Source organism: Euleptes europaea, chromosome 18 (assembly GCF_029931775.1).
Source record: "Euleptes europaea isolate rEulEur1 chromosome 18, rEulEur1.hap1, whole genome shotgun sequence".
Taxonomy (NCBI): Eukaryota; Metazoa; Chordata; class Lepidosauria; order Squamata; family Sphaerodactylidae; genus Euleptes; species Euleptes europaea.
Genome location: NC_079329.1, coordinates 32,180,751 through 32,242,972, shown reverse-complemented (window position 1 = coordinate 32,242,972; position 62,222 = coordinate 32,180,751). Strand labels below are relative to the sequence as shown.

The window sequence follows — 62,222 nt, the reverse complement described above, 5'->3', positions numbered from 1 at the left end:
ATCGAACATTGTCTTTTTCGTTTAAAATGGCTGTAAGTTTTGCCATTTCCACCAATTCAAACATTTTCACAATCCAGTCTTTTTTCCCGGGAGTTTCTGCCCCTTTCCATTTTGCTGCATATAGCAGTCTCGCAGCTGTTGTAGCATAAATCAAAAAAGTTCTTTGTGTTGGTAAATCGTCAGGTATCATGCTTAGTAGCATCATTTCTGGTGTTTTGGGTATATTTTTTTGTACTATTAGTCTCAATTCGTTGTAGATCATATCCCAAAAGTCTTTAGCTTTATCACAAGTCCACCACATATGGTAAAAGGAACCAATTTCCTTGTTGCATTTCCAACATTTAGGGGATGTCACTTTATATATCTTTGCAATCTTCTTGGGTGTTAAATGCCATCTGTACATCATTTTATAAATATTTTCTCGGACTGATTGCGCATTTATTCCTTTCAAGTCTTTTGACCATAGTCTTTCCCATTTATTTAAAGCAATATCGTGACCCATATTCTGAGCCCAGTCAATCATAGTTGGTTTAATTATCTCCTGCTCACAATATATTGTTAAAAGTAGATTATACATTTTAGAAATCAGTTTCATATTATTCTCTAGTAACATCTTGTGAAAAGGGGACTTTTCTTTAGAAAAACCATTTTTCATGTCTTGTACAAAAACTGATTTAATCTGACAGTATTGCAACCATTGTAATTCATCTTTAAGAGATTGGAATTCCTTTAATGAGCATTTTTTCCCTTCCCAGATAATTAATTCCTGGTAAGTTATAAATTTATCCGGTCTGAGTGGGCGTAGTGTTAACATTTCTTGCGGTGAAATCCACACTGGTGTTACTGGTTCCAAAATATGTTTATATCTCATCCAAATGCGGAGTAGAGAGGACCTGATTACATGATTCCTAAATGATGCTTGTATCTTGATTTTATCATACCACAAATAGCCATGCCATCCACTAATATTGTTGAAGCCTTCAAGGTCTAACAAACGTGTATTTGATAAAGTTATCCAGTCTTCCTGGGTATTTTACATTGTTGTATTGGAAGCTAAAGGTAAAGGTCCCCTGTGCAAGCACTGGGTCATTCCTGACCCATGGGGTGATGTCACATCCCGACGTTTCCAAGGCAGACTTTGTTTGCGGGGTGGTTTGCCAGTGCCTTCCCCAGTCATTTTCCCTTTACCCCCAGCAAGCTGGGTACTCATTTCACCGACCTCGGAAGGATGGAAGGCTGAGTCAACCTTGAGCCGGCTACCTGAAACCGACTTCCATCGGGATTGAACTCAGGTTGTGAGAAGAGCTTTTGACTGCAGTACTGCAGCTTAACACTCTGCGCCATGGGGCTTCTCACTGGAAGCTACATACATTTTTTTTTTAAAAAAAACATGAACTAATTTGTTCCATATTCCTAAGCAATCCCAAAGGAAGTTTTTCCTAGGACAAGAGTAGACCTTCAAGTGATAAGCAGGGCATACCTCTATTTCTGTTATGCCTCTTTCTGCCTGGAAAACATAACACTGTATCTAACAGCCAAAAGGAATGGGAATTATTATCCCATGGTTGAAGCATGCATGTTACCTGTGGAATCTTGTAGGTGCTTAGAATGGTTGCCATGTGGTGACAAAAAGAAGCACTCGGTCCCCCAATGACAGCTACAGGATTGCTGTGGGAGCTACACTTGTAGTTGGGGATGAATCTGCCCAGTGCATAGAGAAGTTCCATGGATGCCTGATAGGTCCTGCTTGCACTGAAATAGCTGTTATAGATGTTGAAGCCAAGGGTGATGTTGGGTAAGAGCTGGGGATTCTCATTGATCTCCTGAACGGCAAACACCAAAGCCAGGATGTGCTGATAATTCTGAGTCAGGACTCTGCAATCACAGTTATATTGTGTAGCTGATGCTTTGTGTTGCAACCTGTGTCATTAGCTACATTTCAAATTAATATATGTCTGCTAGCAACTTTGCAATAAAAGGTAATGCACCAAAAGAGAATGTCTATCCCCAGCAAAGTGAACAGGGGAATGTCACTGGCAAATGCCCCTCCCCCCCAAAAAAAAACCAGCTGATTGTCAGCTAGCTGATCTCAATCAGGCTCAAATGTGTATTTTGTTTGTTCGTTTGTTTTGCTTGGGTTTTTTCCCCAGGGATTTGCAATCCCCTTGTGCCTATGAGCTGTAGAAAGGCACTGAATAAATGTTGGGTTTTCTCCTGCCATTTGACCCTACAAAGTGTCACATTGCATTGGAAGACTATGGGCACTTTCACACATCCTGAATAAAGCACTTTAAATCCACTTTCAATGCATGTTAATGAGCGTTTGCAAGTGGATTTTGCCATTTTACACAGTAAAATCCAGCTGCAAAGTGGATTGAAAGTGCATTATTCAGGATATGTGAAAGCACCCTAAGGCCTGTTCATCATCTGAGGCATCAACTGTATTTTGTTAATATGGAAATTGGATTGTTCTATATTTAATTTACATTTCTATATTTACTTATAATGGATTTTTATGATGAAACATTGTTTGGAATAGACACAATTGTGTAGTTAGTTTGATCCTGTATATTTTGTTGATGATGTATTTAGTGATTTCTGTTCTAGACTCTTGTATTGTATTTTGGTTTTTTTGGTTTTAAAGGTGGAAGGTGCACGCTGTGCTGAAACCTCTTTAGGAGGCAATGCCGCCAGTTTGCCTCCTAAGCCCGGCGCGGGCATTCCTTTCAGGAATGGGCTGTTAGATCTCTCTCACATCACAACAGAATATTCTCTGAGTTTGTAAGAGTACTTTCCCTAACCTAGATCAACTGCTCACAGTAATTCAGGAGGCATATGTGAGCTACCTTTTTCACCACACCTGAATTTTCTTTTAAAATAGATTCCCCGCATCCTTACTGAAGGCTTCCTGGGTGGGAGGGAGAAGCTCTCTTGCCCACTCATTTCAAGTTTCCCCAAATCAACTGTGCAAGAGATAATTTTAATTGGCTATATAATACAAAGGGCTTCTTCTCCCTGCCTGAAATTCAGAAGAGGAGATCCTTTGCATGAGAAGTAAAACTGCATGTCAATAGAAAAGGCAAAAAAATAATAATAGACTATATATGCATAGCTATGTGTAAGCATTTAGTGGCTATAGCCTGTATTGGATTACAAATAATTCATTAATCACTTCCAATTCTTTGCATTTGGTGGGTATTTCAGAAAAATGATAAACTATGGATTAAGGTTAAAAATTTAATAATTTAAGCCTAAAGTTGGTGAAGGGTGTATGAATATATTATTATATCATTGCTTGGGCACAGGCATGCTTATATTTCTGTTTTTCCCCCTCATGTTTTTTTTCCTTTTCCTTTTTTCTGTATCCCTTTATATAAAATAAAAATTATTCAAAAAAAGAAAAGGCAAAAAAGAAAGGCTACACCCAAAAACACTGAAATGAGCGGGAACAACAATTTTCCCCTGTTGTGCAAGTACATTTCACTTTGATGCTAAAGAACTCGATTTTTAACTGATGAAAGTATTGTATCCTAATGCAACTTTTTAGTTTGCCAAAGAACTAATGCTGTGGTTCCCAAATATTTTGAGGATGAGGATCCCTTCTCCATGAACCACATAATACTAGTTACAGTATTAGTGTCTGTTTAGCAACTGGGTGTTTAGGATGGATGCCTTAATTGATAAAGCAGTAATCCGAGAATCTAAATTCCCCCCCCCCCCTGGTTCCATACCTATAAGAAAGATCATCTCAGATCCCCCTATTTGGTCAACCTCACTAGGCGGTTGAAAAAAAAATTCGGTAAAATTTGGATTCGGCAAAATTTGGCCTGTTTTGATTCAGGAAATGCCGAAGTCCGAACTCCCCCGATTCAGATCCATGCAATTCAGCACGAGATTCAGAGTTTGGGGGGAAATTCGGCCGTTTAAAGCCATTAAAAACACATTCGCGCCTTTCCGCAGCTCCGGGAGGGGCATGTTTGGAGGTAGAAGTCCCAAACTTTCAGCGTAGCTTCAGGGGACCCTTCTTGCAAAAAACCCCAAGTTTGGTGATGATTGGGGCAGGGGTCCCAAGTTATGGGGCCCAGAAGGGGTCCCCCCCTCCACCCATTGGAATGAATAGAAATAAATAGACCGTTTGGACTCAGAGTTTGCAAAACCATGCAAAGCAACACGTGACGCGACCTTGGGAGTTTGCAAACCATGGAAAGGGACAGAGGTGCGCTAGCTATGCATAAGGAGCAGATGGGGGTGGAATTTCCCCTTTTGTATCGGACTCGGGAGTCGGGAGTCTCGGAACCGAACAAATGCATTGTTAGAGTCACAATTTGAAAACCAGTTTTGAGCGAGCATCAAAATAGACCTAACTGATCTTATGAATGAGGGAAAACCTGAGGACACACAACTGAAGCCCCCCCCAAAAAACAAGGGGGAGAGAGACGCAAACAGGCACCCACATACCCAGGCAGAACGGGCGAAAACCCCCCCTCAAACCAGTACGGCTTGGCCCCAAATGGGGAAAAAACCAAGGAGGAGGAGGCGCACCATGGGTGCCAAGAGGCGCCGGGGAGAGACTCACACAAGCCGCACCTTCGCACTCAACCCCAGGCTAGGGGCAAAAAACAAAAGCAGAGCACAGCACACACTCCCACAGAGGCAAGCGGCACACACCCCCAGGCAGAACGGGCAAAAAAAAAAACTCAAACCAGTACGGCTCAGCTCAACCCCAAACGGGAAAAAAACCAAGGAGGAGGAGGAGCGGCCCGGGTGCCAAGCGGAGAGAGACTTGCTAGCCGCCACACAGACTCAACGTTAAACTTTAAAACTTTAAAAGCAGAACACAAACTCCCGCAGAGGCGAGCGGGCACACCCCACTCGGCAGAATTAGCAAAAGTCCCCTTTGGCTTCCCCCTGCCCACCCACAGAAACTGCTCCCCACACACACACACACAGACTCTGCTTTCCCCACACACACACACACACACACACACACACACACACACAGGAGAAAAGATAGAGGAAAAAAAAACCAAAATCAAACTGTGTGGATGTCTTCCAGCAGGAGCACAGAGGAGAAGTAAATCCAATCCTATTCCGGTAAGCACCAGCAGCTCAGCCCAGTCAGGAATCGGATCTCTCAGCAGCAGCACCACCAAATTGGAAGGCAATGAATACAGTCTGGAGGGGAGGGGAGGGAAGGGGCGGCAGTTTTTAGACTCTCCTGGCTATTTCAAAAGTGAGAATTTCAAAGGCTCTGATTGGCCAGGAGAAGACCCAGCTTGGCCACCATTGGCCGCGGGAGAATGCTGCTTACTAACTGACAGTTATGGTGCTGATTCTGAGCCCCCGAGTTTGCCAAATTTCTTCGGCACGCCCAGAACTGCCAAATTCAGCTCGGCGTTTTCCTGCCTTTTTTTGAATTTGGTTCCATCCAAACTGAAAACCGCCAAATCGGGGGAAATTCGGCTGTTTCTCGGTTCGGGACGAACTGAATCGACAGCCCTAAACCTCACATCCCAGAACCTTAGGGCACCATTCACCTCCCTAAGATTTCAGACTATGCCTTTGGCCCTTCTGACAGGATGGTATAACAAAACCCCAAAGGAACAAATCAAATTTATTTAATACAGTCAAACACCAATAAAAATAGAATCAATATAACAATTCAGACTTCCAGAATATCAATTAACTCATGGTAAAAAAAAACATTTAAAATTGTAGAATCACATAATTATACAATATCTTATAAAACTTATAGCTAAATAGCCTATATATGGCTTACCCAAGATTTCCTAATCTTATAGGCTATCCAACCAAATTTGGCAACCTTAAAAGGGATCTCTTGATACTTATCTGCCAACAGTAGTGAGAGGAGAGTCCTTCTATTTTTACAGGGATGGTGGGAAATTATGGGGGTAATCAGAGTTTCCTTAACATGACTGTAGATCTTACAATCAAAAAAGATATGCTCTAGGGCAGGGGTGTCAAACTCATTTGTTAGGAGGGCCGGATATGACATAAATGTCACTTGGCAGGGCTGGGGCATATGTACCAAATAACATAAATAAATAAATAAATAAATAAATAAATAAATAAATAAATAAATAAATAAATAAATACCATAACAGCCTTGGAAAGCTCTAGTACAGGTTGAGTATCCCTTATCCGGACTGCTTGGGACCAGAAGTAGCCCATATTTTGGATCTTTCCATATATTGGAATATTTTGGAATTTTTGCATATACATAATGAGATATCTTTGGTATGGGACCCAAATTCATTTGTTTTATATACACTTTATACACATAGCCTGAATGCAATTTTAAACAATTTTGTGTACATTGAACCATCAGAAAACAAAGGTGTAACTATCTCACCAGAATACCTGTATCAGCTGTTAAAAGCAACAACAAACAAACAATGGTAGGCTTTCAGTCTCCACCTGCAATGAAGTGTATACTGTATTTTATTTTTTTAAGTGAGAGGAAACATCGAAAGCAGGCAGCACTGATCTGCCGGCATGCCGGTTTTCAGATCAGTCCAGATATGGGATGTCCGGATAAGGGATACTTTACCTGTATTAAAATAAACCACAACATACCTTTCTTCCAGTGTAGGACCCGCCCTTTGGGGGACATACATAGCCTGTAATTGATCATTACTTTGTTTTGCTGGTAGATATCAAATGTTTCACATCACTACCCGTTCAGAAGTCTGATGTCATTTCTCCCCTTTCCCTGTTGTCAAGAAACAAATATGTAGTTGTATACTCAACTGAATTGTTGGGCCATGCCTCCCAGTGTTTGTTTACTTCTTATTTGAGGGCATTTCTACCCTTCTTTATACAGTGAAGGCTACGCTCCTCCCTAGTCTAAAGCTGGCTTGCCCATATGGTTCTCGCCTCCCCTCCTTGCACTGGCATTTTGTTTCCCACATAACTGGGAGCAAAGGGTGCCGTGGCTCTTTCGAGCAAAATGAAAGCAAACCTAAATGAAGGTATTGCAAATGAAAAAGCAATGCCATGCACTCGGAGGGAAGCCTCGCTTTCATTTGGTTTTGCGTAACCCTGCTTCTTTTGCAGCAAGTAGCAATGGGGAAAGGGACTTATTTGGGTGCTGTAAAACTGAAAGGGGAAGACGGAGAAGGGGGCATCTTGTTTCCCTTGTACTGAAAACCTTCCTATTCAATTTTAATTGCAGTGAAGACCAAAAGAGGTATGGGCGGGTAGGGCAAGGTGATGAGGCAACAAACGGCTTCCTTTGAAAATGCCTGACAAATGGGATCCTGGCTGCCTTCATGCTAAATGAGTCAGTCTCCTGCTCCGCTCCGGTTCTTACTTGGAGGGAAGAAGAGATGCAAGGCTCACTGTAGGGGAGAAAGCAGCGAAGGAGGCAGATCAAGACTTTTTCAGAGCAGAAAAGCAGGACATTGCAAGGCGTCTCTTCTGCCACTCAACCTCAACAGCTTCTCCCAGCATCACCAGCTCCCTCCCCCATTCCGCTATCCACAAGTGTGTGCAAGCCCAAACCTGAGTCTTTTACTTTTCTATATCTAAGCAGTCCAGCAATCCCCTGCAGCTGTCCCCGCCACTCTTCTTGCCTTGCTGCTCCCAGGGCGGGGCCACAGCTGTGCTCCCACCTTTCCCCACCAACCATGGGTGAGTGATTCCTACTCCTAATTAAGTGCAGCTCTCCAAGTGGCTGTTAAGAGTCGGGCTCCACCCCCTCCACTACATGTTGAACTCCCTGGCTGTTTAGATCCATGCTGCTTGTTGGCTCCGGCCTCCACACAAGCAGCCTGGATCTGAACACCCCGATGGAGGGGTTACCCCAGCGGGGGACGCTGCCTCGGCTGACTCATGGGCCAGACAACAACCCTCAAGGGGCCAGAACCAGCCCGCGGGCCGTATGTTTGACACCCCTGCTCTAGGGTCTTGATATTTCCATCTCCACATAAGCATGCACATTCTGTAGATGGTAAACCTCTATATCTACCCTCAAGAATTGCTGAGGGCAGCATATCATACATTAATAAGGTGAAAATCCTTCTATGATCAGGGTTATCAAAATGCTTTACATAAGGCATCAAAGCTACCTTGTTTAACATGCCTGGATAATAAAAAGATCTTAATTCTGTTCAAGTCATGCTGCCTTTTAATATCTAGAACCCTCTGTTTAACCATAGCCTTTGCCTGAGCATAGTTCCTTGTCAGGAGAAATTGATGTGATAGACCATAATGTCTCAGTTTTTCCTCCATCATCCTCCCCCATAGAGAAACAATGGAATCCAATAATATGAAATGGAAGAAGAAGAAGAGTTGGTTTTTATATGCCAACTTTTTCTGCCACTTAAGGGAGAATCAAACCTGCTTACAATCACCTTCCCTACCCCTACCCACAACAGACACCCTGTGAGGTAGGTGAGGCTGAGAGAGAATGACTTGCCCAAGGTCACCCAGCTGGCTTCATGTGTAGGAGTGGGGAAACAAATCCAGAGATTCATAGTCAGCCATATAGCAGCGTTTGTGACACCTGTAGGTATTTGGAATATATTTCTTAAAATTTTTGACTGAGTTCTTTCCAGCATAATTTTATTGGCCAAAAAGCAAAGTGGTGCCCCATACAGTAATTGGGCCAAGGATTTCATGCTAAATAATTTGATGGCTGCTGTCAAGAACCCCAAAGGAACATTGCACATGTATCTGTGGATCTTCATCATTGGAGGACATCTTTCACTATGTGTTAATAGGACCACTGTATAGCGAGCCCAGAGCCAAATTTTTGGATGGAATCCTGAAGGGAGTAACTTTCTGTTCTGAATTTGATAAATTGACCTTCTTACTTTCTGACTCTGATTCACATGTAACCTTCAGAATGTCACCATTTGCTATTGCAGCCAGGAAGATTAGAGCTCTTGAAGTTACTAAGAAAAATTCTGCACAGGAAATCAAATAATGTTTTAACAGAGATTGTGTATGTAATTGATTTTACTAGGGCAATGCATACCATTGTAATTTTATCTTTTTCGACGTCATTTTATTTTTTCTGTATTTACATAAGAACGTTTTGTAATGTCCTATGGCTAAACAAATAAATGAATACTACTACTATTAGTGTCTGTTGATGGAGAAATACATAAAGAAAAAACCAAAATAGCAGTGCTTGGAGTGCATATGGATTCCCAGGTCCCTCAGAAAAACTCCATCAACTCCTAGAGTATCCCTGGCTCCCAGGCTGGGAGCCACTGGACTAAGACACCTATGAGGTACAAATACAATAAATCTGCACATTGACACTAAGGTACCTGTGGACTGCAAAAAGGGTGAGGAGCTGCACTTTGGAAGAAAGACAGAACTCCATGAGTGGCATTCATTTAACCCTTAAACCCAACCACTTACATGTGCTCTCCAACTGCTGCCTCGGAAGGATGATTCTTGAAAGTTAACTGATCAAAAGAGATGTAGATTTGGGAAATAATGCCAGCGATGATGATTCCCCCCAACTGGTTATACTTGTGGATTATTGGAAGAGGTTCACGGGTGGTGCATCGAAGAACAGGAGCATCGCACACTGCCCAGGGCAGAAGCTCTAATACTAAATCTAAGAAAACCAATACCTTGCTTGACAACCTTCGTCCTGGACAGCAGTTCACCTGCTCCCACATTGTTATGTAATTGACTCTTCACATCAAATGGTCACTCAAATGGCCCCTGACTTTGTTGCTGCAATAACAGGACCACCCAGTGAAAAGTGCCAATGGCCAGACTGCCTTCAGCCTCAGTAAGGAATATTAGTAGCATCATTCATGTTGCTTTTATCTTCTGGATCTCCCCAGAGAATAGGAGAAAGCAAGAATGGTGGATAATTGCAGAGACCATGATCAGTGACCTAGAATTATGCATTCAGTGTTACATTTCAGAAGAAAACATGTTTACTTCAGCTCAGTAGATGTCTTATGCTGCAACAGTGTAACATCAAGAGATTTAAAAAAAATACAAAACAACCCAGAAGAAATACAACTTTGCCAAATATATAATATAGCATAAGATTTTTCACATATTCTAAAATGAACCAGTTTTTCAAAGTTAGAATGGGTGAAAACTTTAATTGGCAATGAGAAAGTGAAGGTTTTATATTTTGGCATGTTTATACCACACCATTTTATTATGAATTCATCAAAGCGGTCAACTAATGGAAACGCTTCAGCAATAAAAGAATAACATAATCCTACCTGTTATCATCCCATCAAGAACATTGTAGATTCATCAGCACAACCATTGGCCTAAATGATTACACTTCAGCCAGAAGTAATTTAATCGCCCAGAAAACATGTATGTGTGTGTGGGGGGTGGGGTGGGATCCGAGCTCCTAAAGAAGGCCAGTGAAGTAAAAAGAGGAAATACAGAAACTGTAGAACTGCCAAAGAAAATCTCTTTTATTTCAGACTGTAAATGCAAAAGCTACAGGATGAAAAAGTACAAACCAATTTCATGTTTGACTATGGCAATACAGAACTAATACGTATATGGCTTTGTTTAGGGGCTACCACACCAGACTTCATTGGCGTTCTCAGATACCAAACTAGGCATGTCTCAGGCCCAAGGAGGTCTGAGGAAAAACCTTTTAAAGATCCACCCACTGGCCTGCTGGTGGATGAAGACTGGCCCTTTCACTCCCTGAGTCCATTATTAAAGCAATTTGGGATTTGCCACACCCCTGTGGGTCTTTTCAGCAAAGGGAGGTCACTGGATTTGATAGGCTCTTTAAAAAGTATGAGGGAAGTGGTCAAAGAGGACACAAACAGCCCAGTCCTGATATTGGGTGGCGAAATAGCTTAGTAGGGCTGAGTGACCTTGCGCCGGAGTAAAAGGCACTTACTCTGGTGCAAACGGCCTGGGCGCCGGCGTCAGGCCAGTTACTCCGGCGGCGGTAGTGGGCGGAGGGGGTTGGCGCGGACGCACCAGCACAAGGGCTGCGCTAGCACCCAAGGGGCACAGAAGAGGCTGCCAGCAGCCGTGGGGGCATTCCCAGGGACATTCCAGTGGCTAGGAGGCTTCCTAAGGCCCATTCGGCCCAGGAACTTTTTGCCACCAAAAAGTTACGCCAGGTCTCAACCTGGTGAAACCCATTGACCGCCATGCAAACGCTCTGGACCCTTATTTCGTCGCAGTGCCCAAGCACTGCCCATCTCAGCCTGGCGCCTCTGGAACCAGCCTAGAGATTGGCCAATGGGGCCAGGGCAGGAAGTGGTGGCACTCCTCTGGAGGGGGCCTCAGAGCCAGGAATTCCCCTCATAAGCGGCACTTTGCAGCCGGTGCTCACTTTTGCAGGTAAGCCTCGCATGGGCCGGCATGCTGACCATCTGTGCCGGGGGGTCAGGACTTTGCGGTTTTCACGCTCAAACTCTGCTTTCTGTGGGGACTGTGCATAGCACTCCCTAAACTCCCCTGGGTGGAAGCTTGCCACTATGGCTCCTCCAGCTTCCCTCTCCAGGGGGGGCCTTCTGGTGGGGGGAGCACTCTGAAGGCCAGCACCAGACTTTACCCCTCCACTCGAACTGTTGCCGTTGTTGAGGTGCACACCGGACCTCACTCAAGAGAGAGCCTTCGTGGGAGGCCGGCCCGAGGGAGCCTCTCATCCCTCTCTGTGTTGTTTTTTCAGATGCCAGCACAGTTCTGGCCAGCCCGGCGGCTCCATGCCACTCTGCCTCTCCCTCAGCGCTGATGCCCACAGCCCGCCTGCCCACCCGCCACTTATGCCACCCTCACCCTCAGCTGAGCTCCGGCCTCCTCTGACAATGCTGGCGATGCACGCCACAGCCACGGGCTGGGACCACCCCAATGCCATTGGATTGTGACCCCTGGGCACTCACCATGCTGCCAGGAGGTAGCCTGGCTGTCTACCCCCAGACCCTTCTTTCTCGTTGCAGGTCTCTCTGATGGCCACCTGGCCGCCTTCACTCAACCACACACACACAGACACAAGGAGAGAAGCAGGCTGGCAAGGAAGCAGCGCCGTTGCCTCCCAGCACCATGCTGGCTCTCAACCCCCTGGCCCCCACCAATACCCAGTGTGATTCATGAAACTCCAGCCATGCCCTTCTCTCCTGCTCCATTCCTGCCCTCCCACATGCCACTCTCCAACTCGTGTGAAAATAAAGTTGTCTTTTGAAACTGGGCTGCCTGCATAGTGCTTGGGAATGGACACGGGAGGGTCTGGCTGCCCTGGTCCAGGCACCCCAGCCAAGGGATCCAACATCAACCTGCAGATGGCCTCCCAACTCTTGGAACTCAGTCCACATCAACTGGGGGGGAGGTGAGGGATCAAAGGCCATGAACGGGCCAGGAGGCATGTCCAGAGGGTGGAAGCTGGGGACCCTCAGGACTGCTATGAGCCTCGACCGGGTGGGCCACTAGTGATGAGACATGGTGGTGCCCATGAGCCTTTGTGGCCCCCTCATTTACATGGCCAAAGATAGCGACATCTGGCCAGCCATACTGCCCAGACTCTTGTGGAAGACCCCACCCACACATGGCCGCCCCTGTTGGCCCCTCACCTGGGGCCACCCTATGTTCGGTGGCCCTCCCATGCTAGCCACCCTGACACCTCAACCCAATAGAAGGCAGCCGGCTGCGGCTCTTTTGCCATGGCCACCCACATAATTTACATGACCACTGCACAGCAGTGGAAACATGCATCTGTTCAGGTCTGGCTTGCCCTTGGTGGGGGGTCCTGGCCCCCGGCCGCTAGTTTCCAAGTGGTGGTGTAGAGCCAGCCCTAGAGGCTGAATATGTGCTGTCGACTGACATGGGATATCAAATTTCTGGAACTAGGACGGCCACGCCAACAGCACTCCCAAGCCAGCCCCCACCCTACGTTCCTCCATCACTTGCCCCATCACCACCAATGCTCCAATCAGCCCTCATCACAGGAAGGGCGCCCCCTGCATGGTCAACGATTGAGAAGATGCTGCCCTCTGGTAGAGGTGTCAACATCGGCTCTTTGTTGTCACCTGCTCTGCCCGTGGCCTTCACCATCCTTCCAGTGACAGGGACTGGCAGCTATGTACCCCTCCTGCAAACCAGGCCAAGCAAGCAGCGAGGCGACGCGCATATGGCGCCCTCCCGATGAGGCTCGGACTTCCAGTGGCTCTCTGGCTGGGTTGCAGTCCTCGGCGTCCAGAGCAGGCCGCTGCCTCTGAGGACATGGAGGCTGGACGCTCCTTTGCCTTCCGTTCCCCCTCCCTGTATGGGCTCCGATTCCCCAAGGGGACGCGGCCTCCCCAGACAGGGTTGGCTGCCCTGCCAACCCATTGGTGGTATCAGTGTGACAGAAGGATTTGGAGCTTAGAACCTTTTGGCATGCATCCTGCCCTTGAAAACTTCCTATGGTAGAAAACACAGATATAATCATTATTTTTTTCTCTGCATTAGTGGCTCCTTCTTGTTCAAATCAGGTCTCAACACAATGATGTAACATTTTGGAAAAAAGATACATCCCAGTAAGCCAGCACTGGAGGCCAAGATGGAGAAGACTTCCACAGCCACCATATATTTCCCCTTGGTGCTCATATAAGTTGGAACAAAGGTCATCCACACACTGCAGAAGACCAACATGCTGAAGGTGATGGATTTGGTTTCATGGAAACTATCTGGTAACTTCCTGGCTAGGAAAGCCACAATGAAGCTCAGGACTGCCAGCAACCCCATAAAGCCCAGGACACAGTAAAACATGGCCACTGACCCTTCACTACATTCCACAATGATTTCTCTACTTACTGAGTGCATATCAAAATCTGGGAAGGGAGGAAAGGTTGCAAGCCACACAGTACAAATAGTGGCCTGAAAGAGGGTGCATGAAATTACTATAGAACTGGCCAATCTCCTCCCCATCCATTTCCTCATCCTGGACCTTGGCTTGGTAGCCATGAAAGCGAGAATCACAGTGATGGTTTTGGCCAACACGCAAGAAACAGCCACGGAGAAAACGACGCCAAATGCAGCTTGACGGATGAGGCATGTCACTTTCTCAGGTCGACCAAGGAAGAGCAAAGCACAAAGGAAGCACAGGAAGAGAGAGACAAGGAATGTGTAGGAGAGGCTCCGGTTGTTGGCCTTGACAATGGGGGTGTTCTGGTGCTTCACAAACATACGTAAGACCAAAGTTGCAATGAAAGAAAAGGAAAGAGAAAAAATAGCCAAACTAATGCCTAAGGGCTCTTCATAAGACAGGTAGCTGATGTCCTTTGGAAGGCATGAATCTTGGTCATTGTTTGGATAACAATCTTCTGGACACTGGAAACAGTAATCCATGTCTGAAAAATAGAATAAGGGGTTGTTATACAGACTTAGGTATAGTGCTTCTGTTTTATGATTGTACTGCCACTTTGATGTTGATTACTTATGTTTTTGTAAGCCACTTTGAGTCTTGCTTTGCAAGAGGAAAGATGGGTAAACTGTTCCAATAAATACCTAAATTGCTAAACATAGTGCAAAGCAATCAGCAGCCCTCTATCCTGAATGAAGACTGACAGTTTGAAATGGGAATAAAGAGTTTTCACTCTGCTCATTCAATTATAGTTGTAGTAAGTCATGCCCAAATTGGGGCAGAAGTTGCCTGAGTTTTACTAGACAACTCGGCAAAGGAATCCCTACTAAATGAGAGAAGGGGGTCTTTTATCCCTGAATATCAAAATCTGGGAACTACCACTCCTACCACAGCCTTTTATAGGTTTGCTGTATTTTGTTTCCTTGTCTCCATCAAAGCAAATGCTGTACACAACAGCACACACTTCAGGAACTATGTCAAACTTCATCCTCTTATCAGGTTATCAGTGTCATCACAGAATAGTGAGTAACATTTGTAAACATTACAGAAATGTGTTTCTGCATGCTGTAATATTCACGTTCAAGATTACAATTACAGACTCTTTGAAATCTATGAAGTGTATACAATACCTCTTACCTGTCTGGTTTGAAATCTTCCCTTCTGGACATGGAACACAATCATAGCAGCAAAATGGCTTCCCTTCTTTCTTTGCCCTACTGTAACCCCGAAGGCATGGTTCATTACACATGGAAAGGGGCAGCGTCTTTTGTAAACAAAAGAGAAGAATGTTGTAGCATTCAAAACATATACTTTGGAATATTGTTGAAGGCTTTCACGGTCTGAGTTCATTGGTTCTTGTAGGTTATCCGGGCTGTATGACCGTGGTCTTGGTATTTTCTTTCCTGACGTTTCGCCAGCAGCTGTAGCAGGAATCTTCAGAGGAGTAACACTGAAGGACAGTGTCTCTCATGTTCTTTTATCGATGTTTGTAGCATACAAACAAGGATAAAAGAACATGAAAGATACTGCAGACTTGGCCAACCTGAGAAATCAGCAGTGGCTGAACATGGGCTGACCCAAACAGGACACTGGGTCTTATTACAAGACACTGAAAGGCTGGACAATTCTACCAACTATTTTGTCAGATTGCACAGAGAAGCCATTGAAATTCATAAACATCAGCACAACTTTAACAGAAAAGAAGAGAGTTTAAGAATGAATAAGGCTTGGCTTCCTGTCCTGAAAACCTCCAGACTAACAAATACTACAGCCCACAATAGCCATGTGGATTAGCTTTGGATTCCACATGTTAACAGATCACTTCAGGATACAATGGTTCCATATTAACATACCACACCCTCATTAGCACATTATATTGATACTTACAGGTCAATGATTAGCACATTACCTTTGATACTTTTTGCAGGACAATGACTCAGCTCAAACCCAACCCCTTTCTGATTATATATTACTCTTCCTACACCCTTGACACTGAGAGACACTGTCCTTCAGTCTTACTCCTCTGAAGATGCCTGCCACAGCTGCTGGCGAAACGTCAGGAAAGAAAATACCAAGACCACGGTCACACAGCCCGGATAACCTACAAGAACCATATACTTGGGATAACCAAGTAGGGTCGTGCAAATTTTTTTGGTAAATTTCAGGTTCGGGTTTATTGGCCTTGATTATTATTATTTTTTGTAAACCTGGAATAAGCCAAATACCCATACTGGTAAATTTTGGTATTTGGATTATTTCCAGGTTTACCAAAAAATTCAAGCCCATTATATTATATGGGTATAGTCTGGGGATCATTTTTGGAGGTAGAGTCCCCAGTTTGCTGCGTGGCTGCAAGGGACTCTCCTTGGATGGTCACCAAAGTTTGGTGAACTTTGGAACAGGGGGTCCAAATTTATGGGCCCGCAAAATGGTTGCCCCCATCCTCCAGGCATTTGCAAGCTGACCTGTCTATCGATTTTCAGGTTCAGAAGTTAAGTGTTGCCGAGGACTGGCAGAAAGAGCTGATTGGAAGTCTGGTGCCTCAAAGTCTGGAGGCTGCCTTTTATCTGGGGCACATAGCATGATGACCATGCAAATTAGCTTCCAAACTGAGGGAAGACTTAAGGAAACATGTGGGGTATGAAGCAACAATGTTCAATGCTGTGTCATCATTTCTGGCTAAACCCAGAGGTGGTTTCACAAAGCTCTAGATATTTTCCTGATCTGTTTGGGTTTCAACGTAAAGACTGGAGAATTCCTAGATCACTGCAATGTCGCTTTGCCTCATCCTCCATTTTTTGCTACAACTGGGGTGAGAAGCCAGGCTGGCAACCCTAGCTGGAAGAGTTCTATTCCAGAAGATGAATAATGGACCATGCTTCTTGAAATGTGCTTGGACCCTACCTGGTTGAACCTGCTGGGCCATATGATGACCTCTTCGTGGATGGTGAGCACTTTGTGGGAGGGAACTCCAGGGTCTACCTTCCCAACTTTGACTCTAAGGAAGGACTGGTTTGGGAATGTGATCCAATTGATAATATCAAATCCAGCTATTAACTCTCCATTTTGGTTGAAGGCAACCTTTTCCCCAGCACTATCATTAAATGAGACATTTCTCAGAAAGAGGTGGAGCTAAACAAGGAGAGGGAAAGTAAGCATTAGGCTTTAGCAAATGGTAGAAATACACAACAAGATCTGTGTTGTCTTAAAGATAAACACAAAAAGAAACAAGAGCTCATGTTGAGAAAAGCCCTTTCAGTTAGGCCTGGAATCAAATTAACATGAAACCCAAAGTGGAAGGAGAAGAAGGAAAATACCATACTGCATATACATGACTAGCAAAAGGCCGGTTGATAGGGCATGGTATGAATCCCTTGGGACAATACCACCTCACCAGAATTTAGTATTTGTTAATTGGCAAAATTTGTATCCCACCTTTCTGCCTTTAGAGGGGTCCCCACGGAGGCTAACATTTAAACGTGCATAATAAAATCACATTTCAAAACCATTAAAATCATCACCCGCCCCCCAAACACACATTATTAAGCAATTTTTAAAAAACAGAGTTAAAGAGTTAAAACGTTGGTTAGGAAGGAGAAATCATTGATGGAATGCCAAATGAAACAAACATGTCTTCATATGTTGGTGGAAGAAGGGAACAGATGGGGACAGATGAAGCTCCATGCTTCCAGCATAACTGGTAATACTAAGTTGTAGTCACCATGCACGACCAAAATAATCTCAGGAAGCATGTTCTACATGTCTTCTAGCCATAAACTATGGTATACCCAGTACACTGTCATCATAACAGCAGTCGTGGTAGAGACACATTTTACTCTACAGTCTAGAGCATGTTGATGCGCCTTCATATATGATGACCTTTCTGTCAATAGACTTCTCAGGATATTACCTGCAATGGATTTTGTTCCAGAAACTTCCATTTCTCTCTAACCCTTATTGAGTATTTGAACCTCAGTAAATGCATGGCATGTAAGGCATATGCTACAGCATAGACAGCATTATACATACTGTAGCTGTGGCCAGTCATTCTCATTTCAAAAACTGTCTTGGGAAGAATCTCCAGTTTCTCCCTCCCAGTACAGATGTGCACTACATTCTTGTCTACCATAGATGTGGGGAAAGAACAGGCAAATGCATTTTCCCAGAAGTCCCTGATGAAGTGATCTTCATTTTCCTGTGTAGGATTTCTCATCTGAATAAATCTTTGGAATCCAAGGGATTTCTTGGAAGGAACTGAGAGAGAGATTGCACCATGGAGGAAGTGTATGCTCCACCCTCTTTGAAAGGCAAGTGATGTGAACTCCATCTCAGCAGTCATAATCCAAACTTTTCTGTTCACGGGTATATCCTCAAATGCTAAAAAGTGCAGAAATGATCTCATAGCTGCCATGGTTGAAGTTTCACCATGGATCACTAAGGCATTGGCTGAGCTTCTCATGGCAGCCCTGAATATTTCAGTCCCTTCTGATATCCCATCAACAATTTCAGTGGAAAAAGTAATGATGGGAAATCTTTCTATGAAGTCGAAGCAGATATTTCTCTGTGAAAACAAGGGAAGCACATCATGTACAAAACTCGCTCCACTGGGATTATCTACATAAATCACCCCAACCCATGTCCAACCAAAATGCAGCAGCAATCGGAGAATCCCCAAATATTGATGGGCCGCATTTGGAAACATATGGTGAAAGGAAGCATCTTGGGTTTGGCCATTCTTAACTGGAGTAGAAGCATATGTAACCTAAGGAAAGAAGATACAAAGAATCACTACTAAAATAAAAGGCAAAGCATGTGTGAAAGAAAGAGAAATATATAGAGAAGTATAGCTGCTTACCCCTGTGCCCATTCTAGGGGTCTGTGAAGGAATGGGCTTCTTTTCCCTTGAGTTTTAGAGATAACCTTTAAACCATTTTTCCCCTTCCTTTCTGGGCAGGAGGAAGGCTGGAGGCATGGCAAGTGCTTCCTGGCCCCATCTCAGCCACCTTCTTAGAAATGCAGATGGAGGTTTCAGGAGACAAAACAGTGGTCAACCCCCCACCCTTCTCTCCAAGCAGGAATCAGAGACTTGGAGGTTTTAAAATGCCGTAAGGGCTCCAAGAAGCAAGTTCCTGGAGGCACCAGGAAGAGCTTCTTTGACCCAAGTTGACCAGGATAGTGGATGGAGAAAAGGATTAAAACTGCTGAGAGCCAGGAGAGAGCTCTCTTTTGGTTGGGGCACTCAGGGAAGACAGAGCTCATCTGAGGCCTGGAGGAGGCAGCCATTTTGACCATGTGTTGGCCCCAGGCAATGAAGAAGACTTCAGGTAATGGAAACTTGGTGGAGACTTAGAACATCCTAAGCTTAAGAGTCTGTCCTATATTGCATCATCTGTTAGGGCAAGCATAAAGAGAGGGACAGAGGGACTGCATTTTTTCTCAGTTCTTTTGAATCCCTTGCTCAACCTGTTGCTGAGCTAAAAGTATACTTGAAAATGTTTTACTTCTGATAAATACTTTTTAATTTTGACTGCTGACTGTAGTTCTCTGTGCCACATAGACTTCCGCCAGCTTTGAACATGCTACTGTAAAACAGGGGGGCCCAGGAGGGAGGGAGGCTAGCAGGTAACAAGCAGCTGTTTCTCCACTGGCAACCCCAGGCAGTATTTCGTCCCCACGGTGCCCAGAAGTGGGGTACGTGGGAGACACCGAGGTTAGGCCTCAGGGTTTGAAAGGGATCCTGGGAGGGATCCTGACCCCCGCCCAAGTGGGCAAGTCCTATCATGATCAGGTGGTTGCAGCAGATACCTGAAAAGAGAGAGAGGCAACCCCCTCCAGGAGAGGTGGAGAATCCCTGGGAGAGGGCAGAATGGGGACTGCAAGTCTGAGGAAGGCCTGTTCCGCCAAAGGGTCAATAAGAGCTGCGAGAATGCAAAGGGAACTCTCAAACGCATGGCTTGCCTTCCTCACATGGATGGTAGGATACTGCTTGGCCACAAGTCTCAGCTTTTGGTCAGCTAAAAGAAATTTTCCATCCACTATGACTATGATGCCCTGACCTGGATGGCCCAGGCTAGCCTGATCTTGTCAGATCTCAGAAGCTAAGCAGGGTCAGCCCTGGTTAGTATTTGAATGGGAGACCACCAAGGAACACCAGGGTTGCTGTGCAGAGGAAGGCACTGGCAAACCACCTCTGTTAGTCTCTTGCCATGAAAACCCCCCAAAAGGGGTCGCCATAAGTCGGCTGCGACTTGACGGCACTTTACACACACACACACACACACACACACACATGACTATGATAGAGGTGAACTCCCCAGCCACAACAAAAAGCCACAGAATTGAGTGAAGGAATTCTAATATCTTGTACTGCCTGACAGCTTACATACGTGAGAGAGCAGAGGAGAGCAACCCCATTACTGGACTATAAGAACCTAGGAGATAATTTTGAAGGATGTTATATCACATCTAATCAGAGTGAAGCTTTTTTGACCACTGAGGTTTTATATTCCCTCAACTAGAATGCCATCTGCATCACTAATAGAGATGTTCTTTCAATTATATATATATATATATATTCAAAAAATAATACAATCCAACTTATTCGGCTTTTCATAAAGCTTATCTTTCCATATATCAGTAAAAAACAATATTTGCTCAATGTATGCCTTCATTAAACACAGATAATAAAATTGACTCCCCCCCCCCGGCTTTCTCTTACCCATTTCTTAATCCAGTCACTCCTTTATTTTAAAGGTTGTCTATTCCTAACATACTAATGTGTTGTCAAAGGCTTTCACGGTCAGAGTTCATTGGTTCTTGTAGGTTATCCGGGCTGTGTAACCGTGGTCTTGGAATTTTCTTTCCTGACATTTCGCCAGCAACTGTGGCAGGCATCTTCAGAGGAGTATCACTGAAGATGCCTGCCACAGTTTCTGGCGAAACGTCAGGAAAGAAAATTCCAAGACCACGGTTACACAGCCCGGATAACCTACAAGAACCAATACTAATGTGTATTTACTTATGATTTTCTATTTATTTCTGTCATCTATTATATACCCATTTTAATATATCATCCAATCACCTTAATTGAGATGTTCTTTCAATTAAGGTGGCTGAGAATTTGAGTGGAGCCTCAGCCTAGTTGCAGAGCATCTGCTTTGCATGCACAAGGTCCCTGTTCAATCCTTGGCATCTCCACTTCAAACGAACAGGTGATATATGGTGGGAAAGACCTCTACCTGCTGCCAGTCAGAGTAGACAATACTGACCAAGAATCTGACTTGGTATAAGGTAGCTTCCTTGGTATTTTACATTGTTATATAGGAAGCTACATGCATTAAAAACAACAACAACAACCATGAACTACTTTGTTCCTTTTCTTTCTCTGTTAAAAGCTCCTTGATTCATAAATATTGAGCAGCATACTTCTAAATCTATTGTTTAAGGGATATAACAACTGAGATCCATTTTGCCTCTGCCAATTTAACCTTAGGATCTCTGTCACTTAATAAATAGGGTACTAGCTCCAACACAGAGTTACTGGTACAATCTGTTAGAAGAGGAATAATATATCTTGATCTTAGATCCTCATAAAAATGACATTCCAGGAGCACATGTGCTCCTGGAGAATCAATAGAATCAGAAGAACATGGACAGGTTCATATATCTAAGATGCAAAAAAAAACAGAACAGCTAGAACAAATTCATTTAGCAGTCAGTCATTTAATTTTATGCTACTGAAAGATCCATCATCTCTTGACTTCCTCAATAAGATATTATCGCAGCACTCAATCCCAGACAATCTCTTAGGGTCATCAGCAGACATTTTCCACTTTAAAGACAGAGTCTATAGATCTGATGCCCTGATATCAGATCACTGATATTGAAATCGTAGACTGCCCCCTGGTTTACATTTTCCAAAGCTGACCATCTTAGAGCTCCCTACTTAGTCAATATTTCAAATCCAAACCTTACAGCAGCCTTTACATCCCTATGCTTTCAATCAATGCTAACGGCTGTATTGGCCGGGCGCTACGGTCGAATATCAAAAGGTCAGCACTTTTGTATTTGTGGATCAACTGTTCTGTAGGATTTACATCACTATATACTTAATTTCCTTCTGTATGTGGAGCCTAGGGCTAAATTTCTTGCCAGGTTGGTTTCTGGTATAAATACTTGTTCTAGTGTTGAGAAATTAATATTTTTGTTAACAGACTCCCTGTTTGCCTTGGCAGCAAGGAAAATAAGGTCCAACTTTGCTGCTAAGAGAGCCGATCCTGTGAGTTGATTTTAATGGTTGATAGGTCTTACTAGTTTACTGGGGTATCACTGCAATTTTTAGCTAACATTGTTTTGCATTCTACTATTTGAGAATACTTTCCTTTTTATTATTATATATTTATAACTATTATAGATAATTGCTGACCTGTTTGTAATGGCCTATGGCTGCATGCAAATAAAACATTCATTCATATATCTAACTTGCATAACCTTAGAAGGGTTAGCATTCAGTCTAGCAAGGAAAAAAACTCTTAAGACATGAGGAGAAATAGGGATAAGCAGGCAAGCAACGTGGAGGAGAAATTCCAAAAAACTGAGATGAGCAAACACAACTATTTTGTTCCATAGTCCTAAACAGAGTAGACAATACTGACCAAGGATATCACTTGGTATAAGCAGCTTCCTGGGTATTTTATATTGTTGTATTGGAAGCTGCATACTTTTTTAAAGAACCCATGTGAACTATTTTGTTCCATAATTCTAAACAATCCCAAAGAAAGTTTTTTCTAAGACAAGAGTTGACCTTCAAGTGACAAGCAGGGCATACCTCTACTTCTGTTATGCCTCTTTCTACCTGGAAAGCATAATATTATAGCGACCAGCCAAAAGGAATTAACAGCCCATGACAGAAGCACACATGTTACCTGTGGAATCTTGTAGGTGCTTAGAATGGTAGCCATTTCGTCACAAGAAGTAGCACTCGGTCCCCCAATGACAACTACCGGATTGCTGTGGGAGCCACACTTGTAGTTGGGGATGAATCTGCCCAATGTGGAGAGAAGTTCCATGGATGCCTGATAGGTCCTGCTTGCGCTGAAATAACTGTTATAGATGTTGAAGCCAAGGGTGATGTTGGGTAAGAGGTGTGGATTCTCATTGATCTCCTGAATGGCAAACATCAAAGCCAGGATGTGCTGATAATTCTGACTGAAGACTCTGCAATCACAGTTATATTGTGTAGTTGACACTGTGTTGTAACCTGTGTCACTGGCTACATTTCAAATTAGTATATTCCTGCTAGCAACTTTGCACTAAAAGATAATGTTGCGCTAAAAGGTGACATTTGTCCCCAGCTCAGTAAACTGGGGAATATCACTGGCAAATGACCCAACACTTTTGAATCCCCCGAAACTAGCCCATTATCGGCTAGCTATGGTCAATCAGACTCAAGCAGGTGTTTTGTTTGTTCTTTTGAGGGTTCATTTATTTTGCTGGGTTTTGTTTCATGGATTTACAGTCCCCTTGTTCCTATGAGCTATAGAAAGGCACTGAATAAATGTTGGGGTTTTTGCTACCAGTCAACGCTGATAAGTGCCTCTCAGCTTATTTGATGAATTCAGTGTAGGTCACCTTTCATTGGGAGACTAACAGCCCATTCCTGAGCCTTAAGGATGAAAGTCCTTAGGAGGCCAGGAAGGGGCTGCGCCGGCATTTGTGCCTCCTGTGCCGGTATCACTTACATTGTCCAGGGTGGCACGGTCGCCTGTGGGGGGACCCAGACACCATTCTCCCGGCACTGCCACAGCAGCCCTGCCCAGGGACGCTGGCTGGGCCCACGCTGGTGTTCTGGGGCATGCTGTTCCTGGGGCATGCCGGGGGACAGAGTTGCCAATAGGCAGCTTCCTGACCCCTTTCACCCCGGTACACCGTCAGCGAGCACAGCATTGCTTTTTGCTGGCGTGTTTTCAATTGACCCTTACGAAATTCACCGTATGGTTCAAACTGATTTAAAAGGACAGTTTTAGAACCCCCTACATGGCAGACATCACAACATACAGCCTCAGAGCAGCCCTTACATCACTGTGTATCCAAACTATGCCCACAGAGCTACTTAGGATATTCTAAGTCTCCACCAAGTTTCCAGTACCTGAAGTCTTCTTCAGCGCCTGGGGCCAGCACATGGTCAAAATTATCATCAGATATTGACAGATTAATCTATTTTTTTATTAGATAGGGACCCTTATATTTCCTGAAAAATTACACTATTTGGCCTGGCAGCCAAGAAAATCAGGGCGAAGCAAATTTCAAAAGGTGGTAAAGCTGGATAGAGCCAAATGGGTGTATTTTAATTTCTTAATTTCCATATTCTTTTAATGATTCTGGTTTTGTATATTTTAATTTGTTGTTATATTGTTTTAGATTGTAACGGCCTATGGCCTTAAACAAAAAATTTGACCTTGACCATTTAAAAATTAAAAACCCTTCAAAAGGCTTTTTAAAGCCTTTTGGCAGCAGTGGAATGGCTTTAGAGTCAAGTCAAGTTTTATTTCAATACAATATCAGCTCTAGGTAAAAATCAAAGTTAGGTTAAAATAATAAAATAAAATAATAAAAGCTGATGATTCTGGAAGGATGATTTGAAGAAGAGGAGGAAACATTTTCAGTTCGCCGTTTACAAATCCCACTAGACCGGAGGCAGAATTTGGCTACTTGAATGGTTATCTCCCGAGAGGAGTCTGCTAAGAGAAGGGAAACTTTAGCTTCTTCCGTTCTCCCAGGAAAGGATCACAATACGGGGAGAATGTACTGTGATCTTATGGCATTGTAGAAGGGACATTGCAGCAGAACATGTTCTATTGTTTCCACTTTTGTTGTTTTGCATGGGCACAGTCATTGATGAAAGGGAGTATGGAGATACCTGCCTTCCAGGAGAGCTGAAGGTAAGGCACTGAAACACGCAAGAGTAAGGGCCCTTCGATATTTGAATACTTCCAGGAGTCTAAAGTACTCTGCAGGATAGAAAGATTTGATGTATTGCAAGATGATTGAATATTTATGAATCTGAGCTTTAGAGGCTGCCTAGCTCAGGAATGGGCTGCCATGCATGTTCATCATCTGAGGCATCTAATGTATTTTGTTTACTTTGAAAATTAGACTATTCTAAATTTAATTTAAAAAATTTATATTTAGTTATAATGGCTAATGTAAAATAGTTTGGAATAGATTCAATTGTGTAGTTAGTTTGAGCCTGTATTTTTTGTTGTTGATGAATTTAGTAATTTATGTTCTAGACCCTTGTATAGCATTTTGGCTTTTTAAAATAAACCTTATAAAGACCATGGGATCTCTGTCACATCACACAGAATACTCTCTGGGTTTGTAAGAGTACTTCTCCCAACCCAGATCAACTGCTCACAGTAATTCAGGAGGCATGTGTGAGCTACCTTTTGCAGCACGCCTGAGTTTTCTTTTACAATAGATTCCCACAAACCCTTACTGGAGATTTCCAGAATGGGAGGGAGAAGCTCTCACATACTCATTTCAAGCCTCCCCAAATCAACTATGCAAGAGATAATTTTAATTGGCTATAGAATACGAAGGGCTTCTTTTCCCTGCCTGAAATTCAGAAGAGGAGATCCTTTGCATGAGAGGTGAAACTGCATCTCAACAGACAAGACAAAAAAGAAAGGCTACACCCAAAAATGCTGAAATCAGTGGGAAATCAGTGGGAACAACAATCCCCCCATTGTGCAAGTAGAATTCACTTTGATTAAAAAAACCTATTTTTTTAACAGATGAAAGAATCAAATCTTAATACAACTTTTTAGTTTGCCAAAGAATGAATGCAGTAGTTCCCAAATATTTTTGAGGATGAGGACTCCCTTTTGACATCAACAAATTCCATGAACCACATTATACTAGTTACAGTATTAGTATCTGTTTATGGAGAAATAAATAAAGACAAAATCAGTATAGCAATGCTTAGAGCATATATGGATTCCCAGGACCCTCTTAATAATTCCACCGTCTCCTAACGTATCCCTGGCCCTGAGGCTGGGAACTGCTGGACTAAGACATATTGAACACCCATAAAGTGCAAAAAAATTCAATCAATATATTGACCCAAAGGTTGTTGTGGATCGAAAAAAGGGAGAGCATCTGAACTTTGGAAGAAAGACAGAGATCCATGAGTGGCATTCACTTAACCCTTAAATCAAACTACTTACCCCTGCTCTCCAACTGCTGCCTCAGAAGGATGATTCTGGAACATTAACTGATCAGAAGAGATGTAGATTTGAGAAATAATGCCAGCGATGATGAACTCCCCCAACTGGTGATACTTGTGAGTTATTGGAAGAGGGGCACGGATGGTGCATTGAACAACAGGAACATCGCACACTCTGGAGGGCAGAAGCACTAATACAAAATCTAAGAATACCACTATCTTGATTGACAACATTCGACCTGGACAGCACTTCACCTGCTCCCGCATTATTATGAAATTGTCATTTCATATCAAATGGCCACTCAAATGGCTCCTGACTTTGCTTCTGCAATAGCAGGACCACTCAGTGAAAAGTGCCAAAAGCCAGACTGCCTCCAGCCTCAGTACAGAATGCTACAAGGGATATTAGTAGCATCTTTCATGTTGCTTTCATCTTCTGGATCTCCCCCAAGAATTGGAGAAAGGAAGAATGGTGGATAATTGCAGAGCCCATGATCAGTGTCCCCGAATTATGAAATCTCTGTAGCCTTTCAAAAGAAAACATGTTTACTTCAGCTCAGTAGATGTCTTATGCTGGGACAGTGGAACATTAAGAGAAAGTGAAGTTTTAATTATTTACCACATTTATACCACTCCCTTTTCTTATGAATTTCTCAAAGCGGTCAACTTTTATTATTTATTTCTCAAAGCGGTCAACTAATAGAAACACTGCAGCAATATAACAATAACATAATCCTACCTGTTATAATCCAATCAAGAACATTGTAGATGCATCAGCACAACCATTGGCCTAAATGTTTACACCTCAGCAAGAAGAAATTTAATTGCCCAGAAAATTTGCAGGGGCGGGGGAGAGATTGAGCTCCTAAAGAAGGCCAGTGAAGCAAAAAGAGGAGACTCAGAAACTGTAGAACTGCCAAAAAAAATATCTTTTTATTTCAGAATGTAAATGCAAAAGCTACAAGAGTAAAAAGTACAAACCAATTTTATATTAGACTATGGCAATACAGAACTAATATGTATATGACTTTGCTTGGGGTTGACCACACCGACTTCCCCCTCATCATTGGCATCCTCAGGCACTGAACTAGGCATGTCTCAGGCCCAAGGAGGTCTGTGGAAAAACCTTTTAAAGATCCACTCACTGGCCTGGTGGTGGATGAAGACTGGCCCTTTCACTCTCAGAGGCCATTATTAAACCAATTTGGGATTTGCCACACCCCTGTGGGGCTTTTCAGCAAAGGGAAGTCACTGGATGTGATAGGCTCTTTAAAAAGCATGAGGGCAGTGGTCAAGCAGGATCCAAATGCTCCACCAAAGCAGTCCTAGAAAACACGAGCTGGGATAATGTGGGGATAAAGCCCCGCCCATTTCTGGCTGAGTCCAAGGGACATTGCTTCATCCAAGGGGGACCCTTGCACATGGAAGATGTGGTCTGGGACAAGAAAATTATCATGCTTTCCAGAACCTAAATAAAAAATTGTTACAAACACTCAGTTTATTCATACAAACTCAAAAAAGGGAGATGACCAGTCTTCTGTTTCCTAGATGGAGGTGAGACGTGAACAATCACTGGCCAGTGCAAACCTAGGCATTATTTTTGGGGGCCAGAAAGGTCAACAGGAGCTGACGTGATTCAAATTTTTGATTCCCAGGAGAAAATTGTGGGTACAGTTTTTGTCTTGTGCTCTGTAGCAATGGAGGAGGGTGCAGTGCTATTTAAGAAGGTGTTGCCTCCTCTCAGCAGGCTTTTGTGCAGGTGGCCTGACCACAGTCTCCATAGAGTAATGGAGGACTAGGTGGTTATTTTCAAAGGGTCAGATAGAAGAAATGGCATCAACCAAGGTTCTAAAGAGAGATCGTATTTGGCTAGAATAAGTGTAATCCAACGAGTTCTCTCTGCCTTCCAATGTTTGCAAAAGAGAAGCAGGTGATCTAAGGTTTCAATTACACTGTCTCCACAGTCACACAAGTGGTCATTAAAAGTAGTTTTTGAAAAGCAGCCATTTAATACCTGTGCGGGAAAAGTGTTCAACCTTGCCAAGGTGAAAGCATGCCTTTGATTTGGGGAAGTTAAAAGGTTAAAATATATGGGAAGCACTTCTGGAGGGGGAATTCCCATTGCAGCAGTAGAACAAACTCGACAGGCTCTGCACTGGGTACTACTGAAGTCTAAACGAAATAATCTTCGCCTCATTTCATCACTGACTTCCTGTTTATTAAGGCTGGTCAGGAATTTCACGGAAAAACCTAAGAACATTAATTTACTATTTATTAGGTGTTCCCAAGAGCTAGTGAAGTTAACTTTAGCAACAAGGTGCAAATAACCGCTCTGCAAGTTGGGGTTGATGAACATGATTTTGATTTTCATTTTTAGTGCCTCTAGCCAGGCTTTAGATTCAAGGGAGCATTGTGCAAATTCAATTCTAAGTGCAGTACCATCCACATAACCTGGAACACCTGACATGCTTCATAAAAAGTATGAGAGCATTCCATCTAGTTTTTCTGTCACTCCCTTGATCCAAATACTAGCTTCAAATAATAACTGAGGACCTCTTTTGGTGTTAAATGCTTTAAGAGCAGCAGGGACATATCTGGCACCTTTTGCACAATAAAATCTTAATAGTGCCCTTGTAGAGGCTCTACTGCTTGGGACGCTGAGCATATATGGGTGTTCCATGAAAGGTTATAGCCAAATATGATGCCTAAATATCTGAAATGAGAAACCTGCTCTATCCTCCCTCCCAAGACCTGCCATACTTTAGGGGCACGGTTGGAGTTTTAGAGAATCTCATTATTTTGGATTTCTGGTAGTTTACTAAGAGACCTTCTTTGATGCAGTATTCAATAAATACATTGATTACTGTTCAAAGTCCAGACTCAGATCTTGATGATAATGATGCATCGTCAGCATATAACAGGATTGAAATTTCGCGACCTGCTAAAATTGGAGCATGTTTTGCTGTTCCTTTGATGTAGGGCAGTGGTTCTCAACCTGGGGCCATATGGCCCCCCGGGGGCCCCCAGGATATTTCAAGGGGGGCACAGGTGAAAATTGCATAAATGGGGGGCCACGGCATGAGACTAGGGGGCCACAGAAGGAGGTGAGAAGTGAAGAAAGCAGAGAAGTGACCGAGAAAAGAAAACGGAAAAGAAAAAAATAGAGACGTGAAGAAAATATTTTTTGTATTTTTAAAAAAACAGTCGTTCTTGTGTGTGTAAATTTCAGTTTCCCAATAAGAACTTGATGTGTGCATTTTGTGTGGCTGTTTATGCTTCTTTGTTCCTTGGCTATTTACAAACAAAACATTTGAATAGCTACCTTTCTACAGATAGGACGGGGGGGGGCACAGGAAGGAAACAAGGTCGAGAGGGCCACGGACAGAAAAAGGTTGAGAACCACTGATGTAGGAGACCATATCATTTAAATATAGATTAAACAACTGAGGGCTAAAAGTCTTGTAATTAGAATTTGAGTGGATCACTATTGGCTACATGATAACAAAGAGTGGCAAAAATAGTGGGAGATAATACACAACAGGTAGAGCTCTTGGTGAACATCCTGAGGCTTCCTGAGGCACTTGGGAATGAGGGACCATTCCCAACTGCCCCATCAATGACTGGAACAGGTAATTTGGGGAGGAGATCCATTGGTGGTATCAGCATGTGCAGAGAGAGGGAAGAAGAATTTGGAGCTTAGTACCACTTGGCATGCATACTGCTCTTGAAAACTTAATACAGCAGAAAAAATATACATGACCTTTAACTTTTTCTCTTTATTAGTTGCTCTTTCTTATTCAAATCAGGTCTCAGCACAATGATGTAGCATTTTGGGAAGAAGATACATCCCAATAAGCCAGCACTAGAGGCCAAGATGGAGAAGACTTCCACAGCCACCATATATTTCCCTTTGGTGCTCATATAGGTTGGAATAAAGGTTGTCCACACACTGCAGAAGACCAACATGCTGAAGGTGATGGATTTGGTTTCATGGAAACTATCTGGTAACTTCCTGGCTAGGAAAGCCACAGTGAAGCTCAGGACTGCCAGCAACCCCATAAAGCCAAGGACACAGTAAAACATGGCCACTGACCCTTCGTTACATTCTGCAATGATTTCTTTAGGTATTGAATGCATGTCAAAATCTGGGAAGGGAGGAAAGGTTGCAAGCCACACTGTACAAATAGTGGCTTGAAAGAAGGTGCAGGAAATTACTATAGAGCTGGCCAACCTTCTTCCCACCCATCTACTCATCCTGGACCCTGGCTTGGTAGCCATGAAAGCAAGAATCACGGTGATGGTTTTGGCCAACACACAAGAGACAACCACAGAGAAAATGATGGCAAATGCAGTTTGACGGATAAAACATGTCCCTTTCCCTGGACGGCCCAAAAAGAGCAAAGTACAAAGGAAGCACAGGAATAGGGAGATGAGGAGAATGTAGGAGAGGCTCCGGTTATTGGCCTTGACAATGGGGGTGTTCCGGTGCTTCACAAAAATACCTAAGGCCAAAGTTGCAGTGAAAGAAAAGGAAAGAGAAAAAATAGCCAAACTCATGCCTAGGGATTCCTCATAAGACAGGTAGCTGATGACTTTTGGAAGACACACATTCTGGTCATTGTTCGGATATCGATCTTCTGGACACTGGAAACAGTAATCCATATCTGAAAAATAAAATGTGGGTTGTTTTACAGGGTATACTTAGGTATAGTGCTTCTGTTTTATGATTGTATTGCAGTTTTTAGATTAGTGTTCATTAGGGCTGTACACCACTCAGTATTTTTTGGTTTAATAAACCTGAAAACTTTTGAATAATCCATAAAGCCGAAGATAAAGGATTTGCCTTTTCTGAATAATAGAACATTTTTGGGTTTATTAAACATGAACCCCAAAAATACACAAGACAGAGTTGAACACTGGGCTCCACTGAGCCCAGCATTCAGTTCTGCACCACCTGCTACCTCCAAAGCGCTCATGGACTTTGGATGTCCCCCAGCATTCAAATGGTGCTGCCTGCCATCTCCAAAGTTCACATGGATATCGGAGGTGGCAGGCAGCGCCAATCTAGATGCTGGATGGTCAGATCATTGCCACCTCCAGAGTCTACATGGACTCCAGCATTCAGATTGGAGCCTCCCAGTGCCTTGAGAGTCTATTTGGATTCTGGAGGCAGCAGGCAACACATGTCTGACCACCCTACAATTCAGATGAGCCATCTTCAGGGTCTACACAGATTCTGGAGATGGCAGGTGGCATTCAGATCAATGCTGCCGCCTCTAGACTTAACGTGGACTTCACAGGAAGCAGGAAGTGCCGATATGACCACCCCAGCATTCAGATCACAGCCACCTGTGGCCTCCAGAGTCCATGTAGACTTTTGAGGCAGCAGGCAGCGGCAATCTGAATGCTGGGCCGTCTCGGAAGTCCACGTGGACTTCGGAGGTGGCTGGCAGCAAGAACTCAGCCAGCAGATAAGTAAGGGGGGAAGGAAGGGAGGAGGGAAATGGTGGATGGTCCAAAGCAGCCCAAATAATGCCAAAAAAATGGCATTATTTGGAATCCACTGTTTAAGCACCCTTTAATTGCCACCATATTTAACCATTTAAAAAAAACAAACACGAAATACGGAAAAAGTATTTGGGGGGTGTTCTGTCCAGCTTTAGCTGAATGCACACCCTTAGTGTTCATTCTTTATAAGTTTGTAAGCCACTTTTGCTCTGCAAGAGAAAAGTGGAGTAAACCAGTCCAAAAAACACATTAAAGCAATCAGTAACCCTCCATCCGGAATGAGTACGGAGCGTTTGAAGAGGAAAAGTTGAGTTTACACTCTACTCATTCAGTTATATCTGCAGCAAGTTATGCTCAAATTGGGTGCAGAAGCTGCGAGTTTTAGTAGTCAACTCGGCAAGGGAATTCCTACTAAATGAGAACGAGGTCTTCTATTCCTGAATATCAAAATCTGGGAGCTACCTTTCCTACCGCAGCCTTTTATGGGTATGCTTTATTTTGTTTCTTTGTTTCCTTCAAAGTAAATGCTGTGCACAACTGTGCATGACTTCAGGCGCTATGTCAAACCTCTTCCACTTATCAGCAATCACAGTCATCACTGAACTGTGAATAACATTTGTAGATATTAAAGAAATGTGTGTCTATAGGCTGTAATATTCGTAACCCAGATTACAATTAACAGACTCCATATAGTCTATAAAGGTCATAAAAACATCTTACCTGCCTGGTTTGAAATCTTCCCTTCTGGACATGGAACACAATCATAGCAGCAAAATGCTTTCCCTTCTTTCTTTTTCCTACTGTAACCCCAAAGGCATGGTTCATTGCACATGGAAAGGGGCAATGTCTGTCATAAAGGAAAGAGAAGAATGTTGTAGCATTCAAAACATATACTTTGGGGTTCGTATCTCAATAGCCAACTGTTTGGCTATTCTGCCAAAGCCTAATGTTGCTATGTCTCTGTGAAATGCACAGCTTCTACCTTTCTTGGAGTCTCTTGCCAATACCATACAAATCCAGAGCACTATATACATCTGTGATTTCATCTGTGGCCTTTGGCTTTTGCAGATCAAACCTATTTCAGTTGAAATGGTGCATTTGAGAAGATAGAATCCTGATGATAGGGAAACCAAAATTTGGTATGTTCATTTAAATCTTTTAAAAAGTTTGAGTTCTCTTTTGTTGTTCTTGTTGCTGTTTTGCCATTTGTTTTGCAGTTGGGATAGTATTGAGTATTCATGTTGTATGTTGTATTTATTGTACAAAAATTATTTGTATGTTGAAATCATGTTGAAAAAAATATCATCTAAAAAAATTGGCATAAGGAAACATAGTGTGAAATTGAAGACTCACTTGTTTCATGCAAAGGCAAGCAAAATCAAAACAGAATTTTCTAGTCAAAATGGTAAGTAAGACACCTTCTAAATCATCTCCAAGCTCCACAAAATTTAGCCACTTGAATATTTGGAGTTGGGAGTCATGGACTGAAACTCATTGACACTATGTTGGAATTAGGTGGGATGTGAGGCAGTATTATGCAATGTTTTGACATCACTTCTGGTTAAACCCTGAAGTCATATCACAATGCTCTATGAATTCTCCTAGTTTGGGTTTTAGTGCAGAAATTGGGGAATTCCTAGGCCACTGCAATGTCACTATGTCCCATCCTCCGTTTTTTTCTACCACTGGAGTGAGAAGCCAGGTTGGCAACCCTAGTTGGAAGAGTTCTATTCCAGAAGATGAATAATGGACCATACTTCTTGAAATGTGCTTGGACCCTACCTGGTTGAACCTGCTGGGCCACACGATGGCCTCTTCGTAGATGGTGAGCACTTTGTGTGAGAGAGCTCCAGGGTCTACCTTCCCAACTTTGACTCTGAGGAAGGACTGATTTGGGAATGTGATCCAATTAATAATATCAAATCCAGCTATTAACTCTCCATTTTGGTTGAAGGCAACCTTTTCCCCAGCACTATCATTAAATGAGACACTTCTCAGAAAGTGGTGGAGCTAAGCAGGGAGAGGGAAAGTAAGCATTAGGCTTTAGCAAATGGTGGACATACACAACAAGGTCTGTGTTGTGTTAAAGACAAGCACAAAAAGAAACAAGAGCTCATGTTGAGAAAAGCCCTTTCAGTTAGGCCTGGAATCAAATTAACACAAAACCCAAAGTGGAAGGAGAAGGAGGAAAAGAACACACTGCAGGAACATGACTAGCAAATGGCTGGTACATAGCAGATAATATGAATCCCTTGCAACCATCTCAGCAGAATTTATTATTTGTTTACTTGCAGAATTTATATCCCACCTTCTTGCCATTAGAAGGACCACCAAGTTGGCTAACAATTTTAAACTTCCATTATTAAATCACATTTCAAAAACCTTAAAAATCACACCTCCCAGGTCATTAAAACAATGAAAAAGCAGAGTTAAAATATGTAAAAATCATAAAAAGAGCCATTAAAACAGGCTGCATGTGGAGGGGTGGGAAATCAAACCCAGTTCTCCAGATCAGAGTCCACTACACCATGTTACTGATTTGTAATCATTGGGCAGGACTAAACTAATCTCAGGAAGCATGTTCTACATGTCTGCTGGCTGTAAACTATGGCAAACCCAGTACACAGCCATCATAAACCCAGTAGTGTTAGAAAGACATCTTCCTCTGCAGTTTAGAGCATATTGCTGAATGCATGGTGAGTTTTCTGCCAATAGACTGCTCAGGATGTTATCTGTGATGTCTTTTGATTCAGAAGCTTCTGGGTCTCTATAACCCTCATTAGTATTAACCCTTATTAGTATTTAAACGGGAACCTGAGAACTAGCTGTCAAACCAACGCTCAGTCTGACTAAGTCAAAACTCCAGACATCTGAGAGATATATCGGTCTGTGCTGTATAGGACATGTTTGCGCATTGGTTGACTCAGGACATTACCTGCCATGGCTTTTGAGTCAGAAGCTTCTGTCTCGCTCTATCTCCTGTTATTGAGTGCTTGAATCTTAGCAAATGCATGGCGTGTAAGGCATGCGCTACAGCATAGACAGCATCATACACACTCTTGCTGTGGCCAGTCATGGTCATTTCAAACACTGTCTTGGGAAGAATCTCCAGTTTCTCCCTCCCAGTACAAATTTGCCCAACATTTGTGTCTTCCATGGGTTCAGGGAAAGAACAGGCAAATGCACTTTCCCAGAAGTCTCTTATGAAGCCATCTTCATTTTCCACTGTAGGGTTTCTCATCTGAATAAATTTCTGGAATCCTAATGATTTCTTGGAAGGAACTGAGAGAGAGAATGCACCATGGAGGAAGCTTATGCTCCACCCTCGTTGAAAGGAAACTGAGGTGAACTCCATCTCGGCAGTCATAATCCAAACTTTTGTGTTCACGGGTACATTTTCAAATGCTAAGACATGCAGCAATGTTCTCATAACTGCTATGGTTGAAGGATCACCCTGGACAAGTAATGCATTGGCTGAGCTTCTCATGGCAACATGGAATATTTCAGTCCCTTCTGATATCCCATCAGCAATCCCAGTAGAAAAAGTTACGCTGGGAAATCTTTCTATGAAGTCAAAGCAGACATTTCTCTTGGAAAACATGGGAAGCACATCACGTGCAAAACTTTCTCCACTTGGATCATCTGAATAGATCACCCCAATCCATGTCCAACTGAAATGCAACAGTAATTGGAGAATCCCCATATATTGATGGGCTCCATTTGGAAACATATGGTGAAGGGAAACAGGTTGGCTTTGGTCATTCTTAACTGGCGTAGAAGCATATGTAACCTAAGAAAAGAAGGAGATGCAAAGAATCATTACTAAAATAAAAGGTAAAGTAAGGTAGGGGGAGAATTCCAGAATTGTAACATGTGTACCAAACATCTGAGCTAGATGCAACCACCTTTCCCCCCTCAGTCTTGCCTAATTGCTCTCCATAGAACATCTCCCATTCTACATAGCTTTGGTTACTGCAGATCACATAATACCCTGCAGAGTCTTTCTTGGTAGCCCAAGGGGAATCTTTCTTCCTTTCTCACCAGCAGAACAACTGGCTGGATACATCTGCCTACTAATATTTCCATTTGTGACTTCACTGAGCTTTCATGAAGAATTCATGTTGTTGTTCATCTGATACAAAATACATGGTTGCAGGCCAGCTCCTCCATGGGTGTGTTCAGTGCCAGCAAGTCACTTTCAACTTATGGCAACCCTATGAACTAATGTCCTCCATAATGTCCTATTGTTAACAGCCATACTCAGGTCTTGCAGACTGAGGACTGTGGCCTCTTTGAATGACTCAATACATCTCATGTGGGGGCTTCCTCTTTTCTTGCTGCCTTCCATTTTTTCTAGCATTATTCTTTTCCAGTGACTCTTGTCTTCTCATAATGAGGCCAGAGAAAATAGCTCCAGTTTAGTCATTTTAGCTTCTAGGGAAATTCAGGCTTAATTTGATCTAGTACCCACTGATTTGGGGTTTTTTGCTGGTCCACAGTATCTGTAAAAGACTTATTCAATGCCACACTTCAAATGAATCAACTTTCTTCCTGTCAGCTTCCCTCACTATCCAACTTTCACATCCATACACAGTAACGGGGAATACTACTTCATGAATGAATATGATCAAGGTCACCAGTGACACATTTTTACACTTAAGAATCTTTTCTGGATCTTCATAGCTGCCCTTCACAATCTCTGTGTGTGGAAGGTGTATTTTCACAACTTCATTGGCACTGCTGCAACTCTTTCTAACCCCACGAAGGCCATTCCCAGGGTCATAGGTCCAACTCAGAATATGCATGTGGGTAGCAGGTAAGGTGCCAGCCAAGTTTTGGAAAGCCCTGGGAGTTTGTGGGAGCAAGGGCAGGCATAGTGCAACATTACGCAATGTCACAACATCACTTCTGGTTATTCAACTGACAGAGATGGCACAGCATTCAGGAACATCCCTTCTCTTCCCCTGAATTTCTCCTGATCCAGCTCCAGGCAGAATCAGATGACCAGAGGTGGGGGGTAGGAGGTCTTCCACTATAGTGGGTGACCTGGTCTCGCTAAGTGATAGTGCTAGAGCAAGAAAGGACTAAGTGTTGAAATCATTCCTCCTCCTTCTTCCACAAACTCTGCTGAGGAAAGGGACAATTTTGTCCCCTTGGCCCTCCTCATGGCAGCCAGCTGACCCTCATGGCTGTTCCTCTGCAAGAATCCTGTGACCCTAGGAATGATCTTTCTAGGAGTCAGTAAGAGCGGCTAGAATACAAAGGAATTTTGGGAAACTCGGTTTGCCTTCCTCACATGGATGGTAAGATACTGCTTGGCAGTGGTGGACTCTGATCTGGAGAACTGGGTTTGTTTCCCCACTCCTCCACATGAATCCAGCTTGGTGACCTTGGGCTAGTCACAGCTCTTTCAGCCCCACCTAGCTGACAGGGTTTTTGTTGTGGGGATGGGAAGGGAAGGTGATAGTAAGTCGGTTTGATTCTCCCTTAAATGGTAGGGAAAGTCAGCATACAAAAACAAACTCTTCTTCTTCAGATCAGCTTGAAGACATTTTACAATCACTATGAGTATGACGGAGAAAAGATGAACTCCCTGGCCTCAACAAAAAGCCGCTGAATGGAGTGAAAGGATCCTAATATATAGTACTGCCTGGATGGTGCAGGCTAGCCTGATCTCGTCAGATCTCAGAACCTATGCAATGACGTCCTTGCTTAGTATTTGGATGGGAGGCCACCAAGGCAGAACAGGGTCATTTTGCAGAGGAAGACAATGCCAAACCACCTAAGTTTGTCACTTGCCTTGCAAACCTTCCGGGTTGCCATAAGTCTGCTGCAACTTCACGGCACTTTACAGAGGAGGGCAAACCCCGTTCCTGGTCTATAAGAACCTAGGAGTACATTTTGAAGGATTTTATATCACATCTTATGGGAGTACATTTTTTTTATCAGTGAGGTTTTATTTTCCCCTTATTAGGAGTGGGATGCAGATCAATAGCAGAGGAACTGCTTTGTATGGACAAGGTCCATCCCCAATCTCTGGAATTTCCATTTCAAATGAACAGTTGATCTATGGTAGGAAAGGTTTCTACCTGGGAGACTGGAAACCTGCCGCCAGTCATAGTAAGCAATACGGACCAAGAATGTGACTGAGTATAAGCAACTTCCTGGATATTTTACATTGTTATATTGGAAGCTACAAACATTAAAAAACAAATCCATGAACTATTTTGTTCCATATTGCTGAACAATCCCAAAGACAAGTTTTCCTAGGAAAGAAGTTTACTTTAAAATGACAAGCAGGCATACCTCTATTTCTGTTATGCCTCTTTCTACCTGGATACAATAACACAATACCTAATAATGAAAAGGAATGGGAATTAACAGTCCATGACTGAAGACATGTTACCTGTGGATAGGGCTGTCGATTCGGTTCGGCCTGAACTGAAAAACAGCCGAATTTCCCCTGATTCGGCGGTTTTTAGTTCGGGACGAACCAAACTCAAAAATGGCGGGAAACCGGGGAGCCAAATTCAGTGAGTTCGGGAGTTCACAAATAAATCCGGCAAATTCGGGGCCATCAGTAAGCAGCATTCTCCTCCCCCGGCCAATCGGTGGCCAAGCTGGGTCTTCTTCTGGCCAATCAGTCAGGATTGAGTACTGGAGGAATCAGCTGATGCGCATCCGGGCCAGGGAGAGAGAGAAAGTGAGAGAAATCCTCGTGTGTGGGGGGGGTGCTTGTGCACATTTGCTCCTTTCCGTGGCTGCAGGGGGCACATTTTTGGGGGTACAGACCCCAAACTTTCAGTGGAGCTTCAGACAAGTCTTCTCAAGAGACCCCCCCCCAAGTTTTGTAGACTTTGGGTCAGGGGGTCCGGAGATATGGGGTCCCCCCTTTTCCCTCCCCCTTTTCTATTTCCGTGGCTGCAGGGGGCACTTTTTGGGGGGTTCAGCCCCCAAACCTTCAGGATATCTTCAGACGAGCCTTCTTAAGAGACCGCCCAAGTTTTGTAAAGATGGGTTCAGTGGGGGCAGAAATATCGGCTCCCCCCTTTTCTCTTTCCGTGGCTGAAGGGGGTGCATTTTTGGGGGTACAGACCCCAAACTTCCAGCAGAGCTTCAGACAAGCCTTCTTAAGAGACCCCCCAAGTTTTGTAAACATTGGGTCAGGGGCCCCCGAGATATGGGCTTTCCCCTTTTCCCTATTGGGATGAATGGATCACCTGATCCTGTATGCATCTCCAGAGCAAGACGTCCCGTGCTTAAATGGAATCGTCTTGGATTACCCAGTCCTCCTCCTGATGGAACAGAAGACAGCCACAGTAAGACCCCTTTGGGGGCTTTAATCTATACTTTTTCTCCTGTGTGTGTGGGGGGGGGAAGCAGAGTCTGTGTGTGGGGAGGGAGCAGTTTCTGTGGGTGGGGGGGAAGCCAAAGGGCGCTTTCGCCCATTCTGCCTGGGGGGGTGCCCCCTCGAGTCTCTCTCTCCCTGGTTTGAGGGGGGGCTTCAGTGTGTCCTCAGGTTTTCCCTCATTCATAAGATCGGTTAGGTCTATTTTGATACTTGCTCAAAACTGGTTTTCAAATGGTGACTTAACGAATGCATTTTCCTGGTCCCGAGTCCAATGCAAAAGGGGAAATTCCACCCCCTCCTGCTCCTTATGCATAGCTAGCTGCCTCTGTCCCTTTCCATGCTTTGCACGGTTGCAAAGGTGTTGCTTTGCAGGGTTGTGTTGCTTTGCAGTTGGGTTGCTTTGCAAACTTCCCAGCTGTTTGTCGGGGCTGGGAGCTTTGTGTGTGGGCAGCAAGCTCTGCTCAGAGATGCACATTAAGGGTGGGGGGACCCCTTTCAGGGCCCGTATCTAAGCTCCCCTCTGACCCAATCTTTACAAAACTTGGGGGGGTCTGGCAACAAGGGTCCTTTGAAGCTCTGCTGAAAGTTTGGGACCTCTACTCCCAAAAATGCCCCCCCAGAGCCGCAGAAAGGCACGGTTGTGTTTTTAATGGCTTTATTCGGCCGAATTTTTTTCCCGAACTTTGAATTCCCGCCGAATTGCACGGACCCAAAGTGGGGGAGTTCGGACTTCGGCATATCCCGAATCTAAACAGGCGGAATTCAGCCAAATCTAAACTATACCGAATTGTTTTTTAATTCAACAGCCCTACCTGTGGAATCTTGTAGGTGCTCAGAATGATTGCCATGTGGTAGTGACAAAAACTAGAGCTCGGTCCCCCAATGACAGCTACTGGATTGCTGTGGGAGCCACACTTGTAGTTGGGGATGAATCTGCCCAGTGCGGAGAGAAGTTCCATGGATGCCTGATAGGTCCTCCTTGCGCTGAAATAGCTGTCATAGATGTTGAAGCCAAGGGTGATGTTGGGTAACAGTTGGGGGTTTCCATTGATCTCCTGAACGGCAAACACCAAAGCCAGGATATGCTGATAATTCTGAGTCGGGACTCTGCAATCACAGTTATAATGTGTAAATTATGCAGTGTGTCGCAATATGCTCGCTGGCAACTTTGCACTAAGAGACAAGGTTTGTCCCCGATGAAGGGAACTGGAGAATTTCACTGGCAAATATCCGGAGACTTTTAAATCCCCCCAAAACCAGCCTATTACCAGAGGCCAGTTGTCAATAAAGTTAAATGCACATTTTGTTTATTTTGCTTGGTTTTGTTCTATGGATTTGCAATCTCCTTTGTGCCTATGAGCTATAGAAAACTGAATAAATGCTGGTTTTTATTCTGCCACTCCACACTGCAAAGTCCCTCTCAACTTATATGATTAATTCAACAAGTGTCACCATTCATTGGGAAAATAAGGCATATTCATTCATCTTTAGTGGCATCTAATTCATTTTGTTTACTCCTGAAATGACACTATTTTATATTTAATATAAACTTTTATATTTACTTATAATGAATGTTTATTATGTAACACACAATAACATATTAAACTACAAACCTTATGAAGACAATTGAATCTCTCACACATCACAACAGAATACTCTCTGAGTTTGTAAAATTACTTCCCCCAACCTAGATCAACTGCTCAAGTAACTGAAGAGGCATGTGAAAGCTACCTTCTCTGCATACCAATTTTTTCTTTAAAAATATATTCCCCCCCCCATACCCCAAACCCATGTCCAGGATGGGAAGGAGAAGCTGTCTCACCCACCAATTTCAAGCCTCCCCAAATCAACTCTGCAAGCAATAATTTTAATTGGCCGTAGAATATGGCTTCATTACCCTGCCTGAAAGATGGAAGGGAAGATCCTTTGCATAAAAGGTGAAATTGCATTTCAACAGAAAAGACAAAAAAGAAATGCTACACCCAGAAACCCTGAAATGAGTGGGAACAACCACTTTTCCCATTGTGCAAGTAAATTTCAATTTGGTACTAAAGAAACCAGTTTTTAAACTGATGAAAGCATCAGATCTTAATATGATTTTCTGGTTTGCCTAAGAACAAATACTGTAATTCCCTAACAGATTTGAGGAAGTGGATCCCTTTTTTACATAAAAAAATTCTGCAGAACCCCTAACTTGATAGTAGTTGTACAATAAGTATCCATTGCTTGAGAAATACATATTGACAAAAAGATGACAAGGCAATGCTTAGTGCGCATATTGACTGTTGGATCCCTTGGAATAACTCAGTGGCCCCCTGGGATGCCTAGTCCCAGGCTGCGAACAACTGCACTAAGACATATTAACCAAGCATAAGGTATAAATAAAATAAATCTGCACATTAACACAAAGGTTGTTGTGGATTGCAGGTCGGATGAGGAACAGCACTTTGGAAGATAGAGCACCATGTTTGGCATTCATTTAGCCCGTACATCCAACCACTTACACGTGCTCACCAACTATTGCCTTGGAAGGAGGAGTCTTGAACATTAACTGATCAGAAGAGATGTAGATTTGAGAAATAATACCACCTATGATAAAAAACCCTAACTGGTGATACTTGTGAAGTATTAGAAGAGGGTCACGGATGGTGCATTGAACAACAGGAACATCGCACACTACCCAGGGCAGAAGCACCAACACTAAATCTAAGAATACCGCTATCTTGATTGACAACCTTCCTCCTGGACAGCATTTCACCCGCTCCAACATTGTTATGGAAGTGTTTCTTCCCATCAAATGGCCACTTCAAAGGCACCTGACTTTGCTGCTGCAGAAACAGGACCACCCAGTGAAGAGTGCCAAAGGCCAGACTGCCTCCAGCCTCAGTACAGAATGCTACAACGGATATTAGTAGCATCTTTCATGTTGCTTCTGGATGTCCCCAGAGAATTGGAGAAAGCAAGAATGATGGATAATTGTAGAGGCCAGGATCAGTGACCAAGAATTATGAAATCTCTGTAACCTGTCAGAAGAAAACATGTTTACTTCAGCTCAGAAGGTGTCTGCTGCCGCAACAGTAGAACTTCAAGAGATATAAAAAAATAGAAAACAACACAGAAGAAAAAACAACCTATAACGTAGTGAAAGATTTTTCACATATCCTAAAATAAGCCATTTGGAGGTGACCACACCAGACATTCCCCTCATCATTGGCACCCTTAGGCCCAAGGTGGTCAGTAGAAAAACCCTTTAAAGGTCCACTCACTGGCCAACTGATGGACAAACTTGGCCCTTTAACTCTCTGGGGCCATTATTAAACCAATGTGGGTTTCAACCCCTGCGGAGCTTCTCAGCAGAGGGAGGTCCTTTAAAAAACATGAGGACAGTGGTCAAAGAGGACCCAAAGCCTCCAGGAAAGCAGACCTGGAAAACAGGAGGTGGGATAAGGTGGGGATAAACCCCCACCCATTTCTGTCTGTTCAGGGGACAGTGTTTCATCCAAGAGACAGTGTTTCATCCTTGCACATGGAAGATGTGGTCTGGGACACAAAAATTTCCATGCTTTCCAAAATCAAAATACAAAATAGTTATAAACACTCAGTTCAGCGATACCATTCATACACCCTCGAAAAAGGGAGATGACAACTTTTCTTTTCCATTGATGGAAGTGAGACGTGGGCAGTCGCTGGTCAGTAGGGCTGTCGATTTGGTTCGGCCTGAACCGAAAAACAGCCGAATTTCCCCTGATTCGGTGGTTTTTAGTTCGGATGGAACCAAACTCAAAAAAGACGGGAAAACAGGGAGCCGAATTCAGCGAGTTCGGGGTGTTCGGTGAATAAATTCAGCAGATTTGGGGTTCGGCGCAGCAGCATAACCGCCAGTTAGTAAGCAGCATTCTCCCCCGGCCAATCGGTGGCCAAGCTGGGTCTTCTTCTGGCCAATCAGTAGCGATTGAGTGCATGAGCCCAGCTGCTGCGCGGCCTGGCCGGGGAGAGAAAGAGAGAGTATCTGTTTGTGTGAGAGAGAAATCCCTGTGGGGGGGTGCTTGTGCACATTCGCTCCTTTCTGTGGTTGCAGGGGGTGCATTTTTTGGGGTACAGCCCCCAAACTTTCAGCCTAGCTTCAGAGGAGCCTTCTTGAAATAATCCCCAGGTTTTGTAAAGATTGGATCAGGGGGGGCTGAGATATGGGCCCCGAAAGGGGTCCCCCCCTTAATGTGCATTTTTATTCCATTTACAGCACACATTCACTCCTTTCTGTGGCTGCAGGGGGCACATTTTTGGGGGTACAGCCCCCAAACTTTCAGCATAGCTTCAGAGGAGCCTTCTTGAAAGAATCCCCAAGTTTTGTAAAAATTGGATCAGCGGGGGCTGAGATATGGCCCCCCTTTCCCTATTGGGATGAATGGGATCAGCCGATCCTATGTGCATCTCGACAGCGGCAAATCCAAGGCAAAACCTCCCGTGCTTAAATGGAACCGTATTGGATTACCCAGTCCTCCAAGTCCCTCCTGATGGAACAGAAGACATCCTCAGTAAGACCCCTTTTGGGGCTTTAATCTATATTCTTTCTCCTGTGTGTGTGTGTGAGGGGGGGAGCAGAGTTTGTGTGTGTGTGGGGAGGGAGCAATTTCTGTGGGTGGGGGGAATCCAAAGGGGGCTTTCACCCATTCTGTCTGGGTGGGTGCCCCCTCGAGTCTCTCTCTCCCTGGTTTGAGGGGGGGCTTCAGTTGTGTGTCCTCATGTTTTCCCTCATTCATAAGATCGGTTAGGTCTATTTTGATGCTTGCTTAAAAACTGTTTTCAAATTGTGACTTAAAGAATGCATTTGCCTGGTCCCGAGTCCAATGCAAAAGGGGAAATTCCAACCCCTCCTGCTCCTGATGCTTAGCTAGCATGCATCTGTCCCTTTCCATGGTTTGCAAACTCCCAGGCGTCAGGTGTTCCTTTGCATGGTTGCAAACGTGTTGCTTTGCATGATTGTGTTGCTTTGCATGGTTTGCAAACTTCTTCTGTCCCTTTCCATGGTTTGCAAACTCCCAGGCATCAGGTGTTGCTTTGCATGGTTGCAAACGTGATATTTTGCATGGTTGTGTTGCTTTGCATGGTTTGCAAACTTCTTCGCACCTGCCCCACCCTTGCTCCCCGCAGCTCAGCTGTTTGTCGGGGCTGGGAGCTTTGAGTGGGCGGCAAGCTCTGCTAATTGCAAATGCGCATTAAGGAGGGGGACACCTTTCGGGGCCCATATCTCAGCCCCCACTGATCCAATCTTTACAAAACTTGGGGGTTATTGCAAGAAGGGTCCTTTGAAGCTGCGCTAAAAGTTTGGGACCTCTACCCCAAAAAATGCCCCCCCGGAGCCACGGAAAGGTGCGGTTGTGATTTTAATGGCTTTATTAGGCCGAATTTTTCCCCGAACTCCGGACCTCATGCCGAATTGCACGGACCCGAAGCGGGGGAGTTCGGACTTCGGCATTTCCCGAATAAAAACGGGCCGAATTTTGCCGAATCCAAATTTTACCCAAAAAAAATTTCAACAGCCCTACTGGTCAGTGCAAACCTAGGCATCCTTTTTGGGGCCAGAAAGGTCAACAGGAGCTGACATGATTCAGATTTTTGATTCCCAGGAGAAAATTGTGGATACAGTTTTTGTCTTTTTGCTCTGTAGCGATGGAGGAGGGCGCAATGTTATTTGAGAAGGTATTGCCTCCTCTCAGCAGGCTTTTCTGCAGGTTGGCCTGACCACAGTCTCCATAGCGTAATGGAGGACAAGGAGGTTTTCTTTCAAAGGGCCAAGCTACCATTTCTGGGGCTTTCTTCAGATGGATAAGTAAAGGAGGGTTTTTTTTTACTTGATCCACTTTGGTACTGAGCTGGTAGAGTCTTGCAATTAGAATTCGACTGGATCAATATTAGCTAGTTGATAACTAAGAATGGTAAGAATAGTGGGAGTTAATACAGAACAGGTAGAGCTATGGGTGAACATACTGAGAGCTCTTAGTGAACATTCTCAAACATCCTGAGGCACTTGGGAATGAGGGACCATTCCCAAGTGCCCCTTCATTGACGGGAGCAGGTGATTAGGGGAGGCGACCCATTGGTGGTATGAGGAAAGCAGGATTTGGAGCTTAGTACTGTTTGGCATGCTTACTGCTCTTGAAAACTTCCTACAGCAGAAAACACAGACATAACCTTTAATTTTTTCTCTTTATTAGTTGCTCTTTCTTATTCAAATCAGGTCTCAGCATAATGATGTAGCATTTTGGAAAAAAGATGCATCCCAATAGGCCAGCACTGGAGGCCAAGATGGAGAAGACTTCCACAGCCACCATATATTTCCCCTTGGTGCTCATATAGGTTGGAACAAAGGTCATCCACACACTGCAGAAGACCAACATGCTGAAGGTGATGGATTTGGCTTCATGGAAACTATCTGGTAACTTCCTGGCTAGGAAAGCCACAGTGAAGCTCAGGACTGCCAGCAACCCCATAAAGCCCAGGACACAGTAAAACATGGCCAGTGACCCTTCATTACATTCCACAATGATTTCTCTACTTACTGAGTGCATATCAAAATCTGGGAAGGGAGGAAAGGTTGCAAGCCACACAGTACAAATAGTGGCCTGAAAGAGGGCGCATGAAATTACTATAGAGCTGGCCAATCTCCTCCCCATCCATTTCCTCATCCTGGACGTTGGCTTGGTAGCCATGAAAGCGAGAATCACAGTGATGGTTTTGGCCAACACGCAAGAAACAGCCACAGAGAAAATGACACCAAATGCAGCGTGACGGATGAGGCATGTCACTTTCTCAGGTCGGCCAAGGAAGAGCAAAGCACAAAGGAAGCACAGGAAGAGAGAGACAAGGAGCATGTAGGAGAGGCTCCGGTTGTTGGCCTTGACAATGGGGGTGTTCTGGTACTTCACAAACATACGTAAGACCAAGGTTGCAATGAAAGAAAAGGAAAGAGAAAAAATAGCCAAACTGATTCCTATGGGTTCTTCATAAGAGAGGTAGCTGATAGATTTTGGAAGGCATGCATTCTGCTCATTGTTCGGATAACAATCTTCTGGACACTGGAAACAGTAATCCATATCTGAAAAATAAAATATGGGTTGTTATACAGGGTAGACTTAGGTATAGTGTTTTTATTTTATGATTGCATTGCAGTTTTTAGATTAGTGTTCATTAGGACTTGGCACCACTTTTTTGGTATTTTTCGCGATTGGGGTTAAGAAACACAAATTTTTTCAAATAATCTGAAAAGCAGAATATAAAGGAATCGGCTTTTTCAAATATTATAAAATTTTTGTGTTTTTTTAAACACATGGGTGGTCAGATCACAGCCACCTGCCACCGATCTGACTGCTTCAGCATTCAGATTGGAGCCTCCTGCTGCCTTGAGAGTCCATTTGGATTCTGGAGGTGGCATGCAGCACCTGTCTGACCACCCTACCATTCATTCAGATCAGCGGTGGCCACTGTCTTCAGGGTCTACACAGATTCTGCAGGCAACAGGTGGCATTGATCTGACCACCCCAGCAATCAGATCACTGTTGCTGCCCCCAGAATCCATGTGGACTTTAGAGGCAGCAGGAAGTGCTGATATGACCACCCCAGCATTCAGATCACAGCCCCCTGTGGCCTCCAGAGTCCATGTAGACTTTTGAGGCAGCAGGCAGCAATCTGATTGTTGAGCCATCTCGGAAGTCCACATGGACTTCAGAGCTGGCTGGCAGTGACAACTCAGCCAGTAAGTAAGTAAGGGGGAAGGGAGGGGAGGGGGGAAATGGTGGCTGGGCCTAAGCAGCCCAAATAATGCCCCCAAAATGGCATTATTTGGAATTCACTTTTTGGGCTCCCTTTAATTGCCATGATACTTTTAACCGATTAAAAAAAAAATACCAAAAAAATGGGGGGGAGGGCGTTCAGTCCGGCTTTAGCTGAATGTGCACCCTTAGTGTGCATTCTTTCAGATTTTGTAAGCCACTTTACACTTTTCAGATTTACACTGTCGGCAAGGGCAGTCCCGTAGGCGGCCAAGCACCACGGAACAGCGCCTCGCCCCTCTGCCGGCGAGGCATCTCCATGGTGCAGGCCACAGCATAGAGAGGCCGTGCTGGCACAGGGGGGCAGGCCAGGGGAGGGGCAGGGAGGAGCCACCGGTTAGGCAGCTTCCTATCCCAATTCAGCCTGGTAAGCCGGCATTGGGAACAGCAGTGCTGTGCCTGCTTTTTAGCAAGGGCAGCCTCGCTGTTCCCTAAGGGGCGAAAGGCCCCATTTTTAAAAAACAGTGCCACGAAACAGCTTTTTTGTTAGTTAACGGCGTAAGGGAATTGGCTTAGGAAGAGGCCCAGCTGTGCCTCTTCCCCACCATCCCCGTACGCCGTCAGCTCAGGAATGGGCTGTTAGTAGTCAACTCGGCAAGGAAATCCCTACTAAATGCGAGAATGAGGTCTTCTATCCCTGAATATCAAAATCTGGGAGCTACCACTCCGACCGCAGCCTTTTATGTGTATGCTTTATTTTGTTCCTTTGTTTCCTTCAAAGTAAATGCTGTACACAACTGTGCATGACTTCAGGCGCTATGTCAAACCTCTTCCACTTATCAGCAATCACAGTCATCACTGAACTGTGAATAACATTTGTAAATATTAAAGAAATGTGTGTCTATAGGCCCAGGCTAGCCTGATCTCGTCAGATCTCAGAAGCTAAGCAGGGTCAGCCCTGGTTAGTATTTGGATGGGAGACCACCAAGGGATACCAGGGTTGCTGTACAGAGGAAGGCACTGGCAAACCACCTCTGTTAGTCTTTTGCCATGAAAACCTCAAAAGGGGTCGCCATAAGTTGGCTGCGACTTGACAGCACTTTAGACACACACACCTAGGCTGTAATATTTGTGATCCGGATTACAATTAACAGACTCCATGAAGTCTATAAATGTCATACAAACGTCTTACCTGCCTGGTTTGAAATCTTCCCTTCTGGACATGGAACACAATCATAGCAGCAAAATGCTTTCCCTTCTTTCTTTTTCCTACTGTAACCCCAAAGGCATGGTTCATTGCACATGGAAAGGGGCAGTGTCTGTCATAAAGGAAAGAGAAGAGTGTTGTAGTGTTCAAAACATAAACTTTGGGATTCGTATCTCAATAGCCAACTGTTTGGCTATTCTGCCAAAGCATAATGTTGCTATGTCTCTGTGAAATGCACAGCTTCTACCTTTCTTGGAGTCTCTTGCCAATACCATACAAATCCAGAGCACTATATACATCTCCTGTGATTTCATCTATGGCCTTTGGCTTTTGCAGATCAAACCAATTTCAGTTTAAATGATGCTTTGGTGACGATAGAATCCTGAAGATGAATAATGGACCTTACTTCTTGAAATGTGCTTGGACCCTACCTGGTTGAACCTGCTGGGCCACACGATGGCCTCTTTGTGGATGGTGAGCACTTTGTGTGAGAGATCTCCAGGGTCTACCTTCCCAACTTTGACTCTGAGGAAGGAGTGGTTTGGGAATGTGATCCAATTGATAATATCAAATCCAGCTATTAACTCTCCATTTTGATTGAAGGCAACCTTTTCTCCAGCACTGTCATTAAATGAGACAATTCTCAGAAAGTGGTGGAGCTAAGCAAGGAGAGGGAAAGAGCATTTAGCAAATGGTAGAAATACACAACGGTCTGTGTTGTGTTAAAGACAAGCACAAAAAGAAACAAGAGCTCATGTTGAGAAAAGCCCTTTCAGTTAGGCCTGGAATCAAATTAACACAAAACCCAAAGTGGAAGGAGAAGGAGGAAAAGAACACACTGCATGAACATGACTAGCAAATGGCTGGTACATAGCAGATAATATGAATCCCTTGCGACCCTACCACCTCAGCAGAATTTATTATTTGTTTACTTACAGAATTTGTACCCCACCTTTCTGCCCTTAAAAGGACCACTAAGTTAGCTAACTATTTTTAACATCTATTATTAAATCACATTTCAAAAACCTTAAAAATCACACCTCCCAGGTAATACATCATTAAAACAATGAAAAAGCAGAGTTAAAATATGCACAAATCATAAAAAGAGCCATTAAAACAGGCTGCATGTAGAGGAGTGGGGAATCAAACCCAGTTCTGCAGATTAGTCCACTACATCATGTTACTGATTTGTAATCATTGGGCAGGACTAAACTAATCTCAGGAAGCATGTTCTACACGTCTGCTGGCCGTAAACTATGGCAAACCCAGTACACAGCCATCATAAACCCAGTAGTGTTAGAAAGACATCTTCCTCTGCAGTTTAGAGCATATCGCTGAATGCATGGTACATTTTCTGCCAATAGACTGCTCAGGATGTTATCTGTGATGTCTTTTGATTCAGAAGCTTCTGGGTCTCTATAACCCTCATTAGTATTAACCCTTATTAGTATTTAAATGGGAACCTGAGAACTAGCTGTCAAACCAACGCTCAGTCTGACTAAGTCAAAACTCCAGACGTCTGAGAGATATATCGGTCTGTGCTGTATAGGACATGTTTGCGCATTGGTTGACTCAGGACATTACCTGCCATGGCTTTTGAGTCAGAAGCTTCTGTCTCACTCTATCTCCTATTATTGAGTGCTTGAATCTTAGCAAATGCATGGCGTGTAAGGCATGCGCTACAGCATAGACAGCATCATACACACTCTTGCTGTGGCCAGTCATGGTCATTTCAAAAACTGTCTTGGAGAGAATCTCCAGTTTCTCCCTCCCAGTACAAATTTGCCCAACATTCGTGTCCCCCATGGGTTCAGGGAAAGAACAGGCAAATGCACTTTCCCAGAAGTCTCTTATGAAGCCATCATCATTTTCTACTGTAGGGTTTCTCATCTGAATAAATTTCTGGAATCCTAATGATTTTTTGGAAGGAACTGAGAGAGAGATTGCACCATGGAGGAAGCTTATGCTCCACCCTCGTTGAAAGGAAACTGATGTGAACTCCATCTCGGCCGTCATAATCCAAACTTTTGTGTTCACGGGTACATTTTCAAATGCTAAGACGTGCAGCAATGTTCTCATAACTGCTATGGTTGAAGGATCACCCTGGACAAGTAATGCATTGGCTGAGCTTCTCATGGCAACACTGAATACTTCTCTCCCTTCTGATATTATATCAGCAATTTCAGTGGAAAAAGATATGCTGGGAAATCTTTCTATGAAGGCAAAGCAGACGTTTCTCTTTGAAAACATGGGAAGCACATCACGTGCAAAGCTGTCTCCACTTGGATCATCTGAATAGATCACCCCAATCCATGTCCAACTGAAATGCAACAGTAATTGGAGAATCCCCATATACTGATGGGCTCCATTTGGAAACATATGGTGAAGGGAAACAGGTTGGCTTTGGTCGTTCTTAACTGGTGTAGAAGCATATGTAACCTAAGAAAAAAAGGAGATGCAAAGAATCATTACTAAAATAAAAGGTAAAGTAAGGTAGGGGGAGAATTCCCAAATTGTAACATGTGTACCAAAATTCTGAGCTAGGTTCCACCACCTTTCCACCCTCAGCCTTGCCTAATTTTTCTCCATACATCTCCCATTCCACATAGCTTTGGTTACTGCAGTTCACATAATACCCTGCAGAGTCTTTCTTGGTAGCCCAAGGGGAATCTTTCTTCCTTTCTTACCAGCAGAATTACTGGCTGGATACCTCTGCCTATTAATATTTCCATTTGTGACTTCATGTTGTTGTTCACCTGATACAAAATACATGGCTGCAGGCCAGTTCCTCCATGGGTGTGTTCAGTGCCAGCAAGTCACTTTTGACTTATGGTGACCCTATGAACTAATGTCCTCCAAAATGTCCTGTTAACAGCCATGCTCAGTTCTGGCAGACTGAGGACTGTGGCCTCTTTGATTGACTCAATACATCTCATGTGGGGGCTTCCTCTCTTCCTGCTGCCTTCCATTTTTTTCTATCATTATTCTTTTCCAGACAATTTTCATAATGAGTCCAAAGAAAATAGCCCCAGTGGACTCTGATCTGGAGAACCAGGTTTGATTTCCCACTCCTCCATATGAGTGGCAGATGCTAATATAGTGAACAAGGATGGTTTCCCCACTCCTCCATATGAAGCCAGCTGGGTGACCTTGGGCTAGTCACGGCTCTCTTAGGGCTCTCTCAGCTTCACCTAGCTCACAAGGTTTCTGTTGTGGGAAGGGGAAGAGAAGGTGATAGTAAGTGGGTTTAATTCTTCGTTAAATGGTAGAGAAAGTCATTATATAAAACCAGCTCTTCTTCTTCAAATCAGTTTGAAGACATTTTACAATCACTATGACTATGACGGAGAAAAGATGAACTCCCTGGCCTCAACAAAAAGCCACTGAATGGAGTGAAAGGATCCTAATATATAGTACTGCCTGGATGGCGCAGGCTAGCCTGATCTCGTCAGATCTCAGAACCTAAGCAATGATGGCCTTGCTCAGTATTTGGATGGGAGGCCACCAAGGCAGAACAGGGTCATTTTGCAGAGGAAGACAATGCCAAACCACCTAAGTTTGTCACTTGCCTTGCAAACCCTTCCAGGTTGCCATAAGTCGGTTGCAGCTTCACAGCACTTTACAGAGGAGGGAAAACTCCCTCAGTGGTCTATAAGAACCTAGCAGTACATTTTGAAGGATTTTATATCACATGAGAGTATCGAATCGAATTCCTTATTACAGTCCAGGACCAGTACTTGAACCACGTTCAAGTACTTGAAGGGCTGTCATATAGAGGAGGGTGCCGAGTTGTTTTCTGTTGCTCAAGAAGGTCGGACCAGAACCAACAGGTTGAAATTAAATCAAAAGATTGTCGAAGGCTTTCACGGTCAGGGTTCATTGGTTCTTGTAGGTTATCCGGGCTGTGTGACCATGGTCTTGGTATTTACTTTCCTGATGTTTCGCCAGCAGTGTGGCAGGCATCTTCAGAGGAGTAACACTGAAGGACAGTGTCTCTCTGTGTCAAGTGTGTAGGAGGAGTAATATATAGTCAGAAAGGGGGTTGGATTTGAGCTGAGTTATTGTCCTGCAAAGAGACCTCAATATGAAAACAGCAAGTGTTTCTTTCCTTTTCACTTATATCTAAACAATACCACAACTGAGGTGTCTGACAGAATTTTTGGACTCAAAAAGAAAGCATTTTAGTCTCTGTCTATAACTCACTAACAAGATCTAAAGTGAATCTGGGCTTTTTGCCAGCTGTGGCGCACTTAAAATTCATCCTTGCCGGCTTTGCCAGCCATTGCAACAACTCATGCAAGGTGCTTGCAGTGAAAAATAGCTGGCAGGAAACAACAAACTGAAAAAGGTGATGTTTTAAAGTGCTTTCTAAGATCTCTAAGGTCTGGATTATAAATCAATCTTGATTTCCAGCTCTTTTTGCAGACTTTAAACTGATGTTTTAAACAACAAGTGTCACCCCCCCCTCTATGGATTAAAGTTGCAGCCAAATTAGGCTTTTGGGAATGGGAGATAAAGAGAAAAAGGAAAAAGGAAAACATTCTAAAGAATTCCGTAAAGACTCTAGACGGCTGCAGATTCAGCAAACCTCCCAATTCCAGAGAAGGGCTTCTGCCTCCAGTATGTTTCACCAGCCACTTCACCATCTTTGACAGGAACTTCTGTAGTTGCTAAGATGACTCCTAAGCCAAAAACGGAGGTCACTAAATTCTCTCCATGAACTGATTTTAATGTTCATATTATTACATTTGGTCAATTTCAAATATGGAAAAAATATAAAAGGTTTTTGGAAAATAAAACCCCAGGATGGATTAATCCAGTAGAAACATTTATGAAGAGAGGTATACAATTAAATTTAGATATGGATAGTTATAGAGAGATTATGGACTATACGGAAGGGGACTGGATTTTAAGAAGTAGAGAAGAACTCAAAATTAAAGATTGGCTTATGTATTATAAATTAAAGGATATATTTAATAAAGATAAGTTAGTGGGATTTAATAAAAATAAATCTAAATTAGAAACCATATTAATTAAGGGAAATAAAGGATTGATAGGAAGGATATATAGATTACTGATTGAAGTAAATTTGGAGCAAGAAAGAATTAAACCAGTAATGGTGAAATGGATGAAAGAGTTAGGATATAATATTGATTTGGAAATCTGGGAAAATTTATGGAAAAAAGAATTTAAATTTACAATTACCAATGAAATTAGAGAGGATTTATATAAAATGTTTTATAGATGGTATATAACTCCTGTGTTGATAAGTAAAATGAAAAAAGGGGACACAGATTTATGTTGGAAATGTGGAATTGAAAAAGGAAATTTCATGCATGCATGGTGGACATGTAAAAAAATTAAAAGTTTTTGGAAAAAAGTATTGAAAGAAACTAATAATATGATTACTATAAAAGTAAAAAGGAATCCTGCCTTTTGTTTACTGGGAATTCCACAAGATAAAATGGGTAGTAGTGACAGAGTCATATGTCAATATAGTTTTGCAGCCACAAGAATTACAATAGCTAAAATCTGGAAGCAAGTAAATAAACCTTCAATTAATGACTGGAGAGAGAAACTATGGATGTATATGCGGATGGCCAAAATAACTGAATTCCTACATGGAAAAGATATGGCATAATTTAAGAAAACATGGGCGAGGGTGTCACATATTGGGATAAACTGGCATAAATTATTTTTATTACTTTTCTTAATGAGTTATAGAGATAAAGGTTATATTCTTATATTATTGTTAATACTGAAATTTTAAAACTGTTTAGACACTTCTCCGGAAGTCTGGTGATGAGTCACTTTTTTTAAGGGGGGTGGTGGGTTATATGGGTACTTTGTACTTTGTAATTTTGATTGTATTATGTAGTTTAAATAATTGGTACTCTTTTGTATTTTTTTATTTGTATTTGTATTTTTTATTTGTTTTGTTTTATGTCATAAAAATAAATATATATATATATAAAAGGATACAATGGTTCCACATTAACATACCACACCCTCCTTAGCACATTATCTTGATACTTACAGGACAATGCTTAGCACATTACCTTTAATACTTTGCAGGACAATAACTCAGCTCAAACCCAACCCCCTTTCTGACTATATATTACTCTTCCTACACACTTGACACTGAGAGACACTGTCCTTCAGTGTTACTCCTCTGAAGATGCCGGCCACAGCTGCTGGCGAAACGTCAGTAAAGAAAATACCAAGACCACGGTCACACAGCCTGGATAACCTACAAGAACCTATAAATCAAAAGAGTTTCTGTCTAGACATTAGGAAGAATTTTCTAACAGTTAGAGCGTTTCCTCAGTGGAACAGGCTTCCTCGAGAGGTGGTAAGCTCTCCTTCCCTGGAGGTTTTTAAGAAGAGGTTAGATTGTGGGATGTGTAAGATTTTAATTAATTTAATTCTAGCATATTAGAAAAATGTTATTTTTCTATTATATTTGTAAGCTGTGGTTATTTATATAAGTCAGTAGAAAATAGTCCTGTCTAACTTAAACTGAACAAAGCAGGTGATCTTTCGTATCTGGTACAGGATATCACCAAATAACAGATGAGATCATATACATGTGACCACAAAATGAGATCAGAGTTAGGGTAGATTTGAGAGGAGGAGATATTCAAATCCTCTTAGAACAAAGAACTCTGGAAAAGTATAAATATGAGGACTAGGCGGAGTCTGTTAGGAGACTTTCACTTTTGAACCCGAAAAGGGCTGAAATGTCTTCCTCTTTTGCCTGGCAAAATAAAAAAAGCTTTTTTCTCCCTTTGCTTCTTAAACCTGGTGTCGTCTCTACTTTGTGATAATAAATCTGGTCACAGAGGAAAGTGTATATTTACATCCAACAGATTTATGGCACCCCAGATGGGACATCTGGTTGTCAATTGCTCACAGATGACGGGTGTCGAAGTTTTGTAGGACAGGTGCACCCGGCGATTTCGCTGGTCCTCAAGCTTGGCAGACACAGCATCTGGGGGTGAGTGCAATTGCAGAGTCCCACTTTTAAACCGACCCAGGAGAAGCAACGGGCTGGAGGTAAGGAACCGCGGAAAGGAATTACGGGACCTTAATGGTGGGGCAGATCTTAGAGGTAAGCCCTTCTAAGAGGAGAAGGCAGAAGCAACGCCACCATGGATAAGGGGCTCAGTGGGACGCCACTGAGTTGGAATGGTAATGGGGGCTGTAACAGAGGGTTCAGCCAATGGTATTTTATTGTCAGTGTAAAAAGCAAGAGCAGGGATTGTGGAATCCTGTGCTGATCCGGAATTTTTCCAGTTGCCTCCAGGGCACTGGAAGAGGTAAATGCCTAGAAAAGGGAACGTAGCTTTGTCTTTTGTCTTGTCCAGCGTGATTTGTCCTCTCTTATATGTCCTCTCTTTCTGTGAAGTATTTTATAAAGGGTTATGTGATTATTTGACAAATGTTAACGTGTTTATTTTTTTATGGGGCCAGCCTGGGATACTGGACGGCGTCAGCCAAAAGAAATTTCCCTCCTCCCTTCTAACTGTGTTGCCAAAAGGAAATCAAATTGTTTGAGTAGTCTGGTTTTGTTGTGTGTGTTGTTGTTGTTTTCTGTTGAAAATCTGTTCTTTGCTGGGAGAAAAGTAATCTGGTTGTCTTCTTTCTGAGGAAGAGACTGGAAGAGAAAAAATCCCCCATGCCCCTCCTTTCTCCGCTTCAAAGTGTTTCTGTTCTTTCTCTCTCAGACTGGTCGTAAATCAAGGCAAAAATACTGTTTTGTTAACAGAAGATCCTTTCTTTCTCTGAAGTTTAAAATGTGAAACAAAATTAAAAAAAATGGAATTTTAAGTTAACTCTGACTGAACCAGCCCTCTTGCTGAACGCAGGAGGAGGGGTCAAGTCAAAAGTGTTTGGAATTTGGAAAGCAGAGTCTTGTGAACTGTATAAAACTTTATAAGAAAAGAAACAGACTGGAAATGCTTACAAGGTGGAAAGGCAATGTGTATTAATATGAGGGAATAAGTAAGTTATGAGAAAGTTAAAGCATGTTTTGAGTGTGTTGTGAAGGGGCAAGTGTTGTGGCTTAAAAGGGCTGAAGAAAGGTGTTATGTATGGTTGGGAAAGACTTTAAAAGAGGAAAGCAGAAGGGTTTATAAAGAGAGAGGATAGTTATGGTTATTCAATGAGATGGATATTGGTGATGCTAGGTGCCTGTTTTCTCCAGGGACGGAGAAATCATGTTAATATATTAAGTGTTTTAAAACACAGTCAAATTAAAGCCAGGGTATTATTGAAGGCTTTCACGGTCAAAGTTCATTGGTTCTCATAGGTTATCTGGGCTGTGTAACCGTGGTCTTGGAATTTTCTTTCCTGACGTTTCGCCAGCGGCTGTGGCCGGCATCTTCAGAGGAGTAACACTGAAGGACAGTGTCTTTTTATTTTATGTTTTTCTGTTTTTATGTTGTTATAACATAAAAGTGGCATCATTAATAAAAAAAAAAAAGGTATATATATTATTTGTAAACGAATGCTGTAAGTGCAAGATGACAATGCAGGCCAGTTGAACATTTCACCCATATAGGTAACCTTTGACTGGGAGCGTAAATGCCAGTTAAAATTACCAGTAGTACAGCAGTTGCTGACAAATGGAAGACAACATCCCTATTCTGGCATTGCCAAAGCCAGGTAGAAAAGGAAAGAGAAGAGGATGGAGATTAGTTGAGGATTTAAAGGAAATTAATGAGATTGTTCAACATGGGCATCCAATGGTGTCAGATCCTCACACTTTCCTGTACACCCCATCAGGACACCATGTATGGTTTAGTGTGACAAATTTGAAAAATGCCTTTTTAGCATTCCACTGGATGCCAACTCTAAGGACCTGTTTCTCCTGAGGTGAAAGAATCCAGATAATCTCTGCAAAAACAGAGAAGCTGGTGTTAAAGGGAGCGATCTCATTGCTGAATTTCTTAAGACAGAAAGAATATAGGGTCTCAAAAGAAAAACTCCAAGTAGCCCAAAGGGAAGTAATTTATTTGGGACACAAAATAACACAGGGAAGACTATTTATCTCATGCCACTCCCTCAAACTAAGAAACAGCTAAGGTCCTTCTTGGAAATATTAAAATTTTGTCATGAGTAGATAAAAAAATATAGTAAACTAACCAGAGACTTTATAAAAATATGCCATGATGAGGAACCAGAAGTATTGTAGTGGGAACCTAAAAATGCACATAAGTAAAAAGAGCTGAAGCAAGCTTTAATGACAGCACCAGCTCTGGGTATCCCTGACCTGCAAAAAGAGGGTTGCATGGTGGGGGTCCTTACACAAACTTGTGGGCTAACTGAAAGACCTGTAGCTTATTTATCAAAACAGCTGGATCCAGTGGCACAAGAGTGGCCTCCATGCTTGAGGGCAGTAGCTGCAACTGCCCTGGCTGTAAAGGAAGCAAAAAATTGACTATTAAACATCCAATCAGAGTGTTTTGCCCTCATGCAGTGACTATTTTGTTACAACGGAAAGGAGCCAAGTGGCTTACAAAAATCCTGCTAGTCTGCTGCCTGTAACAACTGACTGTCTACAGACTGTAGATATGTGCACCATGGCACGGGTAGATGAGCCTATCCACAACGCAGATCTCGAAATTTGGATTGATGGATCTTCTCGAGTGGTAAGTGGAAAAAGGCAGAGTGGATACAGCCTGGTGACTGAGTGCAAAGTGCTTGAAGCAGAGCCATTACCAGCGTCATTTTCAGCACAAGCAGCCGAATTATATGCATTGAACCAGGCCTTACTTAAAGCAGCAGGTAAGACTGTGAACATTTATACTGACAGCAAAGATGCTTTTGGAGTTGTACAAGCATATAAATACATCTGAAAAAAACAAAGAGTCCTGACAGCTAGTGGGGAGCTGTAAAGCATGGAAATTTGATTTTACAGGTTTTGGACAATATTTAGTTACAGGTGACAATAACATCAAACTGGACATACCAAGGAGGCCAAAGGAAATTGCAGAGCTGATGAAATGGCAAAAGTGACTACAGCAAAATCAACATCCTGTGATATGGTAATGACTTTAACCCCAGTTTTTACACTACCACCTACAGGGCCCTGCACTGAAGAAGAAAAGGAACTGGATGGCAAAAGTAGGGACTACAGAAACAAGAGGGGGGTGGTTAAAAAAAAAAAAAGAGCCTAAGGGTACACATCACACACATCCTCACACAATTACACTAAAATAGTCATCTGGGGAACAGAGTTAACAGAAATATTCTTGCAATCATATAATGGAAAGGACATTTATCAGAAAACAAAACACATAGCAAAAGCATGTAACATATCAAAGGGTATATGTAGACAGAGGGGGTTATTTGTTAGGGAAGTTATAGAACAGTTAAAAAAAATGAAAATAAAATATAGTTTTTACATAGCTTGGCGACCCCAGTTATCAGGAACAGTAAAAAAAATGAATCAGACCCTAAAAAAAAATGTTAATTAAAATTTGTGTAAAAAAACTAATTTAAAATGGTCAGATGTATTGCCTATCACACTGACACGCATCCGTATATTAGCCCGGGGGCCACACAAGTTGTTGCCCTTTGAGGCTCTGTATGAATGTCTCTTTTAGCATTTTTAGAATCAGGGAACACCCAATAAAGAGGTTGGAAACAGATATATAAAAAACTATATAAAAACTTTAAGTGCAGCTTTGAAGGAAACCCAAAAACTGGCTTGTGTTGTACAACCTCTCCCCCTAAACTCTGTTGTCCATTCTTTTTTTAATAGGAGACTGGGTGTTTGTAAATTCTTAAAAGCATACTACTCTCCAGCTCAGGTAGACGGGTCCGTTCCAAATTCTTTTCACCACAGATGTCGCAGTGAAGGTAAATGGAAAGAAAGGCTGGGTCCATTAATCCAGATGCAAGAAAGTGCTACCACCGTGTGAGGCCGAGATCAGAAGGGCAGTAGATGACGTCGTGGCAGCCAAAGCCACTGCAACTGGAGAGAGAGCTCAAGTGCAAAAGGCTCGAAGTGGTTGGTCGAACCTGCAGGCGAACTTAATTTTTTATTCAAAAATCAACAAGACTTATGATTGAAAACTTGAAAACCAAAGCACAATTGTTAGCTAAAGAACAAGAGTAGATGTTTGAGACTCTTTTAGAAAGCCATTTTGATGTATTATTTGGTCCTTTGGGTTAAAAAAAAGTGGCTAGGGAAACATTGTGTCTACATTATAGTTTTAAAATTGCAAGTTAATATAATAAAATGATCAAGATTCAAAATAATTTTGATTTTAATCATGAGGGGGGACTGTGGGATGTGTAAGATTTTAATTAATTTAATTCTAGCATATTAGAAAAATGTTATTTTTCTATTATATTTGTAAGCTGTGGTTATTTATATAAGTCAGTAGAAAATAGTCCTGTCTAACTTAAACTGAACAAAGCAGGTGATCTTTCGTATCTGGTACAGGATATCACCAAATAACAGATGAGATCATATACATGTGACCACAAAATGAGATCAGAGTTAGGGTAGATTTGAGAGGAGGAGATATTCAAATCCTCTTAGAACAAAGAACTCTGGAAAAGTATAAATATGAGGACTAGGCGGAGTCTGTTAGGAGACTTTCACTTTTGAACCCGAAAAGGGCTGAAATGTCTTCCTCTTTTGCCTGGCAAAATAAAAAAAGCTTTTTTCTCCCTTTGCTTCTTAAACCTGGTGTCGTCTCTACTTTGTGATAATAAATCTGGTCACAGAGGAAAGTGTATATTTACATCCAACAAGATGGCCGTCTGTCAGCAATGCTGATTCAGTGACCTTAGGCAGATGATGAGAGGGAGGGCATCTTGGCCATCTTTTGGTCACTAGGGGTGTGCCGGGGGGAGGTAGTTGTGAATTTCCTGCATTGTGCAGGGGGTTGGACTTGATGGCCCTGGTGGTCCCTTCCAACTCTATGATTCTATGATTCTATAAACAAGTACAGGGAATTAACAAAAGGAACAAGATCAGTATACAACCGGACTCAAGTAGCAACTGCCAAAAAATATGGTACATACCAAACACAAACTTCGGGATAAAAATAACCTATAAACCGCTAAACAAATTTACAATTTAAAATTCTTCTTGACAAATACTAAAAATTTAAATTCTACTCTATCACTCTTTATGTCAAATGGCCCTTTTTACATTTTCTAAATTTACAAACTTGGGTACAGAATCGAGCAACCAGCTGAGTAGTTTGATGATTCTTGTCTGAGAGAAGGTATTCAAATTTAATTTTATTAGATCTTCCAGGAAACCCTTCCAGCAATGGCCCAATAGTTTCGCTACAGATGTTATTATATAGTGCACAGTCAAAAAACATGTGCTCAATTGATTCAGTCTCTCTAAGTGGGCAAGCAGATAATCTCTGTTTGTATGGTATTTTCTTAAATTTCCCCTCCAATACTGCAGAGGGTAAGGTGTTACTTCTGGCTAACGTAAACACCCTTCTGGCCCTATTAGATTCCAGAAAATGTAAATAGGCTACCGTAGCTGCTATATATTTAACATTTGCAGGCGAGATAAAGCCTGGAGCAGACGCGATGTCCAGTTGTCTCTCTACATCAGTCAACCTCTGCTTAATTTCTGCTCTTGCATGCTCCAGTCCTAAGTCCAGAAGAGTTTGAGGAGGAAAGCCAAATTTTTGGATGGAGCTTATGACGCCCCTAAGCCAACTGGATTGAAAGTTATCTTGTAAAATTAGAGGGAATAGACCCTGGGGATTTAGACTGCCAGATAACCACTTATAGATTGACAGAAGACAAATTCTGGCCACAACTCTCATCATTCCAGTTTCTAATCTGACCCAAGCATTGAATATGCATGTGGGGACTTGTAAAAGCATTCTTAGAAACTTTGACTGGATTCTGTCAAGAGGGTTAAATGTAGAAGATGGTGGCCCTAAATATGAACCATAAACTAATTGAGATAACGTTTTAGTTTTGAACAGCTTAAGGGTCGCAGGTATATAAAAAAAACCCTTTGGATCTATGAAATTTTAGTATGCTTATTGCTGATCTTACACCTGAAGCTGCTACCATATTATGGTGGGCCATTTTTGCACCTGAGGACTGCAACACAGCCCCAAGATAATTGAAGTTAGAGACTTGTTCTATCTTGTGCCCCTGCAATTTCCAGCATCTTATTTTAGGATTTTTCCCGAAGGTAAGAATCTTAGTTTTTTGATAATTGATTGTGAGCTGTTCCATTTCACAATAATGAGCAAGTTTGTTTAAACCTCTCTGTAACCCTACCGCATCATTGGCATAAAGCTGAACTGATAGGTGCCTGTTTGCTACCTTGGGTGGATGAAAGTCAGGATTATTCAAAATGTCCACCAAGTCATTCAGATAAAAAGTGAATAATGTTGGAGCTAAAATGCATCCCTGCCTAACGCCTTTATATGTTTTGATGGATTCCGTAAGATGCCCTAACCGGCTACACCTAACTCTGAGAGCAGTCAGCTAGCCGTCGGGGCGGGGAACGCCGGCTCGCGCCCTCCTGATGCTCCCAGCTCTGTGCACCCCGCCCGCTTCCCAGCCCAGCTCTGAGCACCTTGCCTGCCTCCCAGCTGGCCGTCAGGGCGGGGAACGCCGGCTCGCGCCCTCCCGACGCGCCCAGCTCTGTGCACCCCACCCGCCTCCCAGCTGGCCGTCGGGGCGGGGAACGCCGGCTCGCGTTGTTCCGGCGCGCCCAGCCGGCTGGCAGGAAGGGCGGTGGTCCCTCCACCCAGCTCTGGGAGTCCCAGATGGACCGGGCTAGGGTCCATAAGACGCACATTCATTCCTAAGACACACAGACATTTCCCCTCACTTTTGAGGAGGAAAAAAGTGTGTCTTATGGAGCGAAAAATATGGTATTCCTTTTATCAAGCCAGTCTGCTAATTTCTCCAGTAAATGCTTTGTGATATGAGAGTAAGTTTTTTTATCACTGAGGTTTTATATTCCCCTTATTAGAATATAATTGCATCACTAATAGAGATGTTCTTTAAATTAAGGTGGCTGAGAGAACAAAGACATATTTGCGTGGGGCACAGATCAATAGCAGAGGATCTGCTTTGTATGGACAAGGTCCCTCTCCAATCTCTGGAATTTCCATTTCAAATGAACAGGTGATATATGGTAGGAAAGGACTCTACCTGGGAGACTGGAAACCTGCTGCCAGTCAGAGTAGGCAATACTGATCAAGAATGTGACTCAGTATAAACAGCTTCCTGGGTATTTTACATTGTTGTGTTGGAAGCTACATACATTAAAAAACAAATCCATGAACTCTTTTGTTCCAATTTGCTAAACAATCCTGAAGGCAGAT

At 43.1% G+C, this 62,222-nt stretch overlaps 3 protein-coding genes across 3 annotated transcripts; all 3 read right to left on the bottom strand.

Moving 5' to 3' along the window:
- Positions 1-13,407: 13,407 nt before the first annotated feature.
- LOC130490849 (vomeronasal type-2 receptor 26-like) lies at positions 13,408-23,693 on the bottom strand. Its single transcript, XM_056864656.1, has 5 exons — positions 23,563-23,693; positions 22,747-23,038; positions 17,733-18,584; positions 14,960-15,086; positions 13,408-14,309 (listed from the first exon to the last, which is right to left on the bottom strand). Exons 1-5 carry the CDS (start codon positions 23,691-23,693, stop codon positions 13,408-13,410), a joined length of 2,304 nt encoding a protein of 767 aa, XP_056720634.1.
- Positions 23,694-29,810: 6,117 nt separating this feature from the next.
- Positions 29,811-35,286, bottom strand: LOC130490848 (vomeronasal type-2 receptor 26-like). The gene is made up of 4 exons (XM_056864655.1): positions 34,492-35,286; positions 33,339-33,566; positions 32,277-32,403; positions 29,811-30,712 (listed from the first exon to the last, which is right to left on the bottom strand). Exons 1-4 carry the CDS (start codon positions 35,284-35,286, stop codon positions 29,811-29,813), a joined length of 2,052 nt encoding a protein of 683 aa, XP_056720633.1.
- Positions 35,287-45,101: 9,815 nt separating this feature from the next.
- On the bottom strand, positions 45,102-50,262 carry LOC130490847 (vomeronasal type-2 receptor 26-like). The gene is made up of 4 exons (XM_056864654.1): positions 49,468-50,262; positions 48,315-48,542; positions 47,869-47,995; positions 45,102-46,003 (listed from the first exon to the last, which is right to left on the bottom strand). The coding sequence occupies exons 1-4, from the start codon at positions 50,260-50,262 to the stop codon at positions 45,102-45,104; spliced, it is 2,052 nt and encodes a 683-aa protein (XP_056720632.1).
- Positions 50,263-62,222: the final 11,960 nt, after the last annotated feature.

Bases quoted from the DNA above. Each gene is read 5' to 3' on its own strand.
- LOC130490849 (XM_056864656.1), bottom strand. From the start codon at position 23,693: ATGCCCCAGGAACAGCATGCCCCAGAACACCAGCGTGGGCCCAGCCAG. The intron at 23,039-23,562 runs GTAAGTGATACC...CTGTGATTGCAG, and splicing joins ACCGTGCCACCCTGGACAAT to AGTCTTCAGTCAGAATTATC. The intron at 15,087-17,732 runs GTAATATCCTGA...TGTTTACAAAAG, and splicing joins TGGAACAAAATCCATTGCAG to ACGCTGCCCCTTTCCATGTG.
- LOC130490848 (XM_056864655.1), bottom strand. From the start codon at position 35,286: ATGTTTCCAAATGGAGCCCATCAATATATGGGGATTCTCCAATTACTG. The intron at 33,567-34,491 runs GTAATGTCCTGA...CTCCCTGCTTAG, and splicing joins TGACTCAAAAGCCATGGCAG to CTCCACCACTTTCTGAGAAG. The intron at 32,404-33,338 runs GTAGGGTCCAAG...CCTTTATGACAG, and splicing joins GGCCCAGCAGGTTCAACCAG to ACATTGCCCCTTTCCATGTG.
- LOC130490847 (XM_056864654.1), bottom strand. From the start codon at position 50,262: ATGTTTCCAAATGGAGCCCATCAGTATATGGGGATTCTCCAATTACTG. The intron at 48,543-49,467 runs GTAATGTCCTGA...CTCCTTGCTTAG, and splicing joins TGACTCAAAAGCCATGGCAG to CTCCACCACTTTCTGAGAAT. The intron at 46,004-47,868 runs GTAAGACGTTTG...TTTATTTTTCAG, and splicing joins GAAGATTTCAAACCAGGCAG to ATATGGATTACTGTTTCCAG.